We start from the raw sequence: 72,089 nt of genomic DNA on the forward strand, positions 1-72,089 counted from the left end.
GTTAAGATAATGCATCTAAAGACATTATTATTCCAGGGCCTGGAATAGAGCAAACTATTGTTACAAGTCAGCAATTATTAATATTTTGGAGGACATGATGTTATCAATTGGGGGGGTGCAAAAAACAAACTTCCATTTCATCCAAACATGTTTAGAGATTTCTACAGTCATTTCCCTTTCGTTTCCCATTGCCTTAATCATTTATAGGAACGATTCAATTATTGTTTCTAGTCAATGTAACTTATCTTTGTGCTTTAAAAAAAATTCAAATTAAGCTTGTTTAAGCAATGAGAGAGGAAGTGATAGTCTTTTCTGCTCTTGACAGAACTTAACACGTGGCATGCCTGATTCATCAAGTGACAGTATTAACTGCTTATTTGTATTGAAAACACTGCAAAATTTTCATGTTTAAGGTTCTGCAGACTTTGAGATGATTATCAAGGTTGCCAGGGATTTTCAAGGTATAAGGCCAATTAAGAATAAGAACACACACGCACACAAACACACAACATGTGATAACCACCATGTTGCTCAATTTGTGCATGAGATCAGCTGTTTTATGTTCACAGGTGTAATCTTTATCCCAAAGAGGTGTTTACAGTTCTTTGAAATACACGGAACTATCTAAAATCTGTATGTACTTTTGCCATTTCTCCCATTTGTTACCATCTTAGTCCAACATAAGATTAATTATTTCCTGAATATCTACATCTAACTCATCACCCTGAATTTCTACTCCTCCACCACACTCCACTTTCCTACTTATTATCCGTTCAAAATGCAAATCCCAGTGTTCCACTTCCATGTGCAAGCCTATTCAATATCTTCCCGTTGCTCTTTAGGTAAATCCTCAACTTCTTAACATGGTCTGTTAATCCTTTCATTGTCTCTTGCGGACTCCTAGAATTTCAGTTCTACCATCCCACTTGTCCCTGTCCTTTACTTTTGATACCCTTGCATAAGACATCTTTCTTGCCTCAGCAGCTTTATCCAACATCTTTTCTCTGATACACTTGTTTGTAAAGGACAACCCACCTTTCTCTAGTTAACTCCTCCTCATCTTCTGGGTGCCAGATAATATGTTGCTTTCTCAAGGGAACCTTTCCCAAATCCTCATTATATGACTGATTTTTTTATGTATTATCACAGAACAAGATACTTTTACTTCATCATACTTATGTTAGTAATTATACAATGACTTGCATGTTTGAGAATATCACTTGCCAAGACTTCAGGGACTTGTTTTTCTTTATATTCCCACTTTCTACTAAGTGCCCAGGATATAGACTAAAATAATTTTGGAAAAGGTATGAATGTAAAGCATCATCAAATCTCACTTGAGATGTAATAGGAATTTAAAGAAAATCAATACCATTAATAGTTCCCATTTATTGAAAGTCTTCTATATCCATTCATAGTGTCAAGTGAATCCAGAGGTTGAGTCAAGATAGTTAATCCAAGTTTAATAAACCCAGAAGCCTCACTTATGATTATATCTAAAGTAAGATGAAATACAATATGATCACAATGGATAGTTACGAGGCAACAGTGGAAGTAATGGTAGATGATGATCTGGGAGTCTGCCCATGGTAGGCAGGATTTGTAGGCTTAGAATGTTTTAATAACTCCAAATTTTATATTAATCTGACTTTAGAAGCGTTGACTGAGATAAGGACCATATTCAGTGAGTCAGTTCTACTTGATATTGAGTAAAGGAAGGAGACAGCCAGAAAATAGGGATAACATCTGAGGGATTTCCAAGGCACATGTGAGATTGTACAGTGACTGTCTCAAGTAATTCATAGTGAGGTAATCACTTCTTGGATTAGGAAGTTAATTTATTTTAAGATGAAAAAGATATTAAATGATTTAATTACTATTTACGTCATTTCCAATTTGGTTCAGGAAACAACAAAGTAGATGAACATTCAGAAAAGACCATCACTGTCTGATGTGAAAAAGACAAAGAGTAGTACTAGAAGACGTGGAGAGAGTATTTACAATGTTTCAGACACTGTACTGAGGGCACCTTACAAAGTACATATATATACTTCCAACAGCATTAGTCTCGAAAGTCCTCTTTTTTGGGGCGCCTGGGTGGTGCAGTCGTTAAGCGTCTGCCTTCGGCTCAGGGCGTGATCCCAGTGCTCTGGGATCGAGCCCCACGTCAGGCTCCTCCGCTGGGAGCCTGCTTCTTCCTCTCCCACTCCCCCTGGTTGTGTTCCCTCTCTCGGGGGCTGTCTCTCTCTGTCAAATACATAAATAAAATCTTTAAAAATTATATATTAAATTAAAAAAAAAACGAAAGCCCTCTTTTTCAATTTAATTAAGAGGGAAAAGGGTCTCACAGAATTTACTTAAAGAAGGCTATACAGCCTGGGCAATTGGTATGGAGGTATTGCCCACAAGGTGAGATTAACACTAAGGTTTCTCTGATTCCAAAACTGTTTCTATGCTACCAAGATTTGTAAGAAAAATTTTTTTCTCTACAAGAGAAGAAAAAAATGAGACAAAGTCTTAATCTTTCTCTGTCTCTCTGTCTTCATCTCTGGCCAGCCCTCACTCTCTCACTCTTGAAAAGTTGATACAGATAGATATAGATATCAATATACATACAAATATGTCTACATAATGTTGGCTCATTAATTTTTTTCTATCCTATTTTCTTCTTCATAACTCAGTGAATACTGGAGGAGTTACTAGTCAGTAATGAAATTAAATCCCTTCTCATTATAGTTTAGGCCCATGGTTTAATATTCAATATGAAGATTTATCCATTTGGTGTTCAATGTGATTCTGATCCTATCTAGTGGTATAATATTTTCTGATTTCACTTTTATAGTCTGAGACTTGTAGATGTAAAGTATCAGACATCCAAGCACAACTTAAGGTACCAATCCTGTCATTTGAGTAAATACATAAGATGATACTATAATTTTGACCTTTTAGAAATAATTTTCACGTTTTATGTATAGTTGGATTTAAATAGTATATAAAATTCATTTAATCAAGCATTATTTTTTTAAAGCAAACTTGTTAAAAAATCTTTTGACCTTAAGTAGATATATAAGAAGATGAATTCCTGAATCTAATTTTTATTGGCTGGATGACCAAAGTAAGATATGACAAAAGGGATGATGAGATAGAAGGGATAATGGGACAAATGTTAGTTTCTGCATTCTATTTAAAAATAGTATATTAAGAATAATAAGAATTCAGGTATGTGTATCTGGTTGAGGGAGATAATTAGTGCCACTATGGAGGAGAGAAAGACCTTGACATTGTTATAGAAAAGAATAAAAGGTAGAGCAAATATTGGATTTATGAAAATAATATAAATCCTAGAATACTAGAGGTAGAATCCCATTCTTCTTCTTGACAACTAAACAGATTTCAGCTGATAGAGGCTATTTCTGTGAAATACTTTTCAAGAAAAATATAACGAAGTTAAAGCATATACATATTAAAATGATAACAATTGCAAACAAAGTAGAAATAAGAAACTCAAGAATTTTCATCCTGGAAAAAAGATGAAAAATAATAAATTCACCTGATCTTAGATATTTTTAAGGCCCTTGTACAAAATAAAGGTCCAACTTGACATAATGCTAGAAATATTACTCAATGTTAGAAATACTATTAATCGGTAAAAGCTACTACCACGTTTTGACTAAAAAAAGAACAACCCAAAACACATACAAAACAAGCAAACCAACAAAGAACCAAAACATGACTCTTAATGCAGAGTTACAACAAAACAGAAAAATCTTCTCAACAGTGTTTTGAAATGAAGTACCTCAGCTCAGAATAAATTATCAATTGAAAAATCATTAAAAAATCATTTTTAAAAAAGCAGAAATAAAGCTTTGAATATTTTGATTGAATAGATTGAACAAATGAATAAGTAAATAAAGAATAAATAGCCATTTATACTTGTCAAAATAAAATTTACAGAATACCAAGTATGTTTCAAACATCATGTTTTGAATACCATAGACATAGTACCTGATTATATTAATTTCACAACCAAGTGGGGAAATGTATACATTAACAGATTATTACTAGTGGGATTTCCAATCTGTGGACCAGCAATTGAATGACCTACTATCTACAAAGTAATCATTTACTAACATCGTAGTTACTTCGACCTCAAATTCCCATTTATATGAAAAGATCTTTGATGTCATTAAGAGAAAATAGCACAGCATTTACTTTGAAATAATTAGCACAGAAGAAGTCAAAGTTGGGAACTGGAAAATTAAGTAAACAGAAAAACAGACTTAGAGTAAATATATTTACAACACACTCTGAGGAAAACAATATGAAATGAACCTTCGAATCACCCTCTCATCTCAGTTTGAAGGAAGAAAGCTGAAATGTGTATAAACAATGCTAACAGGATTAGCTTATGAACAGTTATCCAGGAATAACTAGAATATTTGATTACTGGAGAAAGGACAAAGAAATGTCTATTCATCTCTACTAAGTTAACAGAGGGTATCATGTTTTCTTGTGTTTCTGGCCTTACTTCAAGATCTGATCAGTAAGAGCCACTGTTAGTCATAAAATCAGGAAGAAATCAGCCATGTGGGCATAGGAACAGGTCGGAAAAAGAACAAGACTAAAGCAAACAAACACACACACCAAAACCAAACAAAATCCCTGTAAGGTGTATATTACGTGATAGAAAGAAAAATATGCAAATTCATTTTACTGAAACAAAAGGTTATGAGAATCAGAAATGTTTACAGTAATCAAGAGACTTTAAATGAAAATTACCCAAAAAACTTAGTGATTTATTATGCACAAGAAAGTTCTATTGTATTTTAGTGACCCAGGTTCCTTATTTTGTTAACACAAATATCAAGTACAAGAATTTTCATAGGTAGTCTTAAGTCCTTGTAAATATATAATTCTTAGGTTATTTTAAAGCTTTTGATCAGAAACTATCAGCCATACATGGAAGCATTGTACTTTTGTATGTTTTTCTACTCATCTTTCAATCTACCTATGCTTGTATATGTTGGTATATTAATTACATTGAATTTGGAAGTTTTATGTTGTTAATAATTAATGATTTCTAAACCTACAAGGTATACTTTTTTCCTTTTATAGGATTTTATTTATTCATTTGAGACAGAAAAATACAGAGAGAGAGAACATGAACGGGGAGGCAGGGGGAAGGGAGAAGCAGACTACCCACTGAGCTGGGAGCCCAAAGCAGGGCTCGATCCTAGGACCTGGAGATCATGACCTTAGCTGAAGGTATACACTTAACCATCTGAGCCACTCAGGTGCCCCGAAATAAATAAATAAATAAATATATATATTATATTATATATTATACATATATATGATTTTCATCATTTTCAGGATGTTGCATTTAGCTATATCTTTAAAAACAGAAATAAACATTTCTGCAAGCAAAATGAAGACCATTATTTGTTTCAAAGAAACATGGTTCTTAAACACTAATAAATGATCTTGATTTTACTTGAAACCTGTGTCTCTCACTCTAGTTGTCTTGAGGTCTACACAAAGTCTATAATTTACCCAGGTAGTGCTACACTAGCATAGATTCAGTAGTTGTTCATTGGGCTTTTTACTTTGTTTTGTTTTGTTTTGTTTGCTTTTCCCTGTATATTAAGAATGTTTTGTTGGATCTTGGCTAAAATTGGGATTTTTCTAAGTCAATGAAACAGATTGTTCCCACTTGTACAGAAACATGAGTAAAAGAAAGTAGGATCAGTATTCAAACAGATCTGGGTCAACAGCTTGGTTCATTCCAGTAACCTTGAGCATGTTATCATCTCCTGACCTCAATCTATCTACTAATAAAGTTTAGATAACAGGGGCACCTGGGTGGCTCAGTTGGTTAAGCCTCAGACTCTTGATTTTGGCTCAGGTCATGATCTCAAAGTCCTGAGATCAAGTCATGTGTCAGGCTATATGCTTAGTGGGAAAGTCTGCTGAAAATTTTCTCTCTCCCTCTGCTTCTGCCCCTCTCTCCATGCTTGTGTGCATTCTCTCTCTCTCTCTCTGATAAATAAATAAATCCTAAAAAAAAAAAAAAAAAAAAAAAAGTTCAGATAATACTCCATGGAAGTATTCAAAGAATGTTGGTACAAATTATGATGCCTGACACAAGAAAATACTGAATATTTGTTCCATAACAGGAAATTCTGTATAGTAATACATTCCTAAACATATCCATTATCTCTAAATGTTTTGCAAATGCTCTCCAGAGTGCACAGGTTTGCTTCAAGTTGTTTTTATGCTACAAATATGTTTTACTCACTTTGATTGCAATTGATAAACATACAAACATATTCTGAGTTCTGCAAATGACCACTTTGTAACTGAGTGACATCCCCAGAATTCAGTGCCTATATCTGCATTTGGATTTATGATCACATTAATATCAGCGGAACTACTTGGTTAATGAACAAAGAACAGAAGTAAGCTTAATAGGTGACAATCATACCAAGTAAAGCCAGAACCAGTGCATAGTGAGCAGAATCAAATAAAAGTTTCTTCATTATTTCTAAAAAGGAAATTTCAAGAAGCACTAGGTATTTTTTCTTCAGATTTTATTTATTTATTTGTCAGAGAGAAAGAACAAGCGAGAGAGACAGACAGAGTCAGGCAGAGGGAGAAGCAGGTTCCCTGCTGAGCAGGGAGTCTGATGTGGGACTCTAACCCAGGACTTTGGAATCATGACCTGAGCCGAAGGCAGAGGCTTTACTGACTGGGCCACCCAGGCGTCCCAAGAAGCACTAAGTCTTGACATGACACAGTAATACATGCTATGAAAATCCAAAAAGAACCTTATATTGAACAGTTGATGCTATTTTCACATTTGAGCAATAATTTATTCCAGCAAATTAAAAACTTTTTTTTTTTTTTTTTTTTTTTTTTTTTACTTTGAATTGTATTAGACACAAAGAGATCTTTCTAATTGTTTTAGTATCTTATACATGGTTTTTGGTATGGTAATTTTATGCAAGCTAACTAGTTTATGTGAATGCATGTCTTAAACATATGGAAATAATGATAGACCAAATTTTTTTTTTTTGCCTTTGATAAAGGTTCACAGTTTGAGAAATACTATTGTAGTAGAAAAAAAGAGTTACTGTTCTGAAATTTAGTATTCAAAATTAAGTGTCAACCCCTCCAGTTTCTGTGAAAGTTTAGGCATTAGTGTAACCTCACTGAATTTCAATTTGCTTCCAGATAAAATAAGTGTAATTAAATTAATGCTGTCACCTATACAAGGTGTTTGAGAGAATTAAATGAAATCAAAGATGTTAGTGCACCTTGTAATCCATAAAGGATGGTGTTAATGTAAGGGATTATTCATTCCATCATTATTAATAAACACTTGAACACACTATATCACAGCATTTTATAAGCATCTTCAAAAGAAAGTATCTAATGCTTTAAAATGCAAGTCAGTTAATGAATTGATTGTCCCTTCCACGATTTGAAAGGTTTGTCTTACACAAACCCCCTATTTTTAGCCACAAACAAAATTCTGCATTTGGTGTCTTTGCATGAAATCGGGAGTTAAAGGAAAAAGTATAAGTTGGAGAAATGCATTAACAGAGTTTTGCTGTAGATAAAAGTTGGGCTCTGCTGGGCACCTTCAGAGACTTACTTAAATTCTCTCTGGTTTTTTAGTTATATCACATATATAGTCTGCCCCGTTAGTATCTTCTGCAGGGCTGATGAAAAAATATAACCTGTGTAATCACCTATATAAAATACCTATAATTTATATGTTCTAAGATAAAGTATAGAACAAATATTTAAAATAAATGAAAAAAATAGATATATAAACAGCATCTAAAAAAAGTGACACTATAAATTTAATTTTTTATCTAGATTAATGCCTACTGATTTCCTAAAGAATTTTCTGGCTGTTACATAAAAAATATACAACAGGATAAAATTCAATGGAAATAGAGTATCAAGTTCAAGAAAAAATAAAAGATGAAAATTTTATCATAGAGTATTTCCTAGTCGCTTCAAACATATAATCACCATGTTAACATCTGAATAATGACGTGATCCGTGAATACATGATGATGTAAATCATTGCTGGGCATTTAACTTTCAAAAATTTTATATGGGGGTTTCCTGGGTCGCTCAGTCAGTTAAGCATCTGCCTTCTGCTCAGATCATGATCTCACAGTCCCGGGATCAGCCCGTAGCAGGCTGGGAGTCTGCTTCTCCTTCTCCCTCTGCCCTTCCCCCTACTGCTTGTGCAGGTGTGTGCTCTGTAAGTAAATAAATAAAATCTTAAAAAAAATTACATGATAAATGTGCCATATGTGTTTGTGTGTACAGGTTTTTTTTTGGGGGGGGGTCAATCATTGACCAAAATATATAATTTATATTTGAGCCTTTCTGATATGAACCTCCACAATGTCTTCAAAAGGTTTTATGTGCATATTAATTTATTCAAATAACCATCAATAATTGAGCTTTATTAACCTCCAGTCACTATTTCAAAGGTTCAACCTATTTACAATGCCATCTAAAGCATATATATTTGGCTATTTTGATACCAACTAGCCTGTATTAGAAATTCATTAAATTCATTAAAAATTCATTAACTGTCTGGTTAAATTAATTCTGCATTTTTGTTTTCTATATCTTCTGTTAATTTATGTGCACTGTTCTGGTCTTTACAGTTAAAATAAAAACTGCTTGAGAGCAAAATTCTTCTTTTGAATTTTCAGTAACACTTGGTGCAATGTTTGGCCAATTGTAGTAGGTCCCAAAGACAGATTTGCTCTATAAGCAGCAACTCGAAAGAAAGAAAGAAAGAAAGAAAGAAAGAAAGAAAGAAAGAAAGAAAGAAAGAAAGAAAGAAAGAAAGAAAGAAAGGAAAGAAAAAAAGAAAAAAGGAAAGAAAGGAATAAAGAAAAAAGGCTGAGAACTGAACTGGGAAAAATGGTTTTAGAGAGAGTATCTGAGTTTATAATATGAGTAGATAAGACCTAAATATTTGCAAAGTTAAATAAAATAAAACTTTAGTAGAAGTCCTAGTAACAGGCCACTTAGTCTCTGTTCTGGTTCTTCATGTGTGTCTTCCCTTTTGTCTTCCATGCCTGGAATTGCACCCTATATGCCAGCTAGTGTTCTGGGTCTCTGGAGTGCACAGAGAAGAGATGGAATCAATACTGTTATAACCCTCTGTGTGTATATGTGTGTTGTCTAACCATGCATTGTTCCATTTAATTATGTCATATTAAGTAGGCAGTATTCCCATTTTAGAAATAAAGTTAATGATGCTAAGAGAGGTTAAGCCATCTACAAATTCAAAAGAAGAGTAAATAGATTTGAAACTGGTGGTTTCTTAATTAAGCATCCATGCTTCTGCTAGTCTATCCACTTGCCTTCCATAAGGGTGTGTCTTCTGGAAGTACAGGCACTGTTCTGGAAAACCTTGAAAATCTGTCTCTTGCGATGCATACTCTTGGTACCATCATTTCTCTGAACGATACTCCACTGAGATTTAAATCTGGTCCTTCCCTCCTTGACTGACAGAAGTTAGTGCAGTGTCTAAAACAAGGTCATTTTTCCAGATATCATTGTTTTTGGTCTTCAATTTCTCCATGCTCTCTCTGCACATGCTTTAAATTGTTGAAATCACAGATTATCTTAGTCCTTAGCTGTATTTTCTTAAACCTGTTGTCAGTTTAAGAAGAAAAAGTGATGGGAGGTTTCATACAATGAGTTGGTTTTAGCCAAACTGTGAGGATTAAGTAAGAGCTGGACTGCAGGAAGAAATGACATAGTGCATTATAGAAAAATCATTCCAAAATGAAACCTTTGCCTTTGAAACCTGAACAATGTATTCAAGTAAAATTCTATCCCCCTTGGCAAGAGAAGTTCATTTACAAAATGCCAGAAGCCCCTTAGTACTAAAACTAATAAGATATGTCTAGAATTTTACAGTGTATATGTCTGTTTTTTATATGTGAGATAACTGAATCCTCAACTATTACTTTCATATAGTTAGGGAATTTTTAATTATGCCAACTTTACACACTGGAAAAATAACATCTCAGTCATAATGTTTGAATGTGCTTGGCTAATATAAGAACTAGTTTGGGGCACCTGGGTGGCACAGCGGTTAGGCGTCTGCCTTCAGCTCAGGCCGTGATCCCGGCGTTGTGGGATCGAGCTCCACATCAGGCTCCTCCACTATGAGCCTGCTTCTTCCTCTCCCACTCCCCCTGCTTATGTTCCCTCTCTCGCTGGCTGTCTCTATCTCTGTCAAATAAATAAATAAAATCTAAAAAAAAAAAAAAAAAAAAAAAAAAGAACTAGTTTGACTGAAAACACAAAGGTAGAATTCTATCTGCTCAATTTCATAAACTCTGTGTGTGTGTGTGTGTGTGTGTGTGTAATAAGAATAGTCACTACTATCCTATCTCATAGTCCAACTTGATATTTAAATAATTACTTGTGTATTCCTACAACTCTATCCAGTTATGTTATGGCATTATGATAGAAGGTGTTAAATATCACAATTTTGTTCCTAATTGTGTACATATTGCGGACTCTAGTAACTATTCTGGAGAAGAAGAGGAAAATAAAACTACATAAATAAATTCCCCAAGCAAAACTGCATAAGGTAGATGACATGTAATTCAGCTCCATATACCTTCATAAAACATATAAAAGTGAAATGTGGGGACATTTTATGACTCATGATTAAGCACATTAAACTGAAGATTAATGCTGTGATTTTAGTCCCTCCATTTTAAGTGTCACTGTAATGACTGAATGACTTTGTGCAAATTGCTCAAAGTATCAGAGAAGGAAAATGTTGTCTAAACCTGAAATAAAGGAGTGTGTATGTATAGCATGCAGGGAGAGGGTGGGATAGGTCAGCTGGTTCAGGCTGCTAAACAATTTTTGGACAAACCAGTGGTGAGTTTTTTAACAGCTAATAATCATAAATATTCAAGAGATCTTAGATGTATTTTTTGTTCGCTGGATGCTAATACTAAAACCTGAATTTGCATATGAATTCTGAAGATAATATGGTGATGTGGATATATTTGCTACAATGTCATTGTATGATTTGACTTGATTCCACTCTTAATTCTTCCCCCACTCTCAAACACTAATTTTGTAGCTTTGCCAATGTAATATTTCACTGGTTATTCCAGTAAAACTATTGGAAATGATGAAATTTCTCACAACGTGCAGACCGCCATGTGAAAACCATTGTGCTACTTTCTTGATTTGGCTGGCCTCAGGTACATGTTCTCTTCTAGTGTGAGCAGCTCCATTCTGCTTTGGAGAATTGCTTCTTTCCCCCATTTGTGAAGTCTTTGTGAGAAAAGCAACCAGAAAACTTAGACATTCCTGGTTAAATCTGTGCCTATGACCCATGCATAGAAAATCTGATGCTTTTTTTCTTGAAATGTGGAGGAAGCAGAGAAAGCAAGGACCACATGTGTTAGAGTTGCTTCCTCCCAGGTAGTCCAAATTCATACTGCCCTGTGTGTCCTCCTCATCCTAAGCTCCCAGGCTATCCTGACTTCAACTCCTGTCTTTTCACAGGTCTGATCTGTCACAGCTTTGCTCTGACTTTTTGAACTTTCCCATAAACTTCCATTAAATTTATGTCATTTGTTTTTTCCTTTTTATACTTGTCTCTTCTCTTCTTTCTCTTTCTTTCCCTTCACTTCCTCTCTCCTCCTTTCCTTTTTTCTTGAATCAGATTCTGTTGCTAGCAAACAAAACAAAATGAAAACAACAGTAAAAAAGAAAAGAATAGTTCACATGTACAGTTAATTTGGTTGAAAAGCCTTATAAATGAACTTTATATTTTACCACCCACCCTGCATCCCAATCTGAGTTCAGAGGATTTACTCTAACTTTTGATCCCTCATATTAATTGTGGAGAGGATTAATAAGGTATATGAACCTCCACAATGCGTTCCAAAAGGTTTTATGTATAAATTAATTTATTCAAATAACAATAATTGAGCATTATTTACCTCTAATCACTATTTCAAAGGTTCAACCAACTTATAATGCTATCTAAGGCATACATATTTGGCTATTCTGATACCAACAGAGGGAAGGGAAGGGAAGAAAAAAAACAAAATCTTCCTTATATGGAATTGCATATGTCTCCCTTCCCTTTACATACATACAAAGTGACCTCAGGTTACCACTTCAGACTTGGCATGGTGTTCAGGAAGTATCCCTTTTAATGGCACTATAATTTGGAAAATGACACAACCTGAGAAAATCTGTATTACATTCTTCCCCCCCGCCCAGGCACCATTATTTAAAGATTTTACATAGACCTGTAATATAAAGACTATGCTTCATTTTTAGATCTCAACTGAGGGCTATGAAGTGTGTATTAGGAAAGGAATTTTATAGTGAAGCCCAGGATTAAAAACTCAGATTTGTGTGAAAAGGATTGTCCATATCTGAGTTCTATAATACATAGTGAGCAAATGAAGACAAATTGGAAAAATGGAATTATACCAAGATTAGGGGGGGAAGTGGTATCTACTGTCACTTTATTATGCTGGTCTAACCCCACTTAATCAGTGGTGACCATGCCCGCAATTCCTATAACTTTAAAGTGTGCATTTTGACTGGTGAGTAAACCTAGCTTTTCATGACATAAACCACTTGTAGAGGAAGATATCATTGTAGCTACAGCTGGCATTCAGAAGCAGGTACCCTAACACTGGGGCCAAGGCTCTCCTCCCTTCGTTTACACTGCCTTCTGGATGAAACTTAGAATTGGCAAAAAAGGCATGAGTCAACTTCTGGGGGTCATTGTAGATGCAAGTTCTTGAGAAGCAGGAGCTGTACAGAAAAGACAAAGTTATTAAATTACATATGCTCATGGAGAAATGTATGCTTATGTGTGAAGGTAGAGGGGTGACGTTGGTATCAATGTGAAGACTTTATGGTATAAAAATGAAAAATGTAAAAATAAGCAATATTTGAGTCAAGGAGGGAAAGATAAGGGACAGGGTGGGAAAGAGAGAGAATACGGTCAGTAAAGCAAATGTTTATTTCCCAGAGTCATACAAGATTTGGGCCAAAGAGAGAGGTTTTGTTTGCATCTAGCTTTTACCTGAACTCAGTCTTGGCATATGTCCTTTCCCCACTCTTTTTTCTTTGAAAAGGAAGACAGGAATGCCTTTGACAGTTTAAACATATTCATCCAATTACATGTTAAATTCTGAGCAACACTGAATCTCCTGTTGTGAAAATGCCCTGCAATACAGATTTGCAGTCTTCTAGAACATGATGTTTATCTAAATTGTCTGAGTTTCCTGTCAAGTTCGACAGACTAAAGAGGAGAGAATACTGTCAATCTTTTTGAGTATTTTAGTAGATTCTTAAAGAAGTTACCAAATCTTTATTTATTTATTTTTTTAAGATGTAAATTCTTACTCTGTGCTCCATTTAGGGAGAATCAATGCCATTTGATTTTGCAGTGCTGAAAATTGCATGGATAGCTCAGCAAATCACCCTTCCTTCTTCTCGCCAACTGTTATTCACATGGAAATATGGACCGAGTAATAAAGAGAAGAGAGCCATTATCACAGGCTGGAAATAGCATCAGATTGACAGTCAGGGAACCACAATTCTCTTCCTTATTCTGTTGTTCACCAGTGGGATGACCTTGGGCATGCTCAGAAACATATCTGAGACAAGTGCCTTATATAAAAATGAGGGAGTTGGGGGGCACCTGGGTGTCTCAGTCGGTTAAATGACCGACTCTTGATTTCGGCTCAGGTCATGATGTCAGGGTTGCGAGATATAGCTGCGCAAGGAGCCCCAACTCTAACCCCACCTTCAGCCCCAGAACAGGCTCTATTCTGGGTGGAAAATCTGCTTCTTTTCCTCCATCTCTCTCCCTCTGTCCCCCCTACTCATGAATGTTCTTGCTCTAAAATAAATAAATCTTTAAAAGAATACATTAAAAAAATGAGGAGGTTGGACTTTATAAAAGACTATCTTAAAGGGGTGTAAAATATGTGTACCTCACAATGTGCCACTTTGGCATGTGGATTATCTTCAGCTGAAGGTGATCAAGAACCAGCACATTGAGGAAAACCTGTTATCTCTCCATAACTGCCTGAAGAATTTAAAAAAGGGGGCTTGGCCCAGCAAAAGAACAATTACCAGAGGTAATTATTTTTTAATTCCATGCATCTGCTCTTATCTTCCATGTGAAATGCCCTCCTCCCCATTGAAACCCAGGCCCTGGTCCTACTCCTTAGCTCAGGATGACAGATAAGCCTCAATTGCCTAATGTCCTTTGGGTCTCATATTTTTAAGGGGCTTCTGTTTTTACCAAATTAAATTTGTTTTTCTCCAGTTATTGTCTTACAGCAATTTAATTATTGGACAAGCCAAAGAAGATAGAAGACAAAATTTCCCACCCTTACAGTCTCTAAAATACAGTCCATTCTAGATCAATGAATACATTAATTAAAAATGTTCTATTTTGGGGCACCTGGGTGGCACAGCGGTTAAGCGTCTGCCTTCAGCTCAGGGCGTGATCTCGGCGTTCTGGGATCGAGCCCCACATCGGGCTCCTCTACTATGAGCCTGCTTCTTCCTCTCCCACTCCCCCTGCCTGTGTTCCCTCTCTCGCTGGCTGTCTCTATCCTGTTGAATAAATAAATAAAATCTTTAAAAAAATGTTTTATTTTATTGGAAATTTTAAAAAATAAAATACAGCTCTATGTATCCATATCTATTTCATGACCCCAATGGAACTCAAAAGATTATTTTGTAAACATTTAAAATGTCAATATTTTTTCAAATAAAAGTTATTTTAAAATGTAATAAACCATTTTTTTTCACTTTTCCCATAACTCTGGGACTTCTTTCTCAATAGCAGTGACATATCTCATGGACAATGTTATTGGAACTGCACACTCAGAATGAAGAATAAGTCCCTTGGTCCAATCTTTTTCATGTGAATTTTAATACCTAATATTTAGCAGACTTGGCTTAGAAATTTCAAGTTCAGTGTGTCCTTTTATTTAATATTTTGAAATGGTTCTTTGGAAAACTCCCTGACAGGCAGTAGTATTGTACTAAAGGTTTTAAAGAAAAATCTAATGTATGCGTTAGTAAAATAATAATATATCTCTATGCACCACTTAATTTCTTCCATAAGCTTTCAGATATTGTCCGTTTCAGTGAAGATATCAATGACCTTAAAAAAAAAAAAAAAAAGGGAAGAGACTTCTATATGAATGTGATAGAGAGTAAATTAAATAATATTAAGTTATAGGGGAATCTGGGAAGAGACACGATGTCAGATAAGATGGCTCAACATGAACACAGATACAACAATATTTTAGGGAGGATTTTCAACGTTGTGTGAAGCAATGCTAGTCTGTTGTTTGTTTCTATAATAAAATAAAACATCATTTTCATTGCATATTATTTCATGACTCAATTATAGCATTCTTTTCACTGCAGTGTAAACATTTGTGCAAATGCCTGTTCCTTCAGTAGATTTCCAAGTCTTAGCTTTGAACTCTGGGTCTTGAAAAATACTTTTTGTTTAGTAGGTGTTTGACTGCTCCTACTCAACAACCCTCTGTGCTCATCTTAACTGTCTAAAGGAAGACTTTCCTGTTTGCCCCAGGGCGAGCCAAGCCCTTTTACAACACATATTTATAGTTCCAGATATTTTCCTTTTATTCAATATTTTGTAATTACATATGTATTTGTGCTTTTTCCCTCCTCTAAGCTTTAATTATGTAATTTTCAGGTGTCCAACATTATAATTTGATATCTCTGAATACAAAATGATCACCTCCAAAAGTCTAGTTACCATCTTATCACCCTACAATTGACCTCTTTTACCCTTTTTGTCCAAACCCAACCCCCTTTCCCTCTGGTAACTATCAAACTGTTCTCTGTATCTATGAGTTTGTTTTTGTTTTGTTTGATTCTTCTGTTTGTTTATGTTTAGACTTCACATGATTTAAATCTTATAGTATTTATGTTTCTTCTTCTGACTTATTTTACTCAGCATAATACTCTCAAGGCCCATCCATGTTTTCACAAATGGCAAGATCACACTCTTTTCAAGGCTGAGTAATATTATTGCATTGTGTGGAATATGTATATATGTACATATGTGTGTGTATATATGTATCTTCTTTATCCATTCTTCTATTGATGGATACTTGGGTTGCTTTCATATTTTGGCTATTGTAAATAATGCTGCAATGAACATTTGGGTGCATGCATTTTTTCGAGTTAGTGTTTCTCTATTCTTCAGATAAATACCCACTAGTGGAATAGCTAGATCATATGATAGTTCTGTTCTTAATATTTGAGAAATCTCCACACTGTTTTCCACAGTGGCTGCACCAATTTACAATCCCACAAACCATACACAAGGGCTCACTTTTCTCCACATCTTTTCCAACACTTTTTATTTCTTGCCTTTTTGATAGTAGCCATTCTAACAGTTATGAGGTGATATCTCATTGTGGTTTTGATTTGCATTTCCCTGATGATTAGTGATGTTGAACATCTTCTCATGTGCTTATTGGCCATTTGCATATCTTCTTTGAAAAAATGTCTATTCAGAAACTTTGCCCATTTTTAAATTGAGTTTTGAATACATCTGATCAGATGATCATGATTCTACACAAGCATATCTTCCTTTTCTTTTTTTTTCCTTTTCTTTCTCTCTCTCTCTCTCTCTCTCTCTTTTTTTCTCCTTGTTTCCTCCCACTGGAAATAAAGGGCTTCTGTGACTCCTTAACATACAATGCAGTAACTCAAGCACACTGCTGCTAGTTTAGGGTTCCTATTTAACAATATAAGGTAATGCAGACTTTTTACAGTAGTAAATACAGGTGATACATCAACAGTAGTATATAATTAAAACTAAAGAAAACCCATTTTAACCTAGCCGTTTTCTCACTAAATGTTAAATGCTATGGCTTCTCCAAATAAGAGTAGCTAGTATCCATCTACCAATCTATCAATCTATCTATCTCTCTATCTATCTATCTATCTATCTATCTATCTATCTATCTATTCTATAGCTTAACTCTTTATAAAGAAAAGTGATTCTTTCATTTGGGGAAATTTAAAATAATAAAACAAGGAACATCACTATATATTATATTATGCCAAGTGACAATGTAAAGCTTTGGTGAAGGTGCCTGTGTGTTGGATAAAACTTTATGCACTCTTTGAAAATATACTTCCATCCAAGTCTGATTAACATATGTTAAAAAGTGACCCCCAAGGCCATCTCACTAATAATTCTTTATCCAACAGATCTTGTTTGAGGATTCCCTTGAAAGGAACGAAGTATGTCAGATAAATTAAATGAAAGGAACTGATGTAGATTAAGACTGATGTACATTCTGACTCTGAACTTTTAATTTCACTAAATATTATTTTTCATCTTCATGATCACATTATATTGAAATGTTGGAACTTCAATTTCCTCTACTATTTCATTTAATAAAGCTTTTGTCTCCTCTGAGCTCTTAAGGAGATGTTAGCTTTAAATCACATTGACTTCACCCTTTGCAATTTACATATGTTGAAGAAATAAAAGCCTTTTCAAGAGTCACCACAGGGGCCTGAGAAGCCTCAAAGGAGTGTTAAGACCTTGAATTTAATGTGAGCAGCCTCAAACACAAAACACGAATCCTCCCTGTAGAATACTAATGGCTTTTGTGTACAGTTACATTTCCTAGTGATCTTTTTTAAAGTAGAGGAACAGCCCATGTATAAAAACATCCTTTGTGCTGGTGATTGGGAAACCCAACACCAGCGTGGAGGCAAAAGGGCAACTTTCCATAGGTCATCATTACATAGTGAAATTTATACTGGATTATTAGGGGAAGCTTGGAAATCCTTTTTTAAAAACAGCAATAATATTGAAACTGTGATTCATGGATTGTGCATCACATGCCTTGAGCTGAAAATCAGATTTGTATGAAGATTTATTCAAAAGGGTATTTTAAATATCTGAAATATAGTTACAGGTCTGGTCTTCGGTTTCTAACAATGGATTTATTATAACTTGTCTTTTTTCCTCAAAGCCACAGTTTTACTTTATTTTCTGAAGACATATGCCTGGTTTGAAATATCATCAGGATTTATGCAAGAGCTGAAAAAGTTCAGGGGATGCAAATTTCCTAAAATGATCTCTGCCCTGTTCTAATAAGACATCTTTCTTATATAATTCACATGCCATTAAGTGGTCCACAAAGGGTTTTAACATGATAGAAGGCCAATGATGTGCTAAGAAGTTTTTGGTGGTGTTTTCTTTGGAGACACTTGGAAACTTAGCAAAACCCAAAAGTTCATAAAAGTAACAATAAAGAATGCACTATGGAGCAGACAAGCTCTTAAATCCTTGTTCTCAAATCTGGCTGCACAATTGTATCATTTCATGAGTCACAATAGTAATGATGATGATGATGATGATGATGATGATGACGACGATGACTGGGATGTGCCCCAGATAAACTGTATTGAAATCTCTTGGGTTGCACTGTTTAACACATTAGCCACTAGCCACAGAATACTACTGAGCATGTGAAAGGTGACTAGTCTGAACTGAGATGTGCTTTGGATGTAAAATACATAGTGAATTTAAAATATGTACTATGAAGCCAACAAACACACTAACAAAGATTCAGTCCTTAACTAGACTTCAGACAGACTCCTTGGAGCCCTCTTTTTTTTTTTTTTTTTTTTAAAGATTTTATTTATTTATTTGACAGAGAGAGACAGCCAGCGAGAGAGGGAACACAGCAGGGGGAGTGGGAGAGGAAGAAGCAGGCTCATAGCAGAGGAGCCTGATGTGGGACTCGATCCCGGTACACCAGGATCACGCCCTGAGCCGAAGGCAGACGCTTTAACGACTGCGCTACCCAGGCGCCCCTGGAGCCCTCTTTTTGAATAGGTCTCACCCCTGAGCCCTGTCCTGGGATTGCCACACCTAGTTTTAAGAAAAAACCTGCTAAGCTAGTTTTGCATGAGACCATGTGCTGGAATTGATGATATATCAGGTTTGGCACCAGAAGGCCATTATTTACTCACTCCTGACCTGGGACACGTAATTCAACCTCTATGCACTTCAATTTTTTTATCTGATAAAGAAATATCTATTATACTCTTCTATCTGTAGGAATTAAGTAAGATTTGAATAAATAAAATTGAGCCTTGTGCCAAGGTCAGGGTAGATATCTAATAAAATCGGAAGTTCCATTTACCCTTTCCTTTCCTTCTACCCCCATGAGAGAGGATGGGCTTTAATAGACCCACAAGCCACTAACACAAATATACACATGTCGTGCGCGCACACACGCGCGCACACACACACCACTTTAGTCAGGTGAGAATTACTCTGGTGATGTGCCCTCGTTCTGACATGAACCATAATACCCTATAAGATCCTGTAGGGACTATTCCAACATACACAACATGATCTAAATTCTTCCTCCCTTTCCATATGTCATCTCTACACTCTGCCCACAAGTGACCCATATTCTGAGTTCCTGAATGAAGACCAAATCATGCCCACTCTTACCTGTGCACCTTATCTAGTCCTACCAGATCTGCCCAAACTGTGGTTCCTACACCTGAGAAATAGTCCTATGGCAAAGAATTTCTGCTCATGATGATTTAGAATGTAGACTGAAACCTACATTCTTCTGGGTCTTTCCCTTCTCTTCTGTATATAAATCTCCATTGTATTGATATCAGTCAACTTAAGTCAAATCTTTCCCTATGCATTTTTACTTATGGATTTCATGCCAAACTCTGACCGGTAGATCAAATGAAACAGAACATTCTCTGGAAACTAGGACTCAGAACAGGAAGCCCATCAGTCTGGTAAATCAGAAAATATGCCTGAGTTTGTAACCTAAAAACAAAATATACAATAGACACATTCCAATGAATGGAATTGGAATAGGAAATTCACTGTTCTTCCAAATGACCTCATAAAAGTTGAGGGGTTTATAACAAAAATGAAAGGTCAATGGAATTATTTCCATAATAAGGGAAAACAGACATGGTGGTTAAATTTTGGTCTTGATACGAAACTCTAATAACAATGAATAGTGAAATTAAAAAAAAAAATGCCTAATGACTCAAGCTCTAAGTTCATCTGGTGACAAATGCAGAATCACCATGCTGCCATGGAAATCTTAACAAGAATACTGATCATTAAGTGAATTTTACCATTTTCTCGACGTTTACTTGTATGTTCTTCATGGTTTGCAATTTGTAAGTTTTATAGGATAGTTGAAGGAGGAGACTTAAGAAAAAAAAAATTTGATTAGCCCATAAAATTTCAGACCTTTTCCCCCAGGGGGATAATTACCTGTGGTGATGGAATAAACTTCACTGGAATGTTATTAGTGTTTTGAGTAGTTTGGGAAATAGTCTGAAGGTTGCTCTCAGGAGGGTGGGAGATGGGGAAAGAGATGAGAAATCCCCCTCCCTCTCACAGTAATAGCAACCTCTAACTCATTCTCCAGAGGTCAAATACACTAAATCTAGCTAAACTAATTTATTAACTGGGAGAAAGTGTTCTGGTGGGGGGCAGAGGCGGAGGGAGATCCAGGTAAGAAGTCACGAGAGTGTATTTTAATGGTGAACTTAGCAATTTAATTATGAACTTAGTAATGGATGCATCTTGTTTGGTGGTTTCTTGTTCAGTGTTCACGACTAAGCAGAGAAGAGCCAAATTTTTCTCATTGTCCTAAAAGCCATCATGATAATATTTGTTTATATTTTTCTGCATTTGGAAGCAATTCCATGATTTTAAATTCCAGTTTCTGACTCATGGTGTTGCCTATGAACACTTTGCTGCTGTGCTTATTCTTCTAACTGTCTCGTCTTCCCTCCCATGTTTACTTTCTAATAGGATATCCAAGAGTGGGGTTCCATAGAATATGTACCAGAAGTGGAAGGCATTGAGGGATTTTGAATTGCAACCACCTCATTCTATAGAGAACAAAACAAAGGATTAAAGAGGGAGAAATCCTTGTCTAAAATTATTGAGTGAATGTGGCTGAGGGAAGCCCAGCTACCAACTCTAATCAGAGATAATCAGCAGAGTTGTGTTACCACCATGCCACCTCCACTGGGCTTTCCCTTCCTGGTCTCTCATTCTTTTCTTGTCTCCTTCTCCTCCTTCTCCTTCTTTTTTTTTTTTTTTTTTTTTTTCTTTATTGGACACAACCATGAGTATAATATTTGACAAAGACTTCTCAAATATCCACATTAAAAATAAAACAAACTCCTTTAGACCCTTCATTTTTAGGAAAAAAATGTTGCTTTGGGGCACTTGGCTGTCTCAGTCAGTTAAGTGTCCAACTTCTGATTTTGGCTTAGGTCATGATCTCATGGCTGTGAGACTGAGCTCGGTACTGAGCTACATGCTGGGAATGGAGCCTGCTTAAGATTCTCTCTCTCTCCCTTTGCCTCTCCCCTGGTTTCTCTCTCTCCTTCCCTCTCTTAAAAAAAAAAAATGTGGCTTTTACTTTTCAACAGGTAAAAGTGATTGAAAGATTTGAAAGATTATGGATAGAAATAAAAATGAAGGCCTAATTTTCCTATGCATGACTTCAGTTGTTACTTACCTTCACCTACACAACTCCTATCCATTTACAAAATTTCCTCATCCAATGAGCCGCCTCAAACTATTCTGAGGCTGTTTCTCCTTCCCTTTAATTTGTAGTACAGAGGGGATATTTACTACTCAATTGCTAATGAAATAAGAATTCCGGGGCGCCTGGGTGGCACAGTGGTTAAAGCTTCTGCCTTCGGCTCAGGGCGTGATCCCGGCGTTACGGGATCGAGCCCCACATCAGGCTCCTCCGCTATGAGCCTGCTTCTTCCTCTCCCACTTCCCCTGCTTGTGTTCCCTCTCTCTCTGGCTGTCTCTATCTCTGTCGAATAAATAAATAAAATCTTTAAAAAAAAAAAAAAAAAAAAAAAAAAAAAAGAATTCCATCCCCCCTGGACGGCTGTTCAGTTTCCTCTATGATTCTCCCTTGGCTTTGTATTAGTAGGTACTATATTTCTTTGAGCCAGAAGCCATGTCTTATATATACTATTGATTTCCCCATAACTCATGAATGGTGTAAGCTTACATTTGTTGAATTCTTATAATGCTCCATTGACTAGGCCAAGTATTTTACAGGTATCATTTCATTTAATCCTTATGAAAAACCTCTTAAGGTAGGGCTTATTACCCCCATTACATATAGTAAGAAAACTGAAGTACAAATACTAGTAAAAGAACTTTTGCAAGAACTAAAATTTAGTGAAGAGTAGAACAGGCAATTAAACCAAAATCTTCTGTCTGCTGACAGTGATCTTTTTGCTAAATAATGTTGGCTGTACTTACTATTGTGTACAATAGGAGCTTAATAAACTCTTCACTATAAGGATATTTATAATTCTTAGGGGCCCCTGGATGGCTCAGTTGGTTAAGTGTCTGCCTTCAGCTCAGGTCATGATCTCAGGGTCCTGATATTGAGCCACACGTCAGGCTCCCTGCTCAGCGGGGAGTTTGCTTCTCCCTCCTCTTCTCTTCCTCTGTTACATGTGTGTACTCTCTCTCTCAAATAAATTATTTTTTTAAAAAGGATATTTATTATTCTATCATTTAAAAAAGGATATTAATTATTCTTATGTGTATTTATGATTGTGAATCATGTGTATGCATGATTCAATCTTTAAAGAAAACTTGTTTTCTGTCTTTCTGGATGCTCAATGTTGTTTAATTCTAATTAAGACTGTCAGCACGAGTAGTGCTTTAATCTGTATTTTATACTAATTTATATGTTGCAAGAGAAGAATATATTCAGGCAAGGATACTAACCAGTTCTACTGGAATCATTTGTAGTCCCTCTATGCATTGTCTAAGAATAGTTTTCAATGCATGATTTAACACAGAGCCTAAAACATAGACACTATATTTGGAAAACTTTTCTTAAATAAAAGGATGACCATCTAAATAGGAAACTATTTTAACCTTGAAAATGCATTTAATGAATTTGAGAAGTAACTCTTACAAGAATATTTTTCTTCCAGCAGATATTGTTGACTGATTATTCTCTATTAACTGGAATCAAAAACAAAGCTTGCAAAAAGAAATGGCTATCTCAAATAGAGTTATTTAAAAACACTCACCATTGTCTACCCATCCAATGCATATATTCAAACATGTTCAAGCATATCCATCAGTTAATCTTAAAAGTTGTAACATTTTTATGGGCAACTTTAACTATTTAGCTTTAGTACGTTTTGCACTTGAAAGTTGTAATATAATACACAGACTTTGTGGCCTTATTCTGGGAGGAGAAATGAAGTCAAGTAGAACATTCACAGTGGGGGTTTGGAGGTTTCAAAATGCAAGGCAGAGCTTAATTTAATCAGATACTGTACAGCAATGAAGCTTTATGAACAGGATTAGAGTCAAATTTATCAATCCAGGGACAATGAGTTCCCTACAGCAAATTTTTAAAACCGGTTTAAATGATCATGGATTATCTCATCTCATAGTTAATTTAGTGAGGATGAAAATTAGGGATTTTATATATATGGATGAATAAAATAAACACTACCATTCCTTAGTAGTCAGCATTTCGAGGGATGTGTTGAGAAAGTGTTGCAAATTATCTCTCTCTTCATATTTAATAATATTAGTGTCACAGATTATCTAGGATTGAATAATAGTAATTTCATCTGCAATGCATGATAGTTTTGTTCAAAATACACTAATAACAATGTTTTACATGTATATATCAATTAATCATGTATGCATATGTGTACATTATTACATACATATGATTAATGGCAACCATTTGCAAATGATGCATTATGTAATAGTACTTACCTTACTAAAATGTACTCCTCCTCCCATTCCACTACCAGTATTTAAAGAATTGATTAATATGATTCCATGTGACTAATACATAGGGAACAGATCTAAAGTTATATGATTGAATTGTAGGTGCTTGGGTGGTGAGCTTTCTGCCTACATCAGGACCTGGGAAAGATGGGAGCTTAAAAGTGAGGATCAGGATACTAATATTCAAGAAGCTACACAGGGGTGGGTAGGGTTGAGGAGGTGACGTTCTAATACTCTGATTTTGAATGGCATTTCTTTTGTTTGTTTTGCTACTTTGCAGACATAAAAATTACGTTCAAATGGAAATGCCTTCATGATTTGTTACACATATTAATCTCCTGTCGTTGGGTATCTTGCATTCAAAAAATGCCCTTAATAGTCCTATTTCCACTGCTCTGATCTCTGTACCTTCTCACATGAAGTATTTATTCAACACATATTTGTTTTTTGTTTTTTTTTTAAAGATTTTATTTATTTATTCGACAGAGATAGAGACAGCCAGCGAGAGAGGGAACACAAGCAGGGGGAGTGGGAGAGGAAGAAGCAGGCTCATAGCGGAGGAGCCTGATGTGGGGCTCGATCCCAGAACGCCGGGATCACGCCCTGAGCCGAAGGCAGACGCTTAACCGCTGTGCCACCCAGGCGCCCCTCAACACATATTTGTTGAGTCTGAAGCAGTCTTTACTAAAACAGGAGATACAGTGTCAAGAGTGGTCAACAAGTCAGAGACCCTGCCATTGTCTCAGAGCCTGGTGCATGTTCAAGTCAAGTAAAGGGAGAGTTGCACCAACATTAAGGAAAAAATAGGAGTATCTGACCTAGGCTTTGGGGGTTGGTAATTGTGGAGACTGCCAAGTAAGCTTTCCAAGAAGAAATTGGGTCTAATATATATCCTGCTAGCCACTACTACTTTGCCTTCATCTCAGCAAGCACTTCTCTCAGAGGTTAGATCCTCTGAACAAGCATAATTACTCATCCTTTCACTCACTTTCAATGCTGGTTTATTGACCCTACACAAACCCTTTCTCTTTCACTCCTTCTTTCCCTCCTTCACTCTCCCACCCTCACTTTGCTCTTCTATTTCTCTTTTAAACCAGAGACTTAAGGATAAAATATAAAATTGAGATCTAGAAACTCAGTTTTATTAATGGTGACAACCACTCAAGGTAATGTGGTTCAACTGACTCGTAAGGTGTGAGCAACACATTGAGCGTGAACAGAAAAGGTAGAAAGATCACATAAATTTTTTTTTGGTAATATATCAATATTCAATGAACATCAATTCTGAAGCCGTCTTCCCTCAAGGGAAAAACAAACAAACAAATAAGAAACCCTGCCCATTTGAAAAACAATGGCATAGAGATGATTTTAGGGATTAGTGTGATATAACCCAGTTGGTGTGTAACAATGTCTGATCTCAATTTTTGGACCTGCATCACTCTGTATAATGGGAGAAACATAATCATGAGTATATACTTTTTTCCTTCTGCATGTTATTATACTCTTAGTTTATACTTCCATGACCAAAGTAAGCACAAACTGTCATAGCATTTTAAATAAAAGTGAATGGTACAGACTTCAGAATTGTTTCCTGACAGTTGTATTCTTTGTAAAAAAAAAAAAAAAATTCCAATATATTTTTGGCCGATGTAAGGCTAGAGTAACACTGGAACACTTGTGTGAGCCATTTCTATGATTAAGTATTATCTACCGTTCTCAATTAATTGATTAAAATAATAACAGCTATGAGGAATCCCCTGCACACTGTCCAAATTTCTGACTTATTCCAGGAGATGATTTATTTTTAAAATAATTATTTGGAAGGAAAGCAGAAGATAAATCTTAACAGTAGACTATTTTAAAGTCATAAAGTTATTTATAAATTATTCTTATCATATCATATGCAGGGACATTTTAGTCGGGCATAAATCAGCTTGTTTTATCTTCCAAATGAATAATTCTGTTGCCAGAAACTCATATGATGATAGGATTTTCAAACAATGATATATTTAAAGAAACAATAAGGACAAAATAATACTTCCTGAATCTATATGCATCCTATATAATTATGTGTTTAAAGAACTGAAAATCTGTAGGGAGAGAAACATTACATATGTATATTCTAGAGGTATGATGTTTTATACCTATCCTTTAATGCGTTAACCACTGTATTCCCAAGAAATAAGTTTTAAATGGACCTTTAGGCCTAGTTTGATTATTGAGAATCACAATACTAACTTGACTGAAGAACACTAAATTTCAGGACAGTGAGGTCCAATTCAGATCATGGTTGTTTGCTTCAGCCCACCAATTGCAATAATTTTACCAAATTAAATATAACAAATAAACCTATAATACTCTTAGAAGAAACCAAAAGGGAATATCTTTATAAATTTGGGCTTAGCAGAAGATTCTTAGATATAACACCAAAATCATGAGGAACAACAAAAGATACCTGGACTTCATTAAAATGAAAGAAACTATTGTGACTCAAGGGACACCATCAGAAAGTGAAAAGGGAATCCAACCCTCAAAATGGGAGAAAATATTTGCAAACATGTATCTTACACAGGACATGTATTCATACAATTTAAAGAACGCTCTGTGGTGATAGCTGTACCTATATGCAAGTATCCTAAGAAAACATTTAATTGAACACATTAAATTCAGTTGAAAAGACACTCAGAATAATTTCTTAGGGTAGCTACCAGTCCAATCCCCCACTCGTGACATTGTTTTCAAATTAATATAAATTTTAAGATATACTCCAAAATCAGTTTGATCTCCATTGCATGTTTCTAAATGCCTCAGTTTTATTTTAAGCCTAAACCATCAGAAACAGCTTCCTGCATCCACAAGGAATGTGCAACAAATCACAAAACAAGATGCAATTTGAATATCTGAAAATAGAGGAATAAGTAAATAAATAATAGTACATTTCTGTAGAAAGCTACAGGGTAATTTAAAAATTATTATTACTATTATGACCACAACACAGAAATATTCTAATATTCTGTCAAAAAGCAGAGTAAAAGATTATATTTTCACTTTAATTATAACTAGGTAAAGGTTTAATAAGTATAACAGCCACTATTAATTAAGTGCCAATTCTGTGTTTGAGGATGCACTAGAAGTTTTAAAGATGTTATAAAATTAATCTCTATAAGACATTAAATGCCATAAATTTTAAGATGCACCATCAAATTAATAACAACTCTTAAAGATGGGAGGGAGAAACAGAAGCAACACGTTACATTTATGCAACAATTATAAAATTAATTTTTACTTTACACATAATAATTTCTAGTCCAAACATCAAAAACAACATTTTACAAATTTAGTTATTTTAGCTCCTATCTTTTTTCTCAACTGCTTCTGTGTGGTTATGCCATACATTTGTGCTATGGAATAAATTGTGTCCCCTCAAAATTGTCATGTTGAAGTCTTAAACCACCCACCCTGACCCCAACAATGTGAATGTATTTGGAAATAAAACTTTCAGGAGGTGGTTAGGTTAAATGAGGTCATAAGGGTGGGACCTAATCTGCTAGGATTAGTGTATTTATAAGAAGAGGGAAAGAAAGATCTCTTAGTGCACACTTCACAAAGAATGTGGGGCTGTCCACAAGCTAGAAAGAGCTTTTAGAAGAAAGCAAATCAGCTGGCACCTTGATCTTCCACTTCCCAACCTACAGAATTGTGAGACATAAATTTCTATTGTTTAAGCAATGTAATCTCTGGTGTTTAGTATGGCAGCCAAAGTGGACTAACATAATTTGTAACACAGTTATTTGGGGCGGAGGGTGAGGAATCAAAGTCTTATTCAGTCCAAGGATCCCTGACATCTGGATGACTATTTTTCTTCAATATGCAGAAATCAAAGTTCACTCTTTGTCATGTACGGTTCTATACACTGAATCAAATCCACAAAATCATGTGTTCCCCACCAAATACCATACATAACAGTTCTTTCATCTTTAAAAGTACCCTGCCCTTTTTCTTTCTTATCAGTACATGCACTCCCCGCCAAATGGAACATCTGGCAATCAACTATTTGTTTTCTGTTTGCCTTTCTTAGAATGGTGAGGGGAATCACAGCATATTGCCCTTTGGGATTGGTTACTTTCACTTAGTAAAATGCATTCCAGGTTCACCCATGCAGTTGTGCAAATCAGTAGTTCAGTCTTTTTTATTGACCAAAAGCATTCTATTGTTGGGATAAGGCAGTCTGTTTAGCCATTTCCCTGTTGAAGAACATTTTGGTTGTTTCCAGATTTTGGGTATCATAAATAAAGTTACTATAAAAATTTGCATACAAGATTTGGTGTGAACATAAGTTTTTTATGCAAAAACTTAAGGAAAAGGTAACTATCTATAAACACAGTACTCTAGTTGGAAAATTTGTTTCTTCTGGGGGTATGGGTCAACAGTTCTATACCATACTACATGCATAGTGGGGTTTAACATACAAGTTAATGGATGGTGGATAATGAAACAAGTTTTTCACTGTTAAAGATGAAATTATAAATAAGCTAGGTTAGAAGGTTAGAATGAACCCCTGTGCTACTGAAGTAAAGCTGGAGACAGTATGAACTCATGTTTAGCAAAGATATCTAGATTAGATAGATAGATAGATAGATAGATAGATAGATAGATAGATAGGCAGCTGGAAAAATGATTACAGATATATATATTTGTGTTAATGTGCATACCTTTATATCCTAGCTCTAAAGGGCCTAGAAACAGTAAAACCCCAGAAGCCACAAGCATATCTAGCACCTTGGTTTCTAAGTGCTATTCTCCAGTGGAAGAAATCAAACCTCCCTGTAGGACTGGCTCACCTAAAAACAAAAGGATGGAGACAGTAGCAAAACTGAAGGAGTTCTTAATGGCCAAAATGGAAAAAGCTGAGGAAAAAGATAAATTTGGATTATAACTCAAAGTATCGAATGATCAAGGTTAACATCACCAATTATGCCACTTTGATACCACGATGTCCCCCCAATAGGATGTGATGAAGAATAATAGTTCGCGTCTGCGGTATTCTTCCCCAAAAATAATAACCTCCATCTATCTTGAAAACAAAAAACAAACTCAAATTGAGGACAGTCAACAAAATATCTGACCATTATTTTTTAAAATTCTCAAGGTCATGACAGTCAAAGAAAAAATGAGAAAATGTTACTGGAGACATAATGAATTATTACAATGTGTTATTTTATTTCAGGAAAATAAAAAGAAAATTAGTATCAAAATTGGTTAAATATAAATAATGTCCGGAGTTTGGTTAATAATAGCATACAAATGTTGGCTGCTTAATTTTGACAAATGTATTATGGTAAAAGAAACTGGGTGTGAGGTATATAGGAACTCTGCGTTATCTTTTGAACTTTCTTGTAGATATAAAATTATTTTTGAAATGTTATTAAAATGCACTTTGATCCCTGACATTTAAAAATGTGCTAAAATATATATTTTAGAATTTCTCAGAAATTTGAATGTTTATCTCATTTTAGAAAACTGAGGCTTAAGTTTGTGAAATTTGCATGAGGTCAAATACCTAAAAAAAATAGAAGAATCAGCATTTAATGATAAGCCTTTCATTCTTGAAAGCTAATAATTTATTACGATGCAAACCAGTTCCTTCCACACACAGAGTAAGTTTGTTTTAGGTTTGTGGGTTGTATGGGAGTCTCTGTAGTTTTTAAAAAATTGCTTCATTTAATTGGTATAACAACTTTTCAAATAAAAAGGAATAAAAGCTACCATAATGTGTTAATTTTGATGTTTGAGATTTATTATGAGAACAAAGCAGTAGTGTCCTTTTTATAAGCAGTCATTGCCCCATCAATATTTAATTGGATGACTTTATATTCCTTGGAAACCCTCTAATTGCTTTAAAAATCAAAATAAAGTTGTATCTATCAGTATATTTAAAAAAAAAAAAACTAGAAAAGCTGAGCAAACCCAAGTTTATTAATATGCGTAGAATCTATTCCTCATAGACTCAAAAGTATGACAAAGCTGTGACTAGGTGTAAAGAATTCAGTCCAGTTCAATTGTCTGATAGTCATCATTTCCAAGCTTGGAAAGAACTTGAAATTTTGCTTTCTCTAGTTCTACTAACTATAATTTCTGCCTTCTTGTTTTTGTTTAGAGTTTATTTACACTTAATGTAATTACTGATACATTTGTGCTTAAGTCTTCTATCTTAGTTTATTTTCATTTCTCCTATTTTTACTTTCTCTGTCCCTCTTTCTTTTGTACCCTTTCTATTTTATCACCGATATTGAATTCTGGGCTGAAACTCTATTTGTTATTTTTCCACGGCTGTATTAGAAATTATAGTATGCATCTTTGACATACACATTCTACCTTCAGATAATGTTTCACTACTTCATGAATAATGTTAGAAGTTTACAAAGTATAATTCTATTTCTCTTTCTCCAATCATTTTGCACTTCTTGACAGGCTTTTTATTTCTACTTATGTTATAAACCCTCATAAAACACTGGTACTGCTTTTTCTTTAAACAGATAATACTCATTTAAAGAAGTTTAAATACATACAAAAAAATGTTCTCTATTTTTAACTACATATTTCCCCTTCCTGATGCTCTTCATTTCTTTCTGCAGGCTGAGGTTTGCGTCTGGTATCATATTCCTTAAGAATTAAAAAAAAAAAAAAAATTAAGCTAATTTTTTTTTTTAAGATTTTATTTATTCATTTGACAGAGATAGAGACAGCCAGCGAGAGAGGGAACACAAGCAGGGTGAGTAGGGGAGGAAGAAGCAGGCTTCCAGCGGAGGAGCCCGACATGGGGCTCGATCCCATAACGCCAGGATCACACCCTGAGCCGAAGGCAGACGCTTAACGACTGAGCCACCCAGGCGCCCCTAAGCTCAAGTTATTTCTTGTCATGAAAGACTAATTCTCTCAGATTTTGTAATTCTGGAAATGTATTTATTTCACCATCAATTTTGAAGTTTATTTTCATTATCTTCAGAAGTCCAAGTTACTAGGTTATTTATTTATACTCAGCAGTTTAAGATGTGTTCTTCCATTATATTCTGGCCTACATATTTTTCCTCCTATGAGAAATTAGTTAACATTCTTATCATTGTTTCCCTAATTGAAATATGTCATTTTTCACCCTCTGGCTGATTTTAGAACTTTCTCTTTATCTTTGGTTTTCAGCAATGTATCAATTCCATGACTAGATTTCTTTGTGTTGGTCATGCCTGATGTTTGTGAGGTTGTATTTTTAATTTTTTCCTATGCACTGATATTTTTCATCAGGTTTTTAAACCTTTGGCTATAATCTTTTCAGATATTGTTTCTGTTCCCACCCTTTGCTCTATTTTAGGAGCTTTACTTTCATACTTGATAGAGAGTTTGACATTGTTTGACAGCTCTTGAAAATTTTTCATCTTTATGTTTCATTTTGGCTATTTTCTATCAACTTGGCTTGGAGTTCATTGATTGCTATGTACAGACTTTAAGATGGCACCATAAGTCTCTTTTCCTGATAGACACACCTCTTTGTAATTTCCTTCCCTTGAGTAGAAGTGGGGCTTGTGACTTCCATCTAGCTGATTTGTATATGATTACATAAAACTTTAATATCCATTGTACTAGAGTCTATCTCTTTCCTTCTCCCGTCTCTCCCCATCAGTGATTGCTGGTTTGAAGAAACAAGCTGCCATCAATCCCACAGCTGCAAGGAAATAAATTATGCTTGAGAAGCAACAACCTGAGAAAGTATGGAAGCAAGTATTTCTTCAATCAAGTCTCTGATATTTTTATTGCAGCCTTGTGAGACTCTAAGAAGAGAACTCACCTAAACTGTGTTCAGATTTGTGACTTACAGAAATTGTGAGAAAACAAATGTGTATTGTTTTAAGGAGATGACTTTGTCATGTGTTATGCAGTAATAGAAAACTAATACACTGAAAAAAAAAAAAAACACTGAAGAAAAAAACACTGTTCTTTTTTCTTTTTCTGTTGTGTCTAATATGATGCCAAATTCCTCGACTATTTCATTATATATATACATATACATATTTCATTATATATATATACATATATAAATATGAAACTATATTCAATATATACAGTATTGTATTGAAATGTATATTCAATATATTGAAATGTATAATACATTATATATATAGATATATATAGATATATATATATATATATATATAGTATTGAACTGTATGGAATATATATATTGTGTTGAACTGTATATTCATATATATATATATATATATATATATAAATGTATAATACAATATAGTATTGAGCTGTATATTCTACATATATATATATTGGACTGTATAATACTATATATGAGTATATGTTGAATTGTAATACATTGAACTATATAATATATATATATATATATATATATATATATATATATATATATATATATATATATAGTACTGTATTGAACTATATATACATAATGGCATTCTTCTTTGTGTCCTCAACTTCAATTTTCCCATCTGTCCATGCATGTGGTCCACCATTTATCCTGGATCATTTAATTCATTGTCATTGTTATTTGAAATTCCAACATGATCATTCTGCTATCTCTCTGTCTACTTTTAATGACTATATACTCTTTTGACTTTGAGTTACACATTGTTGTTGTTGTTCTTGTGTGTGTGAGATATACTTTTTTATTGTATATCAGACATTATGGATAATAAGATAGTACAGATAGAACATTTGGAATTTAACCCCAGTAAACAGTACAGTCCATTATGTCCCATTTTCCCCACAGTCTGCTACTGTACAAGCTCACTTAATCTAATCTGCATTTGAGATGCTTGTAGAGTTTGTGTTGGTTTTAGTTAGGTTCAGTTCACCACTAGCTTCAAATATTTTGAAAGTAGGATTAATACTTACTTTAGCACGGCATGGAACATGAGCACTAACCAGACTAGATATTACTTCATGTTCTATTTCATAGACACCAGTTTCTGAAACAGGAAATCTCTCTCTGCTTTATAGCCCAGATGTTACCTTTTTGGAATGGTAGAGAGCTTTTCCTTTTCTCTTCCTGACACTCACTTTCTGTAGCTGGTGATCTCTTTCTTATGCATTTGCCCAGGCTTGGTAGGGATCCTGTAGCATCCCTGGCACACTTGGCGTCCCTCAGAAGGGTTTCCTTGAGTTCTCCCTCCATTTCCCTAACATTCAGGTGACAGTTGCCTTTCCTCTTATGAAAGCCCCTCATGTCTCAGAGGGAAACTGTCAGTTCTCTTTTCCTCTCTCAGACTATGTGCCACACTTGTGATTCAGTGTAACAACATGGGAAAGAACTGGTGGCTCTTTGCAGGCATAATCCCCAGCTGGGATTCCTAATGATTCTAATCTGTCATGTAAGCATATATATGGCAATTAAAAGTTTGATAAAAGTTTGCTATTTTTCTCCCAACCATTCTCTATGGTAGCTTCCTCCAACTTCCAACACTCCACTGGAGTTGAAAGCATCTATGGATACCTCTTTCCTACAAAGTATTTATCACTTTATATTTAGGTCCTCAGCTCTCTGATTTTCTTTTTTTTTTTTTTTTAAACTATGATTTGGTAGCTTGCTTATCCAGTTTGCCCTTATGGTTATGGTGGAAGCAATAGGCTCTTCTTCTTTTTTTTTAATCTTAATTAAAACTATTAATGCAGTGCAGGACTTTGAATCTCTGTATGTGTATAGCTAAAATGCTCTCTTTGTAGTATCCTGAATTGCTCTCCCCATTTCCTAAATTCATACCACCAAAAAAATAAATAAAAGGGCTGGGACTTGCCCCACATATTTCATTTGAAAAATTAGTATGAATTATTTTTTTCAACTAAATTGAAAAGGATATTAATTTAGATGTCTTATTTAGGAAAATGAAGCCACTTTTAAAATTCTCTTTCATTTCGTTTCCAAAAAATAGAATTTCAGTATATAAAAGGTGAAAAAAAAAAAAAAAAGAAATCAAGAAAGTAAGAAAAACAAGCTTGAGATCATGATAAACCAAAGTCAAAAAAACTGATTTCACTCTAGGAACCAGCAACCTTTAATCAGAGTGAAGCAAACAGCAGGGTGTTAGATAAATGAAAGCAGAGAGGAAAAAAAGTAAAATAAACAACTTGATCAAAGAATATAGAACTGTGATCAAAGAAATAACCTTATAAAGGAAACAATACTTGATTTTCTGCAGGAACACTTAAAAGTAGAGAATATATTCAAAAATTTAGTTAAGTTGTAGTACCAGGTCTATATTTTATGAATATGCATCTTACAATAAATATTCACTCTGATTTCCTACAAATTGAAAATGGAATGGCCAATAAATAACTATGTTGTCACTTCTTATATAAAGCAAGGCCCCCAGAGGGGCGCCTGGGTGGCACAGCGGTTAAGCGTCTGCCTTCGGCTCAGGGCGTGATCCCGGCGTTATGGGATCGAGCCCCACATCAGGCTCCTCCTCTATGACCCTGCTTCTTCTTCTCCCATTCCCCCTGCTTGTGTTCCCTCTCTCGCTGGCTGTTTCTATCTCTGTCGAATAAAGCAAGGCCCCCAGACAAGGAAAAAAAAAGTAATTTTATTTTTATTTATACTTATAATTAATATAACCAAAGGCTAAGTTTAAAATAGGCAAAAGAAAATCCAAAATAATAACTGTGATGCAGACTCTATATAATTAGACTGAGTAGTCTTCATGATTTAAAAATTCTTAAATTACTACCCAAATTACCCAATTTGAAAAAAAATTACTAAAAAACAGCATTTCTTCTAAGACTGTTTTACAGACCTAATAGACCTTACTGAAAAGTCTTATGGATGTCATGGCAATCTAGGGAAAAGGGTAGGATTTTAGGAATTATCACGTATTTTTATAGGTGTCAAATTCTATACCCAGATTAACTTTGGTAACCACTATACCTATCTCTATTATATTTTTCCTAAAGTGTTTTATATGGATTTAACATCGATAATGATCTAAGAAGTTAAAAATATTAATATCTAATCGTATTTATCCTTTAAACTGTTAATTACATAGCAAAATGATATATCCTAGAATATGAAAAAAGGCGGCTGTAGATATTTCCTTATATAACGGTATTCTCTGCATTTGATTGATACATAGAAGATCCTTCTACCTAACTTCTGTGCTTTCTCATTGTATAAAAACAACAGTTAAAGTGTAAATACAATTTAGGAATTACTTAAGAGCCTTAATTATTCACTCCTGATTTCCCCGTTTGGGTCCCAGTATTTAATTCGGTTTTATCCTTATCACATCTTATTTGTTTATATCTGTACTGCTAGCACTGAGCACACAGCATGTGTCAAGTAGACACTCAAGAAATACTTCTAAAAATAAATGAATGAAGGTTTATTTTACTGGAAAATAAATGTTCAGCACTAAACATTTGTGTAGCTATATGCTTTTTCTCCCTCCCTCTTTATGAATGTATACGTGTGTGTTGCCCTAGGTCACACAGCACACAGGGTTCAGAAATGGATCGTTTTAAACAAGTCTAGCAGGTAAAGCATTAAAATCTGCCACCTCTATAACCATTCATGCACAAACCAGATGTCTGCATATAAAGACACAATATTAGTCTTGTTATTAAACTATTATACAATTGCCCTATTCACTTTCTCTTACCACACATATACAAATGTATTCAGAAATAAGCATGAAATATTTGCATATATTATGATAAGGACTAAGAATTTAAGTTACAAGTCTAACAGAGGGTGGTGGGGGAAATGCAAGAATTGCCATCACAGTGATGGGTATTAAGGAGGGCACATATTGCATGGTGCACTGGGTGTTATATGCAAATAATGAATCATGGAACATTGCATCAAAAACTGGGGATGTACTGTATGGTGACTAATATAACAAAATAAAAATTATAAAAAAATAAATAGAAAATTAAAAAAAAAACTGTTATCAATTTCTTTAAGGGCATGCTAGAATTGCATTATGATGAACTAGGTTTTCAAGCTATTCGGTAAGAATGAATGAAAGCTTTTGGGAGTGAGTGCGGGGATGCCTTGTTCATCTTGTTCAGGATCTAGTACATTTCGGGTGCTGAACTGATATGTATGTGAGAGTAGGAAAAGAAAGAAGGAAGCATGAGAGACTATGGACTCTGAGAAACAAATTGAGGGCTTCAGAGGGGAGAGGGGTGGGGGAATGGGATAGACTGGTGATGGGTAGTAAGGAGGGCACGTATTGCGTGGTGCACTGGTGTTATACGCAACTAATGAATCATCGAACTTTACATCAGAAACCAGGGATGTACTGTATGGTGACTAACATAATATAAAAAAAAATAAATAAATAAATAAAAGAAAAGAAAAGAAAAGAAAGAAGGAAAACAGAGAGCAAATGGAGGATGGGGGAAGGAAAAAAAAAAAAAAAGGAGGCTCTATGGAAAGGGAATGTGTCATTCCAAACTAGAGTTAAGATCTTGGTGGACAGGACCTGATATCTGCAGTTCTTTTCAGTCCCATTATGTCATATATAACACAAGGCAAAAATCCATGCAGAGACATTCTTTCCTAAAGAGAACACTTAGAATCTGTTTATTCTTTTATAGTTGCCCAGATGATCTGCCCTAAGATGACTGATGTGGCATTTTTAGTCTCATCATTTAGATAAAAAAAGGCAAGGCTTGGGGTAGTTGAGTGAATTATCAGAGGTCACATAGCTCAGTTTTGGAGCCCGGATTTGTACCCAATCTTCTGGTTTTGAAACATATAATCTACACTAGGGTGTCTGTTAAGCATCACCCTACCCCATGACTTCATAATAAATAATTACCAGTTTTTAAAAGTCTTATTTTTCATCAAACTTGGGTCTGGAAGTTTTAAAAGTTTTATTTTCAATAAAACTTAAAATCTCTAACTTTTCCTATACTCACTGGACATACCTGAGTTTCATGAACCAATATAGTTAATCTCTCTATGAAAATCCCTCATGATGTGTTGTCAGAATTTCTTCCCACTTATAGTATCAGTTCAAACAGCTTTTCAGAGATAACTGTAATTCTGAAGAAAGGCTGAGTTCTTTATGGCTAATCCTTCACGTGGCACTACCACTCACTTTATTTTTAGCATCACTGGGTTCAAACAACTGTCTCACTCTGACATCTACAGTGGCCTCCAGCTGCATCTGGTATCCCAAAGGACCCTGAGGGAAAATTGAGAGTAAGTACAAGGTTTGAATGAGTCTTCTCAAAGTCTTACTAAGTATGAAGCTCACACATTACATTCTGTGGGACTTCCTGGTTTCAAAGTAGTGATAAGCTTTGACATTTGGAGGTATTAAAACAACCATTGTGGGTCTTCTCTATTTTGGGTAGAGCTATACAATCTCAAGTGTTCATGCAATAAATGATCTTATATGCAATTTCCATTTTCAGGGAAAGGCATTTATACTGGAAATTGAACATTTGCTGCATTAGCCATTCTTTCATTGTGAAAGCATACATTCATTCATTCAATTACTATTTCATAAGTATCATTCATTCAACAAACATGGATTTAACTCCTATCATATACTAGATATTAGATTCTAGGAACACAAAATTTGAAACATAGCCTCTAATTTGTAAGACTGATGATTTTAAGGAGAGAACTCTGTGAAGCAAATCTTTTTAGTGCTTTATTATTTATAAAATCAGGCCATCTCAACTTTTAATTTTTTTCTTCTGGGGCTACCCTATCCCTCTTCAGTCTCAAATATTCTAAAGTGTTTATTTCAAGTGCTTATTGCTAGATATTTAAGGTTCTATACCAGGAACTATATGATATTGTTTTTAGTTATTGCTTTTATAAATGGAATTACATATTTCCTAACCAGCTATTTAAGAACAGTGTTGATTTTATGCTAATTTTGTTCAACTCTGTTACTGGGCTTACTTATTATTTTGCCTCTTTACTTTTGTTTTGCAGCTGCTTTTGTTGGGCTTTTAGGTGAAACATTATATAATTGGCAAATAGTGAAAACTGTACTTGTAACTTTCAAAAAATACCTATTATTTTGTTATCCTTTCTGATGTTATTAAAGATCACCTCTAGAACGCAGTTTAAAAATGATGGCATTATCTATTCTTGAACTTAGAATTAATGAGAATGCTTCTAATCTAGTGTTTTATCATTATTAATAATGCTTGTTTTTTTATGCCTCTTTTTCTAATATCTATTTTTATTATTTTAATGAGAAATTCTATAATTACTAACAGTTTCTAGTGGGCATGGGTCTTGCATTTTAAAAATATTTTTCATGTCTATTCATATGATTCATTTTCATCGACCCATTCTTTTAAAAGATTATAATAGTGTCCTAATATTAAATGATTCTTGAATTTATCAACTATATTTTATTTGCTCATTTTATAAGTCAGCTATAGGCTCAAATTGGATACGTGGGAAGAGTTTAACAGCAGACTATCTAAATTATGATCAGGTTTAAAGAAATCAACAAGAGGTAGCTACATGGAAAAGACCGATTGACAAGAAATGGGACCAATATTGGAGAGATACAGCCAAATAACAGCGAAATCTCATGAAAGGAGCCAGCAGAATAAATCCCCCTGCCTCAATTTCCTGGCACCTACTGTCTTTTCCCCACGCAATACAAAGCCAGAGAGCAGGGAAATCCATGGATGCCTTGTGTGGGGATCAACTTTCCAGGGCTCTGAGTGGGTGGAGAATGAACTAGGATAAGCCAACAAGACATATCGATCTCTGTTTCTAAAGAAATTGCCAACTAACTAAACTTGCTCCAGTCCCTGTGCTATATGTGACCATTCTTATTATATAACAAGTACTCAGACCAGTAAAGTGGAAATTGTATTAAGAATTATGAAAGGAGTAATAAGGATCCCATGTTAGATAGAGTAGGTGACTGGACCTAATAAAGGTATCAATGAGGTTAGAGCTTGATGACCAAGAGTAGACTGGCTTAGAAAGAGGATAGAGGAAAGTCAGTAGATAACAAATTTTCAGGGGTTTATAGTTCATTAGAACATGTTAGGTTTTATTCTAAGCACAATGAAAGTCCATTGAAGGTTCTACATAAGGAGTGTTATGAGCACACCATCTGAATTATTTATTCCTTTAAAGAATCCCTGTATTAGGTGATTGATGTAGAAAGACATGTATGTAGGTAAAGAAATGATATTATATTTTGAATATATGTGGTGGGTTGGTGGGGATAGGTTTTCAACTACTTCATGTTTTCTTTCTTAGCTCCAGATTGTTTTGCTTTAAATTTCCAGATATAGACTTAATGGTTTACATTTTGTTAAATATAAAGAACAAATTTAATTTTTATAATTTTTATGCTAAACAAGTATATAGTAACCACATGTTAACAATATAAAATAATAGTTCTAGTTTTCTCTAGACATATAAGATTGATAATTAGAATTGATAATTAGAAAATAATATATATATATATATATATTTACTGATAAAGTTGTTTTTACTATGATTCTTCCACTTAAAAGGCATATATTATAATGCAATGAATTTTTTCCCAACATAATTTCAAATTTTAAAAAATAATGAGTTCCCTACAGGACTTATCATGATCATTTTGGGATATATTTCAGCAAAGTTTGCAAACCATGGTTCTGTGAGGTCCAACATGAATATTTACTTATTAAATCTAGCTCATAAAGTATATTTTGCTTCCTTCTATATTATTTATTTTTAAGAGAGGTATTCTAAACTTGACTTTTATTATTGTTTTATTATTGCACAAGCAGGGGAGAGGGGCAGAGGGAGAGAGAGAAGATGATTCCCTGCTGAGCAGAGAGCCTAACATGGAGCTTCATCTCTGGACCCAAGGACCATGACCTGAGCCAAAGGCAGACACTTAACCAACTGAGGCACCCAACCAACTGAGCCACCTGGGCACCCCTCCTTTATCTTTTCTTAATGGACGTCTTTTGAAGAGAAGATTTTAATTTTGAGAATGTTCAATTTGTTGATTTTGCATTTCTTTTATGGTTAATGTTTATAAGTGCCCCATCTATATTATGTTTGCCTACTCTAAGGTTGGATGTCTCTATTTAATATTCTTAATTTTTCTCAGCCATGTTTTGTGTTTTTTTTTTTTTTTCCATGTAGAGATCTTATACAACTTTGGTTAAATTTGTTCACAACTTTTCCCTATATTTTCAAGTTAATTCATTGCTAGCATAACTCCACAATAATTAGGATGCCACCAGAAAATTAACTCTACTCCCAGAAAAACTCAGGTACAGGGAATGAGATAAAATATTTAATGTTTCTATCTAGTTACCTCACAGCCATTACTGTGTATAGCTTGAGTGGAACTGTAGAAATAATCTCTCATTTTTGTTTATGGTCACAAGTGGCTATTTCTACTTCCCTGATCTGCTGTCATCATTACACCTATCAGCTCCTTGGGAAAAAGCGAAATCTTTATTCCTATTTATCAGTTTTTATTATTTTATCAAATGTATTTATTTTTCTTTCTTTCTCCTCCCTCCCCCCATGTTTTATTTTTTCCTTCATCAGATAGGGTAGGAGGGAAAACAACTACGTTACGGAAGGAAGAAAAAAAATTATCTACGATTTAACTATACATTCTGAAGAGATACATGTTCTCTAACTGTCCTTTGCAAATTACCAAATTAGCTGAGGCTTTTCACATTCTTTGTATCTTTTAGAATTTTAAGAACCTATTTGATGATTTCAGTGGGGAGTTAATACAAGGGCACTTTTTGAAGGAATGGACATTACTTAATGCTTATTAAACATTTTGTAGTTGTTGTTCATATAACACTGGAGAAAAAGCAGAGAAATGCTTACCCTTTTAATAGTACCAAGTTGTACTTTTTACAAGCTCCCCCTGTGACTGTGGTTCACAGTAACCTGGGGAGACCAAAACAGAAAATCCCTTACTAAAAAGAATAGTCAGGAGTGAAAAGGTTTGGGTGTGTGCAAAAGCTTTATTCCACTTTTGTTTATCCTACCAGTAAGCAATATGGCACTGGATACCAGGGAAGAGGATTGCAAAAATCTTTTCAACTTTATATATTTCCTATTTTTTTTTATTTCTTTGACTTTGTAACTCTCTGAAGGGCTCCTTACAGTGATCAACAAAGAAGCAATTAGGATGGAAATCACTCCTATACTAGTGTGTAGAGGCAGGAAAGAGAGGATAGATGGGAATTTTTAGTTCTATGGTGAATCTGGGCTTCGGGATGGACACCACTGAGAGAAGAGACTGGTGGTGGTAAGCAATTTCGGAGAGCAGCAGAAGGCATGCTATGTTTTGGGGGTCAGAAGCAAGGGATGAGAGGAGGAGAAGAACTGGGGAGAGCTTGGGATTCTTGAGCAAACATTATTCCCCATTTACTGATTGATGTAAATCAGTCAGTACAATGTCATCTAATCTAATCTGACCTATCTAACTGCCTCCCAGTTACCTTTTTTATAATTAAAAAAATAACAATGGTAAGATTTTTCAATAAGAATGTTTATTGAACCCCTGGGTGGCTCGGATGAGCATCTGCCTCTGGCTCAGGTCATGATCCCAGGGTCCTGGCGTTGAGCCCCACATCAGGATCTAAACTCAGCGGGGATCCTGCTTCTCCCTCTGCCTCCCTTCTGCCCCGCTTGTGCTCTTTTCCCCTGTCAAGTAAATAAATAAAACCTTTAAAAAAATGTTTATACCAGCATTTGTTAAACTAAATTCTATGGAGCAGTGGTCACACAAAATAATCAATGAGAAAAGACACTCTAATCAAGTATATTTCAGTAATGTTATATATTTTTAAAATTATAAGTGACAAGCAGTATTATATTAGTTTCAAGTGTACAAGATAGTGGTTAGATATTTTATACATTACAAAATGAATCACTGTGATAGATCTAGTTATCATCTGTCACCATATAAAGTTATTACAATATTATTCACTGTATTCTCTATATTGTACATTACATCCCCATAACTTATTTATTTTATAACTGGAAGTTTATACCTCTTAATCTTTAGTCAACCTTTGCAAGATCACAATCAGCTTTAAGAGATAGACATTTCTGAAAAGTAGTGGAGACTTCTTTAGAAAAAATGTGTTAATTTAACACAGCATTTCCAGATATATTTATTGTAAATCTCCACACACATACCTTTTCTTTTCATACTATTTATGTATATCCTAAAGAAAAATTTATTAATGTATTTTATCTGTTGTTGTACACAGTAAAATCTGGCAACTTGTAGAACATTCCTGAAAACAAAATCTTAGATTTATTATGAAGATTAATTACCCCCTAATGAGCCATCAAAGAATAGTGCAGCAGAGGTTTTATCTTTGGATGACTTGGTATTGGTTTTCATACAGCCTTTGGGGTCACACAATATTTATAATATGCTCCTGATCTTTCCTTGAAGTAAATGCTCTATGGCGACTGACTCATCCCCCAGGGAGGTTGTATATTTGCTCCCATGCCCTCCCTAAGCCAGCAATGCAGAAAGAATAATCCAGAATGCTCCCTGTAGGAGACTGACAGCCTCTTGCAGAGGCACTCTGTTGGAGAGGAATGTGGGAACATACTCATGCCATTTTAAGGGTTCCCTGCTTTTTACAGGATGCCTATCTGGATGCTAGAGAAACAAGTTTTAGCCATGAGAACTCTTTGACATTTCCAAGGAGGACCAATGTGAACTCCAGTTGGGATTCTTTCCCTGGTAAAAGTCTTCAATACAAGTGATTTTCACTATAGACTTGATAGTGACAACTTAATTATCAAACACTCTGGAGAGGATGCAATAACATTAATGCAACTTGACACATAATTATCATTTTTCCAATATAATTACCATGTAGTTAAAGCTCAGTCCTTGCTATGATAAGATTTCTGAAATGTTCTTGCCCCCCTATGATGCTGCATTTATCATCCTTTCCTATCTTTATCCTTAAATATGTTTTTTTTTTTTTTTTTTAAAGAGCCAGTCAGAGAATGGAGAAGGAGTATATTCAGGCAATGAAACTCACATACCATTTTATCCCTGGACATTTGCAGTGGACATTACCCACAATCCTAAATAATAATAAAAAATGTACATGTATATTTACTAGGTATCTATCATGTATTATATAGTGAGATAAAGGTTTTCCTACATATTATGATTTCTAATCATCTCTACAAACCTATTTTCATTTAAGATGAGAAAACTACGGCTCATATAAGCTAAGTAATTTCCCAGTGACCACCAGGCTTGTCTTAATAGCTGTTATTGCAATCCTTGTCTGTATATTTCTGAGGCAGTTGTTCTTAGTTTTGCCTGCATATTAGAAATACCTGAGGAGTTCAGTAAGTACTAATACGTGGGTTCTACCACTAGAGACTGGATTGTGGCCTTGATATTTGGATTTTTAAACACTTCCCAGGTATTTCTAAGGTAGCCATGGTTGAGAATCACTGCTTTAAATCCTTCCTACAAAATCTCTCAAACTGCCAAATAATCATAAGCATGTGTTTTCAATCTAGAAACTAAAAATACAAGAAGTGAATAACAGTAAGTTTTGTTTCAACTTACGAGAAATTGAATAGATACATGATGTTGGAGAAAAACTTCACAGTAGGGGCTGAGAAGAAATGGACTTTGGAATTAAGGTAGAACTGGCTCTAAATTACCTCAGACAAATCATTTAGGGCAGAAAACCAAAAATCTTCCTTGCTCCCCATTTTTTCTCCCTACCATAATGCAGTTCATCACTAATACTGTTGGTATTACCTTAATGCTTATTGACTCCTCTTTAAGCAATTCCCCTTATCCCCCACCACACACACGCACCAAAGTCCCTGATGTCCCTATCCTCGTGGATGTATAGTCTAGTATGAAATGTTACAAGGTATGATTGATTAAAGGGCAAGTTATTCTGATAGCCCAAGAGAGAGCATCATCCTGGGAATCTGGGGAGCCTTTCTGGAGTAACTGACAACTAAACAGAGGATGAAATAATACAGAAAAGTTAGCCAGGGAAACAAGTGAAGTGGGGATGGGAAAAGGCATTTTACTAAGTGCGATCAGGAAGGCATATGTGTGTAAAAATGAGACAGTATTGCATACAAAACACTTGAGAATTTGTAAGCAGTTGAGTATAGCTTAGATATGAGATACCTTTTGAGCAGTGACAAAATATTTTAAAGAATCTATCTAACAAATGCATAAGACCTTTCCATTAGAAAGGACCTGCAAAAGCACGTTTAATCCCATTTCTGAAATACAAAATTCCTCATCTTTTGAGGCCCAGCAGCATGAGTACAGGACATAGTAAGTACGTACAGAAATGGCAGTGGAATCAATTCTCCTCATTCTATATTCGTTTCCCCAAAACATAAATCAGCCTCTATCTCAACAAATTACAGGAAGGTCCGACCTCTCTTTGAAAATAAAAGCAATTATTTTCTGGAAAATCAACGTTGACAAGCAAAGGCACTGTCCTCTTCTAGGGTAGGCAAAGTTGTCCTTCAATAGCTCTCTCAGTGAATAGCTCTGTTTCCCATCAGTTGTCATATTAATAAATGAATACATACTGTTGTACATTATGGGAAATGAAAGACGTTTCAATTACACAGAAAAAAGAAATGTACACTTAACAGGACAAGAGGAGCTTTAAGAGGTAGAAAGCAGAGGACAAGGAAGATAGCCAAGTTTGAAGTCCATTTTTGATGTATTTTCATTTGTTTCTGCTAGTGATTTTCCAATTGATATATGCACTGTACTTCTACACACTATGGATCCCAATGTATGTGGATTGTAATCAGGACACTGGAGGTTTCCATCATGGAGTCCTAATGACTGAGCACATAGTATGACTATTCGTTTTATATTTAAAAAAAAAGTGTGTTAGTTTATTGGCTTTTTAAAAAAAATACCTTACTGTGACTTATGTATTTCAGTAGTTTCTCAAACTGGCTTCTTGGCTTCTTATCTCAAAACTCTGCCTACTATTGCCAAGCCAGTCTTCAAGGGATTAAGACAGAAGGTTGGGGGCACCTGGATGGCTCAGTCATTAAGCATCTGTCTTTGGCTCAGGGCATGAGCCCGGGGTCCTGGGATCGAGCCCCACACCAGGCTCCTCTGCTGGGAGCCTGCTTCTTCCTCTCCCACTCCCCCTGCCTGTGTTCCCTCTTTCGCTGTCTCTCTCTCTGTCAAATAAATAAATAAAATCTTAAAAAAAAAAAAAGACAGAAGGTTGTATAATCTTTTAATGGTTTTCCTGGCTCCTAAAGCCAGTTATTACCCCAAGATCTATTTTCCCAAATGAACAGCATTTTCCTTATATTATTGGATACCCCACATATGGTTCCCATAACTTCAATAATCTAAAATTGTTCATATTTTTTTTTTTCTACATGGACTTCTCTTCACCCACATCTCCATCTTTTGAAACTGACCCTACCAATTCTACCAGGATACTCAGATTGATAGAGTTCCAGTGAACATTCTCTGTTTCCTTCTTAACCTGTTAATAAAAGTTCTAACCTTTTTTGTATTATTTCACTTAGAACAACCTGTCTTATATCCCAAATTATCTTATTGTATTGTGAGTTCCAGGCAAAGAAATATATTACCTCCTCATCTCTCTCACCTTCTCCGAATTCACATGTACACATCACCATGTTTATTGTGATAGGTTCAGGGTTTAGTGGTTCTTGTTTTTAGTTATATTTCCAAGGGAATTCTTAGATAAAACAAGTCCTAAATCAGTAACCTTTAATTCTTCCCTTCCCCGTTATTAAGATGAGTTTGGGGTGAGTTTCGTATAACACATTCACAAGATTAATTGTGAAAAGATAGTGTAGAGGAACCACTTGCATTTTTTTTAACTTTTTTAAAAAAATATTTTATTTATTTATTTGAGAGAGAGAGAGGGAGAGAACAACCACAAGTGGAGCAGAGAGGCAGGAGGAGAAGGAGAAGCAGACTCCCTGTTGAGCAGGGAGCCTGACCAGGGACTTGATCCTAGGACCCTGAGATCATGACCTGAGCCGAAGGCAGACACTTAGCCTCCTGAGTCACCCAGGAACTCCCCACTTTTTTTCCCTTTTATACCTACTTTTGTCTCATCTTTTTTTTCTTTGCTTTGCTATTTTCTATTAATATTTCAACTTTTTTGTACATTTGTGTATTTTCTAGTTTCTGTACAGTTTTGTACATTGCTTCAATCATACTCTATAAATCTATTTTAAAAAGCAGAGAAAAAAACCTCTAAAACTACCCTGAATATAAAATATTTAAATATTTTATTTATGTTTCATGGCTTAACCATAACATGTTATCATCATTATTACTATTCTTTTGAAATTATTATTTTCATAATAACTAACTGCAAGTTGTTCCAAGTCCTGGGGCTGCTGTGATTCCTTTAGGAACTTCCTTGATATGGGTTGTAGGAAATGAGTATGGGTTAACCTGAAGGACTTCTCTGTAAGAAAAAAAAAATATGTTGAATACATTTTCTTCTTCCTGTTACCCCACTTCAAGTATGAGTTTCGTATCTAACCTCATTCTTCGAGGTACATATATGGTCCATAGCTCAACTGTCTGAGCAAGAAAGTGTGAATATGGACTTAAGGATATTTGTCTTTTCTGACCTCCTCAGTGAGTGTCTTTTCACTTCACTCTAGCCCAAGTAAAGTAAATATCAAGAGGAAATCCTAGAGCTTTATGATTTTGTGGCACAAATTTCACGAAGAAGTAAAGTTTCCACCTCACCCCCACTTATACCTTGAATAGAAAAAGGCAAAGAACCATAGATATCTCTATGAGCTCCATGTAAGCTCTACAACTTGAGATCCTCTGTACATCTTGAGATCTTCAACTCTCCATACACTTGATGTAATACATATGATAGTATTGTTTTCAAACAAGTCTTTGATTTCTTATTTTTAAACTGGCATATTGTGAGGGAGATATACTGAGGAAGAACTTGTGGTTGTAAAATAAACTGAAATATGGTTGTTACATGAACTGAAATATAGTTAGTGCCACTCATAGGATAGGTGCTCAGTAAGTCTTTTGGCTCTTTTGAAAACAAAACAGCAGATGTTGGCACCAGATAATCTCAGTAAACTATAAACTGCCCCAAACTCCATCTGACTCCAAACATGTATCAGATTCTTCCCACAACAATGCGTCTGTTGAACAAATGAACAAAGGAATTAACAAACATAAGTAGGACTAAATTTTGGTTCTGGCATTTACCAGAATCCTAACATTTAGGATTAAGTTCTTTGAACTTTAGTTTCTTCATCATTGATATGAAAACCATAGTACCTATTTTCCTGAATTGCTCTCATGTTTAAAGGAAAGCACGTGGTAAGTTCTCAAAAATACAACAGATACTAAATAGGTGTTTGTGAAATGGATAGATGGATGGATGGGTGGGTGAATTGGTGCATGGATGAACTGGGACAGCTCAAATACAGTGCAGACATTGGATGTGTGAAGATACACCCACTGGGTAATCTTAACAACACCTCTTTTGGAAGACTGGGAAATCACTGATTTTAACCTTTAGCCTAATTCTAAAGTTACTAGTAAGATGCTATACATCCCTTGAACATACAGTTTAAAACACAGTTTCATTCTACCCACTACTTTTTCAATCACTCTGCCATTTTCATACACATTGCCAAAGGAGGAAATTATCAGTGCAAACATCGAGTGGTGGCTCCTGCAAGTCCACCTTTGTGTTGAAGATTCATTCTTTACCTCCTCTTCCATTCAGTATTTAAGAGGTTTGTAAATTGGTGACAAAAAGGTGGCAGCAAATGAATTTGAAATGATACCCCAGTCTCATAAAATAGACTCTTTTTTTCAGAATATTTTTCTCTTATTAGTAGATAAACATATATATTTGCTTGCAGATTGACAAGTAAATCTCCATTTTAGTTTCAGCTGATTAACCTTAGAATATGCTAACAATTTGTTCATACCCTCTAACATAGTATTTGTCTCTACTTATTTTATGCATTTGTTGATTTTTTTTGTATGTAATTATAAAATCATTTTTAAATAGGCAGGGGTACATTAAAATATGTGCATGTATTTTATGTATTTGTATAGGTGTGCCTGTGTGTGGATGCGGATACACTCACACATGAAAGGAGGTATATTTTTTTAAGAATAAACATAAGCCATCTTATGTTTCAGACTATACATTCAATTACTTACTGGCTAAGTTCATTAGCATTTCAGTAATGTAACACTTTAATTGTGCTATGAGATTGCTTTAATCTTCCTCTCCTCAGTAATGAGAAATGCTTCACCCTATTGTAAAACTTTTGAAGTATTATGCACAATTCTGGATCTCTGTGACCTATTAAAACAGCATCTCTGGGAGGCAAAACTTGCAGAACTTTTAAGCATGGCTTCCCAGTGCCTTCATAAACTTGATTTTAGCTTACCTTTTCAGGCTATCTCTCCCCCTTTCACCACTTCCAGGATCTAGCTTCCTGGGATGATTCATCAACCATGGGCATCCATATACTTTTATTCCAGTACCTAAATTTTATATATTTTAATATAAATTTATTATAGACTTGTGTATTATATATATTCTATATATTGAAGGAGTCAAATGATTAACCAATATCTGTGTACTCAGTGAGACTGAAAGCTCTACAAACCAGAAATCATTTCTGTCTTTCCTAGTTATTGTCTGTTCAGTGTCTGGCACTCCCAATTGCATTTATGTGAACAAATGAATACAATAATTAATTAACTCCAAAATGGTATATAAATAATTAAAAATCCCCAATCAATAGGAAGTAGCTAATTTGACTATCTGAATTTTAAGACTCCAGCCTATCTCAACAATCTCAGTATCTCTATTAGAGTAAGACTTCAGGTAAAGGGGAATAAATATATTAGTTGGATAAATATATGAGTCAAGTTAGGATTGTTCAATTGATGCCGTATGAATTACAAGAATTTGCAAGAAACAAGTCAAATCCCTGGGCTTCTCTGGCCTCTTGTCTTTGTAAGGGAAGAGGTCACAGAAGTCAAGTTTATACAGAGTAATGAATGAATACAGTGGTCCATTCAAATATATCTACTGACTCTCAGGAGCTGCTTTTCCTGACACCCACAATCTTGCCTTTTCTCACCTTCAAGACTATCTCTTTGGCTCAGCTGTCCTTTCTCTCCATGTTCTTTCCAACTGTGCAGCCATTACATTCTATTTTGGCTGTAATCATTGGCAGAAATTTTGTTTTTCATAACTCATATCTCACCTGAGAATTTTATGTTCATCCCAAGTTGTTGTGAGCTGTTCCTATGGCAGACGTTCCTATAGTGGTTTCACAACTTAATATTTGTGTGACTTACATGTTAACCTCTTGAGACTTGATTTCATCAACTGAGAGACAGGAATACTAGATAGGAATAGTGATTCCTAACTAGAGGGGGTTATTATAAGGAATGCATTGAGAATGAAATCTAAAATAAAACGGGAATCATAAGTGAATAATCAATATTCTATATTTGATAAAGTATCTTACCCTCAACATGTGTGTGTTTGTTTTTTTAATCCAATATGAGAAAGAGAAAGAGAGGAAGGGGGAGAGAGAAGAAAAAGGAAAGAAGGAAAAGAAAATTAAAAAAAAAAATTCTATATGTATAGAGAGCAAAGAACAGCACACAATAGTTAAACTTGTAAATAAAATGTTACTTGATGAAAAAAAGGACAAGATTTGTCTTCCTTTTTTTGTGGTGGTTGAAATCAGCAGTTCTTAAAAGAAAAGCTTATCTTCTCATTTTGGAAAAACTCCTGAAACACATGATTTGCATATGCATTTAATATAGTTACAAGGAAAAATGAGCAATAAATAATTTATTGAGTGAATTTTATTCATCTAAGTCACTGACCTTTCTCTACAAAAATAACTGAAGTTGCCTCCATGTACGTGAATCACTTGAGGGTTTTTTTTGTTTTTGTTTTTTTGTTTTTTTCCATTAGTGAGAGCAATTTTGGCAACTCTTTTCTTGAAATGAGATGTCAACCAAATGCTCAAATATTTACGAATTGACATTTTGTGTCTTTAAATATTCAGTCTTTCTAGGTGCATGAGTCCTCCCCAGTGTACAGCTATTAAGAATCAGGTGCAAGAAAAAAACAGTCATGAAATAAAAAGGAGATTTTACAACACATGGTTTGAAATCTTAATGTGGTGCTTCAGATCAATCAAACCAATGAGCATCAAAGTTCAGTTTCAGCAACAGTGTTTTTATGATAAATTTTCTTCTTTTTTTTTCTATTTTCTCCTGTGGCTGGGTTATAGAAGGCTTCAGGTAATGTTTGTGTTGTAAAATTGAGGCCAGTAATTTAATCCCCCCATAAAACTCACTCACAATTACAATAGCATTGAAATGGTACATAAACGAGTTCTTCATAAAGCAGAAAAGAAAAATGGTACAACAGTTAAGCTTTTTAATGATGGGCACTAAAGCAATGCTGCTGATTAGATTCTTTGCTAATTACCTTCTGTTACTTAGATTGGATGTATTTCAGCAGAATAGAAACATCTATTCATAAATAGTTGTTTTCTTGGTAGTAATATGAAAACATTTGATCCTAAAGATGGAAAGTGTTTGTTCAGGTCATATTATCCAGTCTTTAGCTTGTAGACAAATTTAATCACGCACCACCTGAATCAAAGTTTCAATGTCTTCCATTTAGTTGGAGGGTATCTACTTTATACAAAGTGGTGAAAAAACCATAGCAGTCATATTTGAGCTGAGACTTGAAACCCAACAGATCTGGGTAAAGAGCTTTCTGAGACCCGGGAACAGCAAATTCATAGCCTCAAGTCCAGGATGAGCTACAGATATAAATAAAGGAGAAAGTACTACGAGGTAGTCCAGAAAGTTCGGCAAGGGTCAGATGTCAGGGACTTTTCAAATCAAGCTGATACTGGAAATTTAGTCTAAGAGTTATTGAAAAGCACAGAGGGTTTAATTGGAGGAATGCTATCATGCAAATAAAGTCTTAAGGAAATCACCTATCTGGTAAGGGGTAGATGGGTTGTAATGGGGTAAGAATAGAAGTAGGGAACCATATTTTTATGAGGTTGTTATGGACTGAATTATATCCTCCCAAATTCGTATGTTGAAACCTTAACCCCCAATGGGATTGATTTGGAGATAGGGTTTTTTCAAGAGGTAGTTAAGGTTAAATAAGGTAAAAAAATGTGAGGTTCTATTCCAATAGGACTGGTATCCATGTTAGATGAAGAAGAGAAAGGAGGAGCATGTATGCACAAAGGCCATCGGAGGACACAGTGAGAAGGCAGCAATCTGCAAGCCATAAAGAGAGGCCTCATCAGAAACCAAACCTGTGGGCACCATGAACTTGGACTTAACTGCTACAGAATTGTGAGGAAATTCATTTCTGTTTTTTTAAGTCACCAAATCTGTGGTATTCTATTATGACAACCTAAGCAAAATAGTACAAAGATTATGCAGTTACCCTGGTAAGTGATGAGGTAGTTTAATTATGTTGATAAAAATAGAAATGTAGAGAAGTAGACAGATTTAAGATCTATTTTAAAGGGAGAGGTTTTTTTTGTTTTGTTTTTTTTTTTGTTTTTTTGTTTTTTTGTTTTTTTACCTCCAATGAATCAGGTATAGTGTAAGGGAAAGAGGAATGGCAATAATATATCTATAAATATGTGGTAGTGCTATCACTTGATTCAGAAACAGATGGAAGAAGAACACATTATGGAGTGAAGGGAACTGGTGGTTCTTTTACTAGCATGCTAATTTTAAGATCCAAATGGACATATAAAGAAGTTAGATATATGATCAGTAATTCAGGGAAGATATATATTTAGAAACCATTGTCATCTCCTATAAAAACAGTAGAAGTGGGCACCCAGGTGACTCAGTCAGTAAAGCATCTGTCTTCAGCTCAGGTCATGATCCCTGGGTCCTGGGATTGAGCCCCACATCAGGCTCCCTGCTCAGTGAGGAGCCTGCTTCTCTCTCTCGCTCTGATCCTCCCCACCACTCCTCTCTTCCTCTCTCAAGTAAATAAATAAAATCTTAAAAAACAAAAACAAAGAGTAGTAGTATACTTGGTGATTTCCAGTTACCCAGAAAATAATTACTTTCAGGATGGACTCAAATACATGTGAGCACATGCATACATGCGCGTGCACACACATTTGCCCAAGCACAACCAATGCTTATTAAAAGTCTACTACATTCCAGGACTATGCTTTTCCCTGGGATTGTGTTACTTCCTGGAGAAAACATAAGGCCTAATATTGACTCTATTAAAAGCTTACAGTCTAGAGTGGGTGGTGATTGAGTATATGAATATGGAATACAGATAAGAAAACAGCTAATTAAAAATAGATGTTGCCATAGCATTACATATGGATTGGAATGGGACATCATCGTGGGGATGGTGCAGTGATAGGCAGAATAAAGGCTTCCCAATAATGTCCATATTCTACTCTTCAGAACCTTGAATACATTATACTACATGTCAAAAGGGAATTAAGGTCGCACATGCAATTATGTTTCCTAAGGAGCTGATCTTAAAATGATAGTATTCTGGATTATCCAGATGGACCTATTCTAATTGCATGGGCCCTTAAAAGTAGAAGAGGGAGAAGAAGGAGTCAGAGAGATGTAAAATGAAAAGCGTTTCTGGTTTTCAAGGTAGAAGTAAAGGACCATGAGTAAGTAATGTGGATGGCCTCTTAAAGATGAAAAAAGTAAGGGAACAGATCTTCCCCTAGAACCAAGAGAAAAGAAACATAGTTCTACAGATGTCTGACTTTATCCAAATGAGACCTATGACAGACTTCTAACCTAAAATAGTCTAAGATAATAAATCTGTACTGTTTTAAGCCATTATTTTTTTTTGCTAATTAGTTACAGTAGCAGTAGAAAATTAATACATGCACATAATGCAGACTTTAGGATCAAGGAAACATTTCTTTAAGGAACAACACTTGAGTTGAAGACTGTGATGAATAGAAATTATCCTGTGGAAGACCCAAGGTGGGAGAAAGAGAAAGCATAATATTTTATTCAGACAGAAGGGGTAGCAGGTACCAAGACACAGATCTAAGAGAAAGTACATATTATATAATCATATCTGCACTATTACTTAACAAACCCTCCAAATAATAGACTCAAATCATATTTATAATATTTTTTAGCAAGTTCTTCAATACCAGGGATGGTATTACAAATGCAGTGTCATGAGGTTAGATTAAATAAAGATAACCCTTGATTCCATATTAAATAATTATTTTCCAGATGAATCCTAGATGTTTATATGAATGTATAAAAGAATAAAAAATTTAAAAAGTTACTTTTCTATGTCAAAAGTGATGAAAATCCTGCCCCACCCACCAATGTATTAGAAGCTTTGAAGAAATGCATTATTTGAAAATAAGTACTTACTTGAGGCTATGTGGGATGAAGTGATATTTTGAGAGGTTTACGAAACTATAAAAGAACATGGAAGAGAGTGAATTTATTGACCAAAACAACTGAAGAAGTGATCTTGAGGAAACAAACACACTTGACCCTTTAACAACATAGGTTTGAACTGCATCGGACTACTTATCCATGGATTTTTAAACAATAAATATTGTAATTTTTTTCCTCTTTATGATTTTCTTAATAACATTTTATTTTCTCTATTTTCTCATTGGTAAGTCTTCTGGTCAATAGTAGGCTATTAGTAGTTAAGTTTTTGGAGTGTCACAAGTTATACGTGGACTGTGGAAGTCAGGGAGTCAGTGCCCCTAATCTGGAGTGTTGTTCAAGCGTCAACTGTAAGCAAAATATTAATACATGAAACACTGAATAAAAGAAGTAGGGATGAGGGATAGAAAATAATTTATGGTAATATAAACTGCAAACACATCCTCTAGTGTGACAGAATCCCAATATAACACATTTGTTCATTTCGGAGTTTTGGATATACCAAAAGTTATATGATACAATTTGAAATATAATTCTATTTGATGGAAGATAAATTGGCCTAAATGAAGGGTTTCTTCATCTTATACAAGCATTATAAAAAGGATTAATTGTTATTGTTGCTGGTGATGTAGAAATGGGCAGAGTCTCAGGTTTAGTCTTAACAAAAAATATTTTTATTAAATGGCCAGAAACTTACAGGCATGATAAGCATAGAAAATAAAGGCGGGGTGGCTGGGTGGTTCAGTCAGTTAAGCGTCTACCTTTGGCTCAGGTCATGATCCCAGGGGCCTAGGATTGAGCCCTGTGCCAGGCTCCCTGCTAAGCAGGCAGTCTGCTTCTCCATTTCTCTCTCCCTCTGCCTCTCCCTCTGTTCTGCTCATGCTCGCTCTCTTTCTCTCAAATAAATAAAATCCTTAAAATTATTAAAGTGTATGTTAATGATCAGAGTTATAATAGAGATCAACTATTGTGTTGCATCTTAATGAGGGTTTCTCAATGACCTGTGAGGTTCTCAATGAGGGAGGAACTTACAGATAAAAAAATGTTTGCAAAATGTAGCTTCAGACCTCAGAGTCACTGCCTTCCCACTTGTAAACCAAAGATGCTCATATCAAAGATTTCCCCAGTAAGGAAAGCAATTTAAATTTGTTTAACATAGTGTTCCACAAATATGATAGACTGTGAGTATGACAAACTTCAGAATATGAGTATTTGAACTATTACTGCCTTAAGATTGACATTGCCTCTATTTTTTTAGAAAATAGCAGAATACGGTAATTATTATTTCTCCCTCCACTATGTTGTATATTTCTCTATACTGAGAGTGTGTATGAAAAATCCATTTAATAAGTGAGGAAACAGGCTTAATCAGAAGTGTTCTTCCATTTTCTCTTCCTTCTTTCTTCCCTCCCTTCTTTCCTTTCCTTCTTCCTTTGTGTATAGTATATATTTCTCAAACAATAGTCACATGGCATTAGTAAGCCCTGGTAAAATGTCAGTCTAATAATGGAGGAAACCGGATTTCAAACACTCAGACTTGTGGGAATTTCACCATTACACCTTAGAGTCAACCTGAATCCTGCCCATGCTAATTAGAAATTAAGACAATTACTATTTCCTGCTTTGCACTTTTCACTATCATCTGAGAATAAATACGAAGTGTGTTGGAAAATAAAATTGTGTAGGGCTAAATTAGATGTTTAACAAATAGATGTCCACATCGCATTTCCTACTGCATGCAGTACTATGCCATGTGGATGTAGCCTTTCACATAGTCAGGCAGAAAGATGTGTTCAGCACCATGTTTAATGATGGTAAGCCAAGATCTATCTAAAGAGATGGCATTTGAACTGAGAAGTTACAATGAGAAGAAGCCAGCTGAGCAGAAGAGCAGTAAAAGGATGCTCAAGATAGAGAGAAGACACATACAAACTCTCTGAAGTCCAAAAGACTTTGCATTATTGAAGGAAGAATCTGAAGATAAGTGTGGTGGACAAACGGTCCCCAGTGATGCTGCCTTGTGGTACTTATGCCCTTTCGGAAGCTTCTCCTCTGGAGTGTAGGTAGGAGCTGTGGTTTGCTTCTAACAAAAAGAACAGAGTCAACGGGAAGGGATGTATTTTCAGTGATTATATTCTTTAAAACAGTAACTTCTGTCTTGCTGGCAGATATCCACTATTGATTCTAACCCTTGCTGACTCTGATGAAGCAAAAGATGACATTGGGGAGGCCCAAATGGCAATAAATTAAGGACCAATAGTGAGACAGGAACTGAGGATGGTCACTGGTCAATAGCCGGTAAGAAACTGAGCCTCAGTCCAGCTGACTAAAGGCACTGAATCCTGCCAATAGACAAGCAAATCTTAGAAGCAGATTCTTTCCTAGCTGAACTTTCAGATGAGATCCCAGCTTTAGCCAAAACCCTGACTGCAGGCTCATGGGAAATCCTGAAGTACAGCACCCAGCTAAGCTCTGCCTCAATTCTTGACCCACAGAAACGTGGAAATAATAAATTACTGTTGGGGCTCCTGGGTGGCTCAGTCAGTTAAGCATCTGACTCTTGATTGTGGCTTAGGTCATGATCTCAGTATCGTCAGATCGAGCCTCATGTCAGGCTCCACTCTAGGTATGAAACCTGCTTAAGATTCTCTCTCTCCATCTCTCTCTGACTCCCCCCCCCCAATAAAAAAATACCATTATCTTAAGCTGCTAATTTTTGGTAATACTATGCAGGAAAAATATACTGAGAGCTACAGAGGTAACATAGCGCAAAGTTGGAAATCTCAGCATGGGCCAGGTTTGAGAAGGTATTTTAGACTATGATGAGGAATTAAGGTTTGATTCTCAATGCAGCAGATAGACTTTGAAGGCTACAAATAAGAATGGCCACCTGATTGGAATTACATTTTTAAAAGATCGCTCTGGCTACTATATGGTAAAAACATTGTATCTGATTGAAGATCTAAGAAACCGTGAAACTAGTAATTCACAGTAAGGACAATATATCTATGATCAAACGTAATTTTGCAAAGGAATAATTTTAAAAACCTCTGAAAACTGTAGGTTATGGATGAACCCAAGAGTCAGGGAAGACTATGATAGAAAAGAAAGTTTGAAGAGTTATGGATGTGGGAATGAATAAGCCTTACAGAAAAGGATGGTTATGTCTTGAATGAAGGAAGGACTCCACATCAAGATGTAAAAATGATCTGGGTTGACTAGTAACTGACTTTTACCATCCTATCAGACCAAAAAAAAAAAAAAAAAAAAAAAAAAAAAAAGGGCAATGACATTGGAATTGAAGAGTCTGAGACTCAGGCTGAAGCATTCATAAGTTATTAATAATAAACCTCTTGGAGAGGTTCCCTATGGAAGCTTTTCCATGTAGCAGTGTGATCAAGGTAAATACTTTTATCATTCACAGACACGGAGAAAATACTGAATCTATTAAAAGAATAAATTAGTTGTGAAAACAGATTATGTGTATCATATGATGAAATATCCATATGGAGTAAATTACATCAGAACACTAGTAGATCTTTAAACATGTGAATGATGGAAGATAAAAGTATGACACTCTCCAATTTCTAACCATTTCAATGTGTTGGGAAATCAAACCATGGACATTTTACTTCTAAACTGAGTTCAGAAATAGAAGGATTGAGAAGACAATAGAAATTTCACAGAAGCTGGCAGTTGAGGACCTGTATAAAGAAATGCCTCATCTTCTTTGTGACAACAGAAAAAAAATAAAACAAACAAAAATGGGATTTCTAGCTTGAGATATGATTGTCTCCCTGTTTGTATCACTGTTTGTGTAGGGTAAAACTCTCCCTTGTTTTTACCTTCTGTTAAACAGAAAGCTCAGGGAGAGTCTCCTCTCAAATCTTACCGTCAGGTTTCTGAGAAACATGTCTAATATGTCAGCCATGTGAAACTGGCAACATGTCCCATCAGAGCTCAGGTACTTGACAACCTGTTTTCTTGGAAGAACTTAGGGCCACAAAAAGCCTCTGGTTTTGAATACTGAGCAATCCATTTGACTGGTGATTCTGTGTGTTATCTAAACTATGGAGAACACAAGGTATGAAACTATTGGTCAACCAAAAGTATATGAGTTTCACATTTTGTGCTTTAGTGATTATGGACTTTAAACCCCCAAAAGAGTTTATTTTTGGGTGGGTTGATGGAAGTTTAATGAAAGAGACTGAATGCATCAAGACCTAACTTGGGGACTTTGGCTAAGAAATGCAACTCCTTACAGTAAATTTCTGTACATTTGAGACAATAATCCCCCCCTATAGACTTGCATTGATAATTATATATAAGCACACATTTAAATACTTTGCTTGTCAAAAAGCATATGAGGTGATTTTTACTTACTTTTCTTGTCGTTTAACATTTATACCATCACTGTAATCCAGGTAATATAATCTTTATTATAATAGGAAGCAACTAATGTCTTCAAACATAAATCTACCTAAATTTATACCTATTTTTATGCTTTATATTTTATACAATATATTTTCAGTAACAAGAAAAATAGAAAATATGAGAAAAAATCCAGCCATAATATACCACCGAGAGATACTGTTTATTCATATCTTGCTGCATTCAATATAAACTTCACATCTAGCTATATATTGAGAATTATATACATATATTTACAACTAGAATTTGTTCTTTTCATTTGCAAAATATTTTATGCACTTTACCATGTAAATACATACATGTCTATAGTATTATTTTTCACTGATTTATCTCAAACACTCATGGCAGAATCTTGCACATATTGGACATACAATATTTGTTTCTAAGTAATTATTATTCTTTTTTATTCCATTGTTTGAATTTGCCATTATTTATTTAATAAAATACATTTTGTTAAGTATTTAGCAAGACATTGGATGACTATGAACTTAGCTGATAACTTCCTAAAATTCCTAAATTTCTAAAGGCATATTTGCTAGAATTGGACTAAAGGGAAAATAATTATTTTTTTAAAGATCTATTTCTTCATTTCAGTGAGAGAGAGAGAGAGCTTGTGCAAGTGGGTGGAGGGGCAGACGGAGAGGGAGAGAAAGAATCCTCAGGCAGACTCCCTGCTGAGTGTGGAGCCCCATGTAGGACTGATCCCAGGACCCTGAGACCATAACCTGAGCCAAAATCAAAGGTCAGATGCTTAACCAACTAAGCCACCCAAGCACCCCAAGGCAGAAAATTATTAAGGACCAAGAACTTTTTTCCCCTGTCAATACTATGCAGTATTGTCATCTCAGGCAAACTTGATAAAGAACAGCTAAAGAATAAACATTCTCATTATTGTTAAAGTATGAAAACTCTATCTAAAATTCCACTGAATTCTGAATTATACACAGATATCACTTCATTATCCTTGTCACACTTGCTCCTTATAGTGTGTCTGAAACACTCCACGTAGTATATAAATATTTTGAAATATTATAATACATGGTTCTAGATGACTAGAAGGTGTGCAGAATATGATAGCTGGATAACATGATGATGAAGGGCACATGATGAATAATACTCATCAGTAAGTTATGTTTTATATAAAACATTATCACAGCAATCAAGTTCAATAGGTGAAAATATATGCTGACTAAAATTTGCAACAAGTACCCAAATTTAAAATTCCCTTTGAAACCAAAGTGCCCAAACAAGATATACAAATGGCCAATGAGTACGTGAAAGTTGTTTAAAATTATTAGTTATTAAGGAAATGTACATCAAAACCAAAATGAGATGCTACCTCACAATGAGAGGATAGCTAAGATGAAAAGACAACAACATGTGTGGCAAGAATGTAGAAAAAACAAACACCCTTGATGGCAAGACTGTAAAATGACTGTGCAGATACTATGGAAAACTGACAGCTCCTCAAATGGTTAGAGTTACCATATGACCTAGCAATTTCACTTTTAGAAGAAAATCAAATGTCTATGTCCACACAAAAACTTGTGCATGAATATTCACAGAAGCATTATGCATAACTACCAAAAAGCAGAAACAATACAGCTGTCCATAAATGAATAAATGAATAAACAAGTGTGGTATATCCATACAATAGAATGTTATTCAGCCATAGAAAAAGAGTACTGATTCTACAACATGGATGGATCTTTTAAAATATGTTAAGTGAAAAAAAACAGACATAATAGCTCACATATTTCTTGATTTCATTTTTATGAAATGTCTAGAATATGAAAATCTCCAAAAGGAAATTTATTAGTGGTTGCCAAGAGAAAGAGAGGAAGGGGGCATTCTGAGTGACTGCTAATGGGTATGCATGGGATTCCTTTCAGAGGTGATAAAATGTTCTGGAATCAGATAGTTGTCATGATCATATGACTTCGTGAATATACTAAAATCCACTTAATTGTACACTTTTAAAGGGTGAATTTTATGATTCATTAATTAGATATTAATGAAGCTGTCACAAAAGAACCAAAGCACCCAGTCTACCACGAAAATATTGCTGGTCAGTTTCACATTTTACCTTATGATTTTATGAAAATCTAATGAAGTAGTAGATAACTTAGTATCTCTACTGTTGTATTAGTCTTAAAGATAAGATGAAAAAAGTCATTTGCATAAAGTCATGTTTTAAACTCCCATCTTCAGGGGGCCTGGGTGGCTCAGTCGGTTAAGCATCCGACTTTTGATTTCAGCTCAGGTCATGATCTCAGAGTCCTGGGATCAGCCCTCCATTGGGCTCGGCAGGGAGTCTGCTTGTTTCCCTCTTCCTCCACCCTTCTCCCTGCTTGCAAGCACTCACTCACTCAATAAATAAATCTTTAAAAAAATAAACTCCCATCTTCTAATTCTAAGACCACCACATACCTCTAGGATGGACTATCATATTCATGAATCCATGGAAGATAGTTTTGACAATCCTGGAAGCAAGTGAATTTTCTTTTTAGTTTACATTATAATGTATGTATGTGAGAAACATGAGCTCACTTAGTGTTGCTCAAACAATGAGTTGGAGGCACATCAGGAATAGTGTGTAATTTTCCCTTTTGACTTTCTCTCTTTGTACATATGAATTCTAATGCCTGGAATCATTTTTCTATCCCAACCCAATCCATTTTCCTTAATCTGGCTAACTAATGTCAACCCTTAAGTACCAGCCTAAGTGTTCATTCTTCTAGCAATTCACTCATTACACCATCAGCCCCATGATATGCTCTTTCTCTGAGCCACTATGCCTGAGATGGTTTCCTTCCTACCACTTACGAACTGTTCCCTAAGAGTTTTACTACAGTATTCACTTGGCTATGAAATCTGTGACAGAAGGCATTCATGATATTTTATTCATCGAAATACTCCTAGACCCTAGCACAGTGCTTGGAACCTAAAAGCATTCAATAAAAATTTGCCAATGGTATAAAAACATTGAATGATTATAATAGAGGTATGTATTTATTGGAGTATGTGTACTGTTGATTAGTATGAGCTGACCATGTTAGTGTGTACCAGGAGATAAGGGTCAGGTTAATTTATTTTAACTACCTAAATAAGTCTCAAATATCAAAACATTAGTCATTCTCCATACATGACCATTTTCAATACACTATTAATCTCTCAATAATTGAGCTTTATTAGTACACATGTGTCAAGTCAACTCTTTGAGAAATGTCAGATATCTCAAATACACAGGCACCATCCCAACGGTGTGACAATGTTAGAAAAGGAGGCAAATGAGGAGACAAGCATGTCCTAAGGAAGAAAATAAAAATTAACAACAACTTTATCAAAATTCCACAAGGAAAACGGATTTAATAATCACCTTCAGCCATTTCTCTCTATACAGAAATGTTATCTCTTCCTGGTATCTATTTAATTAAATAGTCCTTACACAAAATCAATAATTAGTCATTCTGAAGATAGTTGAGGGATTTTAAGGTCACCACAAGTCATGAACAGTAAGCTTTACCAAGTTACACAAAATCACTGAATAAATTACAAAGGAAATTCAGACGTGGGAAGGATGGCTCTACTGAATTAAGATATTTCTATTTTTTTTTCTTTTTTTAAAGTGTACTTGACACATAATATTACATTAGTTTCAGGTGTAAAACAGAATTTGACAACTCTTTAGTGTTTTACTATGCTCAACACAAGTGAAGCTACCACTTGTCACCATAAAATGCTATTTATTACAATACCATTGGCTATATTTCCTGTATGTCATATGTCTTGTAAGTCATTCCTATGACTTACTCATTCTGTAACTGGAAACCTGTAACTCTCATTACCTTTAGATTAAAATATTTCTACTTTTAATTGACCACTCATAGGGCAATTTTGCCAATCCAAAATCTACTTCCTTTATGAAGAATAAGTTGAAGATAAACCTTGGAATAGCATCCAAAACATTGTTTTAAAGGTAGTACATTAACTTTCTTCTTAAAAAGTTTGTAGTGATAAAAGTAGCAACTATTGGGGCACCTGGGTAGCACAGCAGTTAAGCGTCTGCCTTCGGCTCAGGGCGTGATCCTGGCGTTCTGGGATCGAGCCCCACATCAGGCTCCTCCTCTATGAGCCTGCTTCTTCCTCTCCCACTCCCCCTGCTTGTGTTCCCTCTCTCGCTGGCTGTCTCTATCTCTGTCGAATAAATAAATAAAATCTTAAAAAAAAAAAAAGTAGCAACTATTTATTGCATACCTATTTTATACCAAACACTGTGGTAGGTACTCTTTACTTATAATTTCTAATACAGCAGCAATTAACATTAGATATTGTGAGCCCACATTTTGTAAATGAGGAAAATGATGTGATAGGGGTGAGATAAGGTCACCAATGCCATACAGCTATTAACTGAAAGAACTGGAATTCAAATTCAAGGATGTTTGACTCAAAAGTCAAGGGTTTTCATCTAGTAAATCAGATCAAATGCATTAATAAAGGAGTTAATGAATTAATAGATGAATTAGTTTGGAGCCCTGCACAACTTTAAAAATGGTGGGATAAGCTTTATTTCAGTAACTCTCTAAAATATTGTTAGAGAAATTTCAAACACTAACATAGCTTAAGGATTCCCCAGGTAACTATCATCTGGCATCAACAATTATGAACTCATGGGTCATCTTGTTTCATGTATGTTTCCACTCAATATACCTCTCCCACCTCTAGATTATTTCGAGGCAAATTTCAGGCATACTATTTGATCTTTAAATATTTCAGCATCATATCTATAAGGGCTTATATTTTTAAATATTCAAAAAATCTCATATATCAAATAATAATTTGTTACCATTATCAAATAGCTAGTCAGTGTCCAAAGTCCCCCATCACTCCATTAATGTATTTTTTTTACAGTATGGTTGCATGGCTATATAAGTGGGTGTAAGTCTCTTAAATCTTATTAATCTATTGATTGTGTCTGTTTTCTCTGACTTTTTCTGTCTCTCTGTGCATTTCTCTCTGTCCTTGTCTCTGTCTCTTTTCCTTTCTTTCCTTATAATTATCTGTTGAAAAACCAGGACATTTACCCTGGAGCATTTTCCCTCGGTCCATATTTTGCTGATTGCTCTTACACTGTATCATTTAATATAGCCCTCTGTATTTTGTATTTTCTGTAAACTGATAGGTTTAGATCAGGGTTTTTCAACCTCAGCATTGTTGACATTTGATTTTAATAAGTCATTTAGATAACTATTGCAGTGAGGCCTTTCTGTGCATTATATGATGGTTAACAGCATCCTTGACTTCTGTTGACTAGATGTCAATAGCATCTCCTCAATTGTGACAAAAAAAAAAAAAAAAAAAAAAAAAAAAAAGAAAAGAAAAGAAAAGAAAAGAAAAGAAAAGAAAAAACCTGCCAGACATCACCAATGTCTCCTGGAGACAGAATTGCATAGACCCATTTTTTTCAACAGTTCCCTCACTTAGTGATGGTGGCAGCCATCAATGAACATTTACCATATCCATAAAATCATTAAGGATTGTAAAATGATGACTATCTAGTCCTATCTATCCTCCTGTGTTTTTTTGTTTGTTTGTTTGTTTGTTTGTTTGTTTTGTTTTTGAAGCTGGAATACTCTCGTTAAGGGGAAGTTTCTCTTACTGATTATTTGGTTAGTCTGAGATAGTGTATACATAATAAAGGCAGAATAATGCTTATTTTCTTTTTCCTGTTACCAGTTTATGAAAAAGGAAGTTTGTTGTTTGTCTTTTTGTTTTGTTTCGCTTTGATTTTAAGTACATTCCACACCCAGCATAGAGCCGAACATGGGGCTTGAACTCATGACCCCGAGATCAAGACTGGAGCTGATATCATGAGTGACGGTTTTAGAGGGGTGGGGGTGGGGAATGAGTTAGCCCAGTGATGGGTATTAAGGAGGGCATGTATTACATGGAGCACTGGGTGTTATACGCAAACAATGAATCATGGAACACTACATCAAAAACTAATGATATATGTACGGTGACTAACATAATAAAAAAATTAAAAATAAATAAATAAATCCTTAAAAAAAAAAGAAAAAAAAAAGAGTCAGTTGCTTAACTGACTTAGCCACCAACGAACCCTAAAAAAGGAAGTTCTAACATTCTCCAATGGTCATTAGAACAAATTGATGATTTTTGTTCTGTCTTCATAGCAATGGACTCATTAATTAACTCATTTTTTATGAATTTTGATCCACTCCATTTATCATCCCTAAAGATAATCAAATGATCTTATCTTTGGCAAAACAGCCTCTTAGTGTGACTTCCTAGTCCCTTACGTTTGATATGACTTTGATGGTTTTTCACTACATCCATAATTTTTTATATAAAGAGATGTTCCAGGTTTACCCTTCATATTTCCTGTCTACGCCCAGAGTCAGGTGTTTTTCCAAGGAGTATTTGTTCCTTTTATTAAAATCTATTACAATTTAACTGGTAATAATTGCATTATATTTCCTTGACCTACTACAGAATATTGTTTATTCTGCTTAGTTGGTATATTAAAAAAAAGGAAAAAAATCATTTTTTGTAACTCTTATTTTAGCACTCCCTATAGATTGTAAAGATATCAAACACACAATACATGTTATTCATCTTTGTGGAGTATATTGTGAGTATATTGTGGAGTATATTGTGAATAGCTGGCATTTCAAAAATTTATGTTATGCAAGAGAATAAATGGTTTCTAATTGAGTAGTGTTAGTGACTTTAACATCTGTGCTATCTGGGATATGAAATGCACATATTTTCACTAACTTCCTTTTTTCTTCCCTAACATTCAAACTTGTATGCAAAAAAAGGCCACCATTTTGAAAAATACATAGATCTTCTTTGTTAAAGAAACCAAGAAAACACATTAAGCAGAGTAGCTATGATTTTAAGTAAAAATAAAGCTATCTGTCCACATTAAAAAAGAATAAAAGTCAAAGAAAATCACATTAATTTGCACTACCTGTAGAACAAATTAGCAAATGTTGTGACCATCTGTGAAAGACACCAGGGCCACATAAGACATGGAATTATTTAATGTGTTAAATCCATTTAAAATGTTTGTATCCTGTTAGTTCTAACATAATTACTATGTTAATTTCTGTGTGTTTTGCATATTAAACGGAGCGCACTCTGGGAAGCTAATGGCCGCTATGTCAGCTTTTTATTAAATCACAAAATAAACATGCACAATCCTGCTTCCAAAGATAATTAGTTTACTATTTCTGCCAGAGTTTAAATATTGGGTATGCTTTGAAGATTTGACTTCCATTTGGGGTGACAGTGGGTAAGTGTAGTTTCATGATTCCTCAGATCATCCTTAAGGCAAGAGAATTTTCAAGGGGAGAGAAATCAAAAGTTTTCTTTTTTTTTTCTTTTTTACCGTAAATTTTTAGTATTGCACAGTTATAAACATAACCAACATTTAAAGTATAGTTCTACAGAGAACTATACCAATTATTAGGGGGTGGGGCAGAAAAATATAATGCTGAATTCTGGGGTACGAAATATGCCAATCAAATAGGAAATTATAAGAGGCAAAACAGAGCAGACTGTATTGCTTTTAAGCAGAAGTCACAAAAAGGCAACCAAGAAGTCCTGGTCTATTCCCACTCCACACAGAATATATATGTCTATTAGATGAAGATGAAAATAAATCACACTGAAATAACACAAAAGGAAAAACAAGACCAAATAAGCCTGTGGACAGCAGCAGTTTCTCTCTGATGAGCCTCAGAGAAGAATGTCGCCAGACTACCTTATAACCAGCCTCATCTGCACAGCGCTTCTCTGTGCTTGGCACTGCAAGCATTTAAGGCTGAGATCACTGTTTCAGAAAATACAGAAAATGTGGCCTGTGTTTCCTTATTCACTTTTCATACTGTCTCTGAGCAATGAACTGGGCTGGTATTTTTGTGGGATGGAAAAGTGGTATCCTGAGGCCTCTGATGCACTGATTTTAACCTTAGGTTTATTCAATATATTTAATATAACCTCAGGTGTGTCTCTTAACATTAATTTACACTTGTATAAAATAGAACCAATGCTAAACCTCTCATATTGCTAATGTAAAATCAAGTGAGATGATTTTTGTAAAGAACAGAGACCTGCTACTAGCATATGGTAGATGCTTTATGTATTTATAACTTATATATACTTATAATTACTGTAACTATGGTTTTTTAAGGGAACAATAGTGCCTGGGGTTTTTGGTTTGTTTTGTTTTGTTTTTAGAGAGAGAGCGCGTGCTCCAGAGAGAGCATGAGTAGGGGAGGGGCAGAGGGAGAGAGTGAGAGAATCCTGAGCAGACTCCATGCTGAGCACAAAGCCCGACCCAGGGCTCTATTTCAGGATCTGGGAGGTCATGACCTGAGCCAAAATCAAGAGTCGGATGCTTAACCAACTCAGTCACAAAGGCACCCCTTGTTTTTGCCTTTTTTTTTTTTTTTTAAATTCTGGACAGACAGGCTATGGGCCATCTTAGCTTCTACTGCTAAAGAAAAAAATATTCATAACATTAAACTGTAATAGTAAGATATTTAATAGAATGTTAAAGAATTTATAAAATATTAAAAATGAAATGTTAATTGCATTTTATTTTATTAGATATTAATATTTTCTTATTTAAATAATATATTTGTTTTATTTACCATCTGTTGTTATGTTTCAATTTTTAAACACATTTTTATATATTTTCTCATTAGACCTCAAAAAGAAATCTTGGATGAGGAAGGGAAGACAGGACTTTTTTTTTTTTTTTTTTTTTTTAATGATATATACCCTGGAATGCATACTAACTAAAGACACTGCCCAATGACCAAATGCAGCTGGTGACAAAGTCAGGACCATACCCATGTCTCCTTACACTTAGTTCCATCCTTGTTTCACCAACTAGATGGTGTCTTTCCTAAGGATCACTGAATATAAGTATTTTTCTTCCTTCAGATTTTTCCTTTCTTCCTCCTTTTTTGGTTGTTTTCCTTTGAAAACTTTCCAAAATTGAGGAAGTAAAAGAAAACTTTCAAATATATGCATCTCTCGTGCCTGTGATGAACTAAAACTTTTCATGTTTTACATAAATTTTTTACATAAAATTATCTTGAAGCCTTTGCATTCATAAAAATGCTTATTAATTTTTGTTAACTCAGGATCATTATCGTTTTCATCAATGATTACCCTTGGCTATAATAAATTGGTGCCTGAAGGTGACATTCCCCAAAGTGAATTCTGAAGATGCATTACAAGCCTTTCCGGAGGACTGCATGCAAAATCAGCCACACTTCCCCAGTGTTCCCAGAGTATGTGGTTCATTCCAGCTAACACAATTTTTGTAACAGCACTGTTATCCAAGTTTTTTACTGAAATTCTACACAGGCATTCATTACTTGTGTGACCTTTAGCTAAGTCACCAGGGATTTTTGTTTGATTTGTTAAGTAGGATCCAGCGTGGAGCCCAATGCAGGGCTTGAACTCAGGACCCTGAAATCAAGACCTGAGCTGAGATCAACAGTTAGATGTTTAAGCTACTAAGCCACCCCAGTCAGCCAGTACTTTTAATACTCAGTTTCCTGATCTGTGAAATGGGGAAAACGGTATCTTGTTTATTGCATCTCTTGAAAGGATTCAGAAGATAAATTATACAAATTATCTGGCACAAGACCTAGCACTTAGTACATGTTTAATACACATGGGAATCCTTCACCTCTATATCCTAGGTTATTTTTTTTTAAATGCTGTGTTCAAAGAAATGAATAAGGAAATCAATTTTATTTATGGTCATTAAAAATTTCCTTTTCATGAAGAAAGATTTCTGAACAAATACTGACTGCATTATTCTAATCAATGCATTCTTGTATATATCAACAGAGAAGTAAACAATATCATATTACTTTTGTTCTAGAGAACTTAAGTTTACCTTGCCCCTCCTCTCACTTTACCGAATTCTTCTGCTTCCAGAGATATTCTCACCTTTGCTCCCCTAAGAAGTCATAAAGACATTCTTTCCCAGAACTATACAGTCAAAACTATGTATCAATCTTAGCAGATTCTCTGATCTCTGACATCAATTCCTGTCCCACTATCTTTGGACATAATGTTAGGATTAAATTATTTTTGACCTCTGGAAAAGTTATTTCCCAGCAAGCTTTTTGATATCTCACATAAATACCTGGTAAAACTTCTCTACTGGAGGCTTAGAATAGTTTACTGAGTAAATGCAGGTTTGGATTAAGTTGGGAACATCTTCTTGAAGTTTCCCACTTTATTCACCGATGATGCTCAATATTCGTAATGTAATATGTTCATGGAACTTGTAGGATGACCACTATCTAGCTTTATCTCAAACTGGGAGCACTGTTGGGATATGGGACTTTCAGTGCTAAAAGTAGGAAGTCTGGGGGAAATTACGACAAGTTGGGTCTATGTTGGAAATAATGCATAATATTTATCATCATTTGATTAATTATATGCTTATTATCTAGTTCTTGTACTCCATCACACCTTCCCCAGGATGTAAACTCATTGAAGACAGAGGTTTTTGTCCCTTCTAGTCACTTAAAATAACCATGTTAGTTACATGATAGGTTTCTCAAAAAATGTTTACTGGAGGAAGGAAGGGAAGGAGGAATAAAGGAAGGACAGATGAGAGGAGAAATGGAGAGCTGAATATATGTGTATTTATCTTTCTCTTTCAACATTTTTGGAATAATTCATGGGAAGTTCTACGTACATTCATGGAGGGGAAAATCCTAGAACCCTAGTATTTGTTTCTAGGTTGTAAACAATGAGTTACTCCCAGCACTCTAAAGCATTGGCAAGTAAGAGCTTCCTGCAAACAACTGATATCATTACTACAAGTACTGAAAGATGTTTAAAAATTCAAAGAGGCATACTTCATTGTTTGAAAATGTCACAGGCAATAAAAATCAGATTCATCTGTATCTGCTGTCTTATAAGCCTAAAAATTCAGACTGATATATAATCATTGCTAATGCTTTCTCTTCAACCACACACTGCTTAACTCTGTCATGTTATTTTCTTCTGACTGAAATATTCAATCCTGTATTACATTTACTTCAGCCCGTTTTTTCCTGGGCTCTTGACAGGGCTTTAGATTATTCAGGCCAATCCCAAAAGGAAGTGACTCTGTGGGCCCCAATTACAGATGAGATGATTCAAATTCAGTGGTACAGCATCCATAGCCCTTCAATATTGGTAGCTGAATGAGTCTCAATCTCATTCCTTGTCACCCCATGGCAGGTAGATAAAGCTTGAACCACATGGAATTCATTTCTTTCCATTTGTAGCCTACCCCAACATTGCTTTGGCAGAGGTTGTAACATGTGCATTACCTCTTTGCTCACTTCAACCCAAGAAAACTTTCATGGTATGTCTTTGATGAAGCTACCAATCAAAAGTCGTGGTCCTTTGTCCAAAATCACTTAATTTTATTTATTTATTTATTTATTTATTTTTAATTTTTTAAAAGTTTTTATGTATTTATTTGACAGAGAGAGAGAGAGAGACTGTCAGCAAGAGAGGGAACACAAGCAGGGGGAGTGGGAGAGGAAGAAGCAGGCTCCCAGAGCTCCCAGTGGAGCAGGGAGCCTGATGCAGGGCTCTATCTCAATATCCTGGGATCACACCCTGACCCGAAGGCAGACGCTTAACAACTGAGCCACCCAGGCACCCCAAAATCACTTAATTTTAATAAAATAAGTTGGAATTATTATTTACTTCTATCTTTTTCACTGTACTATAAACTCCATGAGAATAGAAACTTTCATATGCATCTTTAAATCTTTGCTATCTAGAACAATTCCTGCTACAAAAATAGAATGTACACATATTTATTAAACACCAGCAAACAATGCTGCATGAGTCTCTATAAAACAAACTATGATGTTATTAATTGTAAGGTATAAAAGTACTAAAAAGCTTATGAGCTTTTTTACTCGTTTGTCCTTTTACTTAAAATATTTTATCATTATTATTACCAATTCTATAAATGTTTCAGAGTTAAACTGCTATTATTAAAAAAGCAATTTGAGTGCATCTACTTATATGTTTTTCTTTCCAATTAAATTTTAAGAAACAGACCCAGATAAATAGAAGGAAACTTATACCAAAGCTATGGTATTTTACTTTGGGGAAACTCACTGCATAAGGTAAGGTTTTCAATGTGTTTTTCTTGAGCCTCTCCTGTTAAACAAGCTGTCACATGGACTAGCAAAGGTAAATGTTTTGCAATCTCCTTTCAAAGTTGACTCTCTTCAAATAGACTGTAGGACCATAAAAATGTTGGGCATAGACTCAGCCTGATACACCTTCAGACAGGCAAAGTTTTACACAAAGATGCGATGCTGTAACTCTACAATAGTGAAATTAATGTAAATAAATCCCGTTTTTTACAAAAATATTCTCAACTCCCTCTATCTCTTTAAGATTCAAGAGTGACTGCCGCACATATTAACAGTGTGTCCTTGGACAAGCCAGCAACACTGTGTGAGCCTCACTTTGCTCTTATGTAAACACCTACAAACTCCAGGGCAGTTTCCTGAAGATCAACAGAATATAAATTTTATTGCAGAGTAGTAGTAGGAATAGAAGTTTATTTCTTCTTTCTTCTACTTGTTCCTGGAATTTTATACCTCAGCCTTACCCCATGAATGATGTTCCCTGTATTTTCCTGCCTGAAATTTGGTGTCTCTTAAATATTGTTTAGAAAGGTGACCTCTGGCTGATTTTCCTGGTTTTTTTGACTGAGATGTGTTCCTGTTCTCTGCCTAGGTCCTCTTTCTTTTGCCTCTTTCTTCCTAGGTCCATTATTAAGTGTATTATTTACAAGATACAAGAAACATAAAAACTTTTTTTTTTTTTTGCTAAATGCTATTTCTTTCCTTTTGTATGCTACACAGATTAATCTTTATTATTTTAGAATAAAGCTATTTTAGAAGACACAATATGCACTATCATTTCAAACATTTAACTTCTATTCTTACCTGGCTTGTATGTCACTGGAATGGCAAGCTGTCAGCTCATAGGGCTTGCCCATGTTGGCTCTACAGTAAGTTTTAACAATTTATTTTTGAATACTGATTATTGTGGCAGTTCTGAATGTCTAAGAAAATAAGCATAAAGACACACACACACACACACACACACACACACACACACACACCCCTTTCCTGTAGTTGGCAACTTAAATATAGCTTGAGAAACGGAATACAGGGAAATATAATTCTGTTAAACACAGTCACCAATGGTTGTTAAAATCTATCCCTTAAGTATATAGTCATGGAATCAGATTGCTGTATAATCAGCAAGTCAAAGAGGCCTCGAGTTATGAGGGACCTCACAGATTACAGCAACTGAAATACAGAATATGGAACAGAATTGGCTAAAGACACAATCCCTTACTAACTTATCTAGCAAATTCAGCCAGTATCTCCTTTTGCGCATTAAGCTTTATCTTTCTATGACTGTTCACCTTTAGCAAAAATGACAAAAAAATATAATAACATATAAATAAATTATTAATTAAATTTTTTAAAAACGGCAGTCATGTTCTATCATCTCAAATTTTGAAGATACTTCAGATGATTTAACAATTCTGATCTTATTTTAGAAAGATTTATTTATTTATTTATTTATTTATTTATTTATTTATTCGAGAGCAAGAAAGAAGAGAGCAAGTGCACGAGCAGGGGAAGGGGCAGGGGCAAAGGAAGAGAGAGTCTTAAGTAGACTCTGTGCTGAGCGTGCACCTAATACAGGGCTTGATCTCATGACCCTGAGATCATGACCTCATGTAAAACCAAGAGTAGGGTACTTCACTGCCTGTGCCACTCAGGTGCTGACAACTCTGATTTTTATAACAACACAAGCATTGCTATTTTTATAACATTAAAACAACAACAAAAATAGATCATGCCAAACATTACAGGTCACAATTTCATCAGTCAAAAAAATTTTAAAGAGCATCTACTATGTAGCAGATATTATTTTTGACACTGGGGACATACCCTGGTGAATAAGATAGAAAAAAAAATCCTTGCCTTCAAGGGAGCTTAGATTCTAGTGTAGGTAAAAAATAATAATAATAAAAATAAACAGGTAAATAAATTTTCACATACTTATAGGAAACCAACACAGTAATAAGA

The sequence above is a fragment of the Ursus maritimus genome, unplaced genomic scaffold (assembly GCF_017311325.1).
Source record: "Ursus maritimus isolate PB19 unplaced genomic scaffold, ASM1731132v1 scaffold_19, whole genome shotgun sequence".
Classification (NCBI taxonomy): domain Eukaryota; kingdom Metazoa; phylum Chordata; class Mammalia; order Carnivora; family Ursidae; genus Ursus; species Ursus maritimus.